The sequence below is a fragment of the Pleurodeles waltl genome, chromosome 8 (assembly GCF_031143425.1).
Source record: "Pleurodeles waltl isolate 20211129_DDA chromosome 8, aPleWal1.hap1.20221129, whole genome shotgun sequence".
NCBI classification, from domain to species: Eukaryota; Metazoa; Chordata; class Amphibia; order Caudata; family Salamandridae; genus Pleurodeles; species Pleurodeles waltl.
In genome coordinates, this window is record NC_090447.1 from 665,436,984 (window position 1) to 665,509,072 (window position 72,089).

Consider the following 72,089-nt stretch of genomic DNA (forward strand, 5'->3'; position numbering starts at 1 on the left):
TTCCTTTTAACACAAATGTTGTGCAATATTGCACATGTGAGGATGATCCTACAGACCATCTCAAAGAATATAGTAGGCTACCACCAGTGATGTCGAGGCAGCGGAACCTTGACTTGAGGATGCCGAAGGTCCGCTCGACAATTCTGCATGTCCTCTTATGGGCGTTGTTGTATGCCCGCTCTGCAGCAGTACTCGGGTTGTCAAATGGTGTCATTATCCATGGCTGGATGCCATACCCCTGCTCAGCTGAAAGAGAAAAAGAATGGGATCATGTTGATGTAGCTTGCACAATGAAAAGACCTTCAATGGCAGTAGTTGTCTTGTGTTGTCTGTGACTATTTAGTGTACTAGTGTGACATCCAAAACTTGTAGGTTATACCATCTGCATTGTGTTGTTTCCTTGGCTGAGCAAGTGTTTGTCTGCTAACAGTTTGTCATCAGTATGTTTTGGGATTTTCAGTGCAGTATGCCCTCTCTAGCATTGTGACTTGTGATACAGGTGTCCTTGTGTCTTCACTTGGGGTGAGTAGATAGTTCAATGTAGAGTTTCATTTATAAGTGTTGTTAGCACGTTCATATGAAAGTACCCTGGACATCCCATACCTTTAGACTTAGGCAGTGTATTAATGTAAAGGTCATTGGGACACTTACAATTTGCAAGGTGACATTTCGGCTACCACACTCATTAATGTCTTCACATTAGGCTGTACAGTAAATTCCAATGTGTGACAGGTTCAATGGTGACTTAAGAAACATGGCTAGTGATGTCAGGACCTCAGTGTGTTCCTGTCTAGATGTTGCTGTTGTGGTGTATGTGTTGTGTGTCCTAGAGGGTTGCTGTGCAGTGTGTATATTAGTAGGTTTTAGTACTTACCAACAAGTAGTCCATTGCCATACCGTCCATCCTGGAAGTGTTGGTTGATGGTGCAGTGACGGAAGATGAATGAGTCATGGACACTCCCAGGATATTTAGCCATGATGTTGGTGAACATTCCTTGGTGATCGACAATGGCCTGCACGTTGATTGAATGTGTGTGCTTCCTGTTGCGGTAGAGGTGTTCAGTTGCAGCAGGTGGAACAAGGCGTACATGTGTGCAGTTGATTGCACCAAGGACGTGTGGGAAGCCACTGATTGCGTAGAACCCCTGTTTAGTTTCCTGCTGCTTCTGCAGTGTGTTAGGGAAGCAGATGTGGCGGGGTGTCAGGCGAATGATGGCATTCAGTACTTTGGGCAGAAATGCGGAGAATGATGGTTGTGATATTCCGCCAACCAGGGCACCAGTTGTTTGAAAAGAGTCACTTGCCAGCATGTGAAGTACGGCAAGCAGCTTTGTTTCTGTTGGTATGGTGTGGGGTGTCACCAAAGTGGGGGCCAACTGCTGTTCAATGATTCTCAGCAGCTGCTGTATGGCCTGCCAGTTCAACCGGTACCTCTGTATGATGTTGTGTTCCCTGAGGCCCTGAAGGGTGGTTCTTGGGCGGAATATCCTCTCCTGCCTTCTGCGCTGCCTTTGGGGTCCCTGCTGGTGTTGTTGTAGCTGCTGTTGTTGCTGCTGGGCTCTGCGTCTGCGTGCACGCTGGATAAGAATCACCTCCATGTCTCCCTTTTGCTGCTCTGCTGCTCTGCTGTTTGTTCTGTGTGTTCTGATTAAATACAGGTGTGTTTGCCCCATTTTAACACCTGCCCTGACCCAGGCGTTAAATTTTGACGCAAATCGGGCTGTGCGTCATTTTCTCGCTCTGCCTCCCGGCTGTGCGTCATTTTTGCCGAAAGCATAAATACGACGCACGGCCGTTTAAGTCATTTTTTGGACGGGAACGCCTACCCTGCATATCATTAACGCAGGGCGGGTTGCCGCATCCAGAAAATGACGCACACGGTGGAATTTTGTCATCCGCGGGCTCGGGCATCAAAGTTTAAATACGGGGCAACGTTTGCGCTGATTGTGCGTCAAACTTTTTGACGCACAATCGGCGCAAACGGAGTATAAATATGCCCCTTAGTGCACTTTACTGGGGACTTACAAGTGAATTAAAAAAGCCAATTGGGTATGGAGCAATGTCACTATGTTTAAGAGAGAGAATATGCATGTTAGCACTGGTAAACTGTGAAAAGTCCTAAAACTAGCACAAAGAGTGTCAGCAAAAGTGGAGGGAGGCAGGCAAAAAGTTAGGGGTGACCACCCCACGGCTGTCAGGTCTAACAAATGCCATATGTACTATGTTTGCTTGAATTTGTCTTTAAGATGCTTTATAGAAGGTCAGGGCAGTCTCATAGTTTGAGAGCGAGTCTGCCTTCCCTACACATTATGCATTGATCTAGTGTTCCACGACCATTGCATGTGCTTTGAACAGTAAGGAAAATTCAGGTGAAAACTGCATGGGCAATACGTTTTTGTGGATTCACTATCTCTGAGAGGCAAGTATTTAATCATGTTCACAGACTCACCAATGGTATGTCAAGGTATATCATGATTAATGATTTCAGCTTGACACCCAGCCCTGTGAGAGGCACGAGCCCTGGTCGGCTAGTCTTCTTATTTGCAATGTTTTTGCAGCAGTTTCTAGAAGAAGGATTAAAATTTACAGCCTGTAAAAATCTAAGAATGAGCTTCTTCACAACTGGTGTTTGATAAGTTGTAGGGATGGACACATGATTTCAGGTGTGATACAAAAGAGTCAATCATTTTGTTTGATTTTTGCTTGGTGGAATGAATGGGTGACCTTTAATGAAAGTCCTAGGTATTTTAGAGGCTTTTTTGAGCAATACACAATTAAATGGACATGAGCAAAGGCTTATTTGGCAGTGTGGCAAAAGCAGCGACCATCATGACATTGGTGATATTGCCAATGTCCAATAGGAAGGGGATTTATGCTCCTTCTATTTTAATATGCAGGACCAATTCAGAGAACTCATAATTGGTGTGGGCGCTTCTTGGGTAGAGACGACCTTAGCTGCTTTTAACGATTCTCTGTCAGTTTACGAGGACTCAGATCATAAACAGGTGTGAGCAGCTACTTCCTTGATCCAATACTCTTAGAAATGGGGTCTTTGATTGGCAGTCAGGTTACCCTCTGCCCAAGCAAGGACCCTCACTCTAGTCAGGGAAAGTCACACACAATCCAAATTATCCTGTGCCCACCCTCTAGTAGCTTGGCACTGAGCAGTCAGGCTTAACTTAGAAGACAGTGTGTGAAGTATTTGTGCAATAAATCATGCAATAACACAGTATAAACACCACAAAATACACTACACAGGTTTAAGAAGATATAGAATATTTATCTGAGTAGAATAAGGTCAAAACGATCAAGATTTGATAAATACAAGTGGAAATATCACTTTTGTAATGATACATAGAGTCTTTAGTTCTTAGAAAACAATAAGTATCTCTTGCATGCACAAAGTACCTGGTTTGCGGCTAAATTATCCGCACAGGACCGCAGAGGAGGAGATGCGTGATAAAATGGGTTGGTGTGCGTCGGTTTCTCCAGCCGCACACAGATGGTGCGTCAATGATTTTCCACACAGCAAGGGCTTTGCGTCGATTTCCAATGCACAGGCTTGGATCCTCTTCGGATTGCGGGGTATTTGGATGCCCCCGGGACGATGCAGAGAAACCTTGGACGTGCAGGGCGAAGTCACAGGAGCTGCGTTGATCCTGTGGGCGATGCAGGGAAATTTCTGTTGCATGGTGGCGCTGCATCAATTAATTCTCGCAGGAAGTCAGTTGCGTCGTTCTGGGTCGGCTATGCATTAATCTAGGAGGCCGTGTGTCGAGGCTCCGGTCGCAATGCTAGTGCTGCAATGAACTCCACTCAGGGAGCCGGGGTGCGTTATTCCGGTTTGGCGTTGCAGTGATTTTCTCACCATAGGGCCGGCTGTGCATCAATTCTGGAAGGCTATGAATCGATGTTTGCCGCACAAGGAGTTCTTTGCAGAGATGAAGTCTTTTTGGCCCTGAGACTTCAGGAAAGAGAAGGCAAGCTCAATCCAAGCCCTTGGAGAGCACTTCTCAGCAGAGCCATAGGGCAGCAAGGCAGCAGGGCAACAGCAAGGCAGCAGTCCTATTACAGCAAAGCAGTCAGGTGAGCCTTTTGGGCAGCCAGGCAGCTTGTCTTAACAGGTTGCAGGTTCTGGTTCAGAGTTCCTTTCCCAGTAGGTATCTTGGCAAGAAGTGTCTGAGTTGGTAGGGTCAGAGACCCGGTTTAAATACCCAAATGTGCCTTTGAAGTGGGGGAGACTTCAAAGAGTGTCTTAGAATGGCACACAGTCCCCTTTCAGTTCCATCCTGTCTGCCAGGGTCCCAATAGGGGGTGTGGGGAGTCCATTGTGTAAAGGCAGGTCACTGTCCTTTCAAATGTAAGTGTTAGGCCCTCCACCCTCTCCCCAGGAAGACCCATTCAGTATGCAGATGTGTGCATGTGTGACTGAGCATCCTGTGTTTAGGGCCATCTGAGTAAAATGCACAAGGAGCTATCAACTAACCTAGCCAGAAGTGGATTGTAAGTCACAGAAGGATTTAAGTGCAGAGAAATGCTCACGTTCTAAAATAGTAATATTAAATCCAACTTCACCAGTCAGCAGGATTTTGTATTACCATTCTGGCCATACTAAATATGACCCTGTTACTCCTTTCAGATCAGACCCTACCACTCAAACACTATATGAGGGTAGCCCTAATGTTAGTCTATGAGAAGAGCACGCCTCACAGCAGTGAAAACGGTTTTACGAGTTTTACACTACCAGGACATATAAACTACACAGGTGTATGTCCTGCCTTTTACCTACATAGCACCCTGCCATCTGGGTTACCTAGGGCCTACCTTAGGGGTGACTTATACGTAGAAAAGGGAGTTTAAGGCCTGGCTAGTACTTAAATGCCAAGTCGAAGTGGCAGTGAAACTGCACACACAGGCCTTGCAGTGGCAGGCCTGAGGCATGGTTAAAGGGCTACTTATGCTGCAGGACCACTAGTAGCATTTAATCTACAGGCCCTGGACACATTTAATGCACTTTACTGGGGACTTACAAGTGAATTAAAAAAGCCAATTGGGTATGGAGCAATGTCACTGTGTTTAAGACAGAGCATATGCACGTTAGCACTGGTAAATTGTGCAAAGTCCTAAAACCAGCACAAACAGTGTCAGCAAAAGTGGAGGGAGGCAGGCAAAAAGTTATGGGTGACCACCCCACGGCTGTCAGGTCTAACAAATGCCATATGTACTATGTTTGCTTGAATTTGTCTTTAAGATGCTTTATAGAATTCAGTGAAGGTGAGGGCAGTCTCTTAGTTTGAGAGCGAGTCTGCCTTCCCCACACATTATGCATTGATCTAGTGTTCCACGACCATTGCATGTGCTTTGAACAGTAAGGAAAATTCAGGTGAAAACTGCATGGGCAATACGTTTTTGTGGATTCACTATCTCTGAGAGGCAAGTATTTAATCATGTTCACAGACTCACCAATGGTATGTCAAAGTATATCATGATTAATGATTTCAGCTTGACACCCAGCCCTGTGAGAGGCATGAGCCCTGGTCGGCTAGTCTTCTTATTTGCAATGTTTTTGCAGCAGTTTCTAGAAGAAGGATTAAAATTTACAGCCTGTAAAAATCTAACAATGAGCTTCTTCACAACTGGTGTTTGATAAGTTGTAGGGATGGACACATGATTTCAGGTGTGATACAAAAGAGTCAATCATTTTGTTTGATTTTTGCTTGGTGGAATGAAATATATACCTCTCACAGTCAACTTAAGTCTTTGGAAGACCAAATGCCTCCAATTTTTTTCTTTTGGTTGTAAGAATTTCTGTCATCTTCTTCAAATTGACAAATGGTATCCCCGTTGACGGGGATACCAAGTGCAAAAACCTTCACTGCAAATGCTTTTAGCACTGCTGTATATTTGAATTGTTTCGCCTACCTGCAGTACCAGGGGGTCAATATTGACATTAACAGCTAGAACGAAGAATGGTGGTGAACTCAAAGACACTGAGTCAACAGGAGCTGATGCGGGCACTGGAGGGGTGAAACCATTAGGGTCACTTTACTGGCCTGCTGCTGTTTTCACCTTGATCTTCTCTTTTTAAGGACAACATGTCTCCAAGTGAGAGAACAACAGGAGTTGGACAGCACAGTGAAGCACGATGAAGTCACAAACACCACATGTATGTGTTGACGCAAATGTTTTGAATTTGAAATTAATAATGAATGTTTATGTATTGTGAATAATTAAATTGGTAGAAAAAGATGTACGTAGAAAAATAATGTGCACGTTTGAAATTTTGACCTCAGAGAGCGACCACCAGAATTCACGAACTATATTAAAAGAGTAATTAACGTATATGAAATATTGAAAATGTATTAGATTAATGTAGTAATGTGTCATATTGACATAACTTATGTTTTGTATTAATTGTAGGCCTTAACTTAGCAAGAGTCCTGGCCTAGTTTTGCCAGTCCTCATGCAGAAGTTAACGTTATTGAAAAATGCTGGCAAGCTGAACTAACTGTGAACTGCTCATTGCTTAATAAAATTTGCTTAGCTGAAACCTCTGTGTGAACCGACAGACAGGAGATGATGGAAATAGAAATGTAACGATTAACGTGTAAAGCGCACGTGTACTTTCCCAGGACTCAAACAATGAAGACACTGACTGGAGAAAAAGATGCAAGATTTTCAATACTTGATGAGCCGGATGATGAGGACATCGTAAAGCAAACCAATCAACGACATGAGAACTGTGAAATATTAGAATTCATAGATTTGATTTACAAAATTTGTTGGATAGGGAAAAATCGTATGATTAAGTGACCAATTAGGAAATGGGGGATAGTCTGGGAGACTTTGATATAACAACGTGACAGAGGGAATAAATTCAGAAATTGGGTGCAGATGTTAAGGGAGTGATACTAGGAGATCATAGAGGTGATTTGAGATTCTGTCATTGGGCTCATACTCTTTGAGAGCCTGATGTGATGCTGATCTACTGATGACCTGAAGACAAAGACTGACTTTGTTGCTGATCCATACCAAGGAGAGGTAGATATGACAATGTGACTGAATTATATTTCTGTGCTTTTCCTTTCTAGGTACCAACTGTGCTGTCTAAATAGTATTCTTAGCTAGATGTTTTCTAAATTCTTGTTTCAAAAATTGTTTTGCATGAAGTCCCATATGCTGATGCTAATTTGGATAAGATAAGGGTTTTCCCTCCTATGATGATTAATAGGTGACAGAGACAAATGGTTGACAGACTGATTTGCTGAACTGAATGTCTTATGTTGACTTCTTGACTTATTGCCTTTGATGCATTTGTTGATCTATGCTAATACTTTAGAATGTACTCTAATACAAGTTCTGATTAGGTTATGTTTTTGGCGCCTTCCACAATTATTACAAAATTTTGTATTTGAATAAAGTTTGAACTAATCTCATGACTTAGTATTGTAACCTACAGGGAATGAAATTACTAAAACGGATACTGAGTTGTGGTTATTCATGACTGAAAGGTCATGGTGAGATGATTATTAATTGTTGATTGATGAATAGTCTAATGAATATTGTGTATTGATTATTAAGAAACATTGGTCACATCATACCTAGGATACTCCATGCGGATCAAAAGGTTAATCGACCTATGCACATCCCCTTGTAAGTTTACTTATTAAGGACCAGGCGCGCCAGCATGTGCAACCTGACCTGTGGAGTGACAGTGACCCCCAAATAGCAAGCAAGTCAGGAGGTAAATCCTTACATAAATTCCTACATTCACTGAGCTGCAACAAGGGCAATTGAGTGCATTGACAAGAAATTCATGAGAAGAGACAGATCACAAAGGCCTGCACCCCATCCTATCGGCACAGAGCATACTGGAATCCATGCTTCTTCTCCAGCGATTCACTCTTTTAGTTCCTTCCGCAAGATCAAGACATTACAACACAAATAGTTTAAATGTAGTATGTGTTTAATCACCTACACAAGTGCTGACATTGTCTGCTTTTTTAACATGAACGATGGTTACATCAATTAATAAATTTCCACTGCATTCCAACCTAACATCGACTCAAGATTATTGTTAGTAAATATTATTGTGGGAAAAATATTGTGATGTAAACAATATTGAGGAACACAATATCAAAGGTAGGAATATTTGTTTTTTCTTTTGCTTTTGTAGAAACATTGGTGGTATATAATTTCAATTTCTAGGATATTGTATACAATACCTATTTTTTTAGTGCGTTTTTACATTTATTTTTTACTTTTTGTGTTATTTTTTTTTTAGTTGTTTAGGAGTTCTTTTAATTGGTAAAATATTTATACTGTTCAACCCCTTGCCAGGCCCCTCAGTTGTCAAGCCTTTTTTTAGCTATTTGGGGTAGTTCACGCTTAGGCTCTCATAACTCTTTGTCCACTTAAGCTATCCACGCCAAATTTGCGTCCTTTTTTTCCAACATCCTAGGGATTCTAGAGGCACCCAGAGTTTGTGGGTTCCCCTGGAGGATGCCAGGAAATTAGCCAAAAAACAGCTACAATGTCATTTTTTCCAACAAATTGGGAAAATGGGACACAGAATAAAGCATGTGTTTTTTCCCCTGAAAATAACATCTACAAAGGGTTTGCGGTGCTAGAATCACCATCTTCAGACTTGAATCAAATAAACACAGTTTTAAACACAATTTTGGCATTTTACTGGGGCATACCCTATTTTTACTATTGTTTGTGCTTTCAGTCTCCTTCCAGTTAGTGACAGAAATGGGTGTGAAACCAATGCTGGATCCTGGACAGCTAAACATTTCTGAAAAGTAGACAAAATTCTGAATTCAGCAAGTGGTCATTTGTGTAGATCCTTCAAGGTTTTTCTACAGAAAGTAACAGCTAAAATAAAAAAAATATATTGAAATTGAGGTACAAAACTATTTCTGTACACGTTTTCTTCTATAACTTTTTTGAGCTATGGAAGAGTTTTGAAAACAATAAGCCGTTACGTCTGCTGGACTCTTCTGGTTACGGGAATATATAGGGCTTGTAGGCTCATCAAGAACCCTAGGTACCCAGAGCCAATAAATGAGCTGCACCTTGCAATGGGTTTTCATTGTATACCGGGTATACAGCAATTCATTTGGTGAAATATAGACTGCAAAATAGGCATCAAGGAAACCTTTGTATTTCCAAAATGGGCACAAGATAAGGTGTTGAGAAGCAGTGGTTATTTGCACATCTCTGAATTCCGGGGTCCCCATACTAGCATGTGAATTACAGGGCATTTCTCCAATAGACTTCTTTTTTACACACTGTCTTACATTTGGAAGGACAAAATGTAGAGAAAGACAAGGGGCAATAACACTTGTTCTTCTATTCTGTGTTCCCCCAAGTCTCCTGAGGAAAATGGTACCTCACTTGTTTGGGTAGGCCTAGTGCCCGTGACTGCAAACGCAACATGAACACATCACATTTTTACATTGAAATCTGACGTGTCTTTTGGAAAGTGCCCAGGTGTGAATTTGGGCATCTAGCTCATCCGGCACATAGGGAAAGCTGCCAAACCTGTGCATTTTCTAAAACTAGACACCTAGGGGAATCCAGGATTAGGTGACTTGTGGGGCTCTCACCAGGTTCTGTTACCCAGAATCCTTTGCAAACCTCAACATTTGGCCAAAAAACACTTTTTCCTCACATTTTGGTGCTGCAAAGTTCTGGAATCTGAGGGGAGCCACAAACTTCCTTCTACCCAGTATTCCCCCACATCTCCACATACAAATAATACCTCACTTGTGTGGGTAGGCCTAGTGCCCATGACAGGAAATGCCCCAAACCACTACGAGGACACATTAAAATCTTCAATTACAAAATTACCTGTTTTTGCAGGGGGTGTCGGGGGGGCACCTGCAATTTTGGTCCTGGGCTCTGTAGCCATCTATGGAAACCTACCAAACCCAGACATTTCTGAAGACTAGACACCCCAGGGAGTCCAGGGAGGTGTGACTTGCATGGATACCCCTGTGATTTCTTACCCCCAATCCTCAGCAAACCTCCAATTTAACTAATAAAATCAAATTTTCCCTAAATTTCTGTGTGGGATCACTGCACGGGCACAAATTTCCGACCACCCAACATTCCCCTCAGTCTCCCGATAAAAATGATACCTCACTAATGTAGGTGGTGCCTGTGACACGGAAAAGCCAAAAGCATGTCAAAATTGAGGGGGAACCAAAGCGGGTCTAAAAGGGCAGTTTAAAAAAACGTTTTTAGGCTGACAAGTGGGGCAGAATTTTTATCTGTATAAATGCAACAATGCTGGGTGGTAGGAATTTTGTGGATTCCTGCAGATTCTGGAAGGTTCCATCACAAAAATGTGGGGAAAATGTGTGATTTCAAGCAAATTTGGAGATTTGCAGGGCATTGTGGGTAAGAAAATTGTGTGGGGTTCATGTGAAGCACACCACACTGTACTCACTCAGATGTTTATTTTTCAGATATGTCTAGGTCTCATAGATTTTTCTAGATGGCAGCGTACCAAAGTCCAAAAAGTGCAGCCCTCACCATTTCAAGCGGAACGATTTTGAGAGTTAGCCAAGCTCTCATGGACCAAATGTAATATCAAAACCCAAAATAGTCAAGTGTCCTCTTGCTTGCTGTTGGGATAAGATATTTTAGTGTGCGGGATGAGAGCTGAAAATCTGTCACCCACTTCAGTTGGGGTGGGGGCATAACCATGCCCATACTTGTTGGTCGCCACCACCCCACTATTTTTTTTTTTTAATTTACTGGCATCTAGTAGGCTTTCTGTCCCCAGGAAGTGGATCAGGGGTGATTGGCCCATCTGCCCTCCTGTGGGCAGAACAACGTTTACCCCATTTATTTGGGGCAGGTATGGCCACAACCCTACCCTCTTTTTTTGAAAAAAAATCTTCCCTGGTGTCTAGTGGGTTTTATGCCCCCTTGGGGGCAGATGGGCCTTACAAAAATGGCCAACAGTAATGTGCCCCCATGTGGAGCGACCCTTGCCCTAGGGGCTACCCCCCAAACAAAACACACACACACACACCAATCCCTGGTGCCAAAGTGATTTTTGCCCCCCTTGGGGGCAGATGGGCCTAATAGAAATAGGCCGATCTGTCCCCAAGTGGGCAGAAATGGCCTAAAATAAATTTGCCCCCAGGGGAGCGACCCTTGCCTAAGGGGTCGCTGCCCATCTGTAAAAAATAATTTTAAAAAATCCCTGTTGCCTAGTGGTTTCTGCACCTGTTGGGGCCGATTGACCTAATTAAAAAAGGCCAATCTGCCCTCAAGGGGGGCAGAAATGGCCTAAAATAAAATTGCCCACAGGGGAGAGACTCTTGCCTAAGAGGTCGCTCACCTTGCATGAAATTGTCACAAAAAAAATCCCCGGTGGCTAGTGGTTTCTGCCCTCCTTGGGCTTAATAGAAATAGCCTGATCTGCCCTCAAGGGGGCAGAAATGGCTTAAACTAAATTTGTCCCCCAGGAAAGCGACCCTTGCCTAAAGGGTCAGTCCCCATCTGGAAAAGAAAAAAAGAAAAATCCATGGTGCCTAGTGGTTTCTGCCCCCTTTGGGGGCAGATTGGCCTAATAAAAATAGGACGATCTGTCCCCAAGTGGGACATAAATGGCCTAAAACCAACTTGCCCCCTATGGGAGCGACCCTTGCCTAAGGGGTCGCTCCCCTCCTGTAAAAAAACAAAACAAATATATGTATCCCTGGTGCCTAGCGGCTTCTGCTCCCCTTGGGGCAGATCGGGCTAATTAAAATAGGTCGATCTGCCCATAAGGAGGGCACAAAAGTCCTTTTAAGAAAATGCCCCCCATCCCCAGGTGATTGACCATTGCCTAAGGGGTCACTCCCCTTCATTGTTATAAAAACAAAAAGTCTAGTGGGCATTTCTGCAGCACGATCCCTATGCAATTGTGTTGCTCAGAGAGACATTGGAGAAAAGGAAAAGCCTTTCCTTTCCTCTGATGCCTCTCCGACCTGTCCCTTCCCCCGTGCAGAAGAGAAAAGCTTTTATTTCTCTTCCGAACGCATGGGGCAGCCTTTGATGAGTTGTGCTCTGATGTAATCAGATGTCACTGTGGAGGGGGGTCAGGCGGGGCCGAGTTTGTAGAAGGAGAAGTGATTCTCCTTCCATCCTTGCCCAGGGGACGGGGCGGGAGGCCCACGGGAGGAGCTTTAGTGCTCCCCGTGTGGGCCGGGTGCAGGACGAGCTGGTTACGTCCTCAGCACACAGCAATCATGGCCGAAAACGTCCCTGGCACCCAAAGGGTTAAAAGATGTTTTTTGTTTTGTCTGGTTGTTGGGTTTGTAGTAGAGAAGGGTAGGAAGTGTTTTAATATATGTTTGTTTTGTAATTTGTTAATGTTCTTTAATGTTACTTGGTTAATTAGTTTCAATTAATTAGTTTCAAAGTTTAACAGTTTTCTCATTGCTGCCTCGGTTGGAGTGTGAACAGTAACTCTGACCCCTCCAGAGTATAACACTTTTCCTAAACCTTGCATAGGGTGGTGTGGTCTTAATCAGTTAAATCCGAACCAAAAGGAAATATTTGTTATTACAGTTTAAATATTTACACTTTTGTATATTATAATTCTTTCCAATAAACGTCAATACTCAATATTAAAATGTATAGACAAAATATATATGGAGGCAAACACAAAAGTACAGTTAGACTTTTGGTCTAAATTTAGATCAAAAGTCTAACTTTATGACTTTTCGGTACTCAGAAAGGTAAGATACAAGTTGAATCTTTACGTCCACCCTTCGGGGCGGAATCTCCGAACTCGGGCGATATCTTTTGTTCATTGGCTGAATTAAATGGGGACTCTTATTAACAAGTCATACTGTTTAGTGACTTTTGTGGATGGTACGTAGGCCATAGCTACTAGCGCTTTTTTTATCTTGTACCCACATTTTTGGTCTTAGTGTAATCTATGTCAATCAATCATTCAAACAATTATAGAGTGTGTCAAATCACCTATGAGAGTCTTAGGCGCTGAGGCTGTGTGCTGCTTCATGGAGCTATGATCATTCGAACAACCGGGTCTTAAGTTCTCTTCTGAATTGTTGGAGTGACGGTGCGGTTCTGAGGTGCAGGGGGAAGTTGCCCCAAGCCTTGGCTAACAAGTGCGAGAGGGAGTGTCCTCTGCTGTTGGCTCAACGGATCTGTAAGGTGTCTGCGAGGGAGAGGGAAGTTGATCAAAGATATCTGGTCGGTTGGTGGAAGGTCAGGCATTTGTTGATGTATGATGCATTCTGGTCCTTTGTTGTGCAGGGCCTTGAAGACGTGGGTTAGCATCTTGAACTGGCATTTCTTCTGAATGAGGAGCCAGTGTAGTTTTTTGAGATGGGTGTAATGTGTGTCCTTTTGTGGAGGTTGATTATGAGTCTTTCTGCTGAGTTCTGTATTATCTGGAGTCTCTTCAGGAGGCGTGCTGTAAGTCCTACGTAGAGCATGTTTCCATAATCCAGTCTGCTGGTGATGAGGGCCTGCATGACGATCCTTCTGGTGTCTGTTGTGAGTCACCAGAAGATCTTGCAGAGCATGCAAAAGGCGTGGAAGCAGTCAGATGAGACTGCATTGACTTGTTTCTTCATGGATAGCTTGCTATCCAGGATGATGCCGAGGTTGTGGTCCGGCATTTATATTTCCTAAAAGATTGTTGGGTCTCTTGTGCCTTGCCTGCTGGTGGTTCTTCTTATTCTAGTTTTGATTTTTTTAGGTTACAAATTGCTAGTAACTACCCCAGTGCTTTATGAGGAACATTTGGCATTATGGGCCCTGTAAAATAAACCATTGGTCATACAATTGCAACCAATGTTGAATTTTCGAGGCCTCCTACTGATAGGCCAGATTACAAAATTCTAAACCATAGTGTGTCACAATCCATCCTACCTCATCAATAGTCATTAGGTAAGTTGCAAATTACAGTTGGATGCCATCACAGAGATGGTGATCTGCTGAGGACAGCAGCCCACCATCACTGTGAAAGCATTTTAATGAAGTATTTTTTAAACTGCAGACATTTTTCCTTGCAGGAAATAGGGCCACATTAAAAAAAAAGTTGTTTATAAAGTTAGTTTAAGATATGGTAGTGGTCCCCTGGAAAATTGCCCACTGCTAAACAAACTTTTTTTTCATTTGCTTGCGATTCCTTCATCTTTCTTAATGGGTTACCACCTCCTTTAAAGAGTCGGTAACCTATTAAGAATTTCTCACCAGAATTGTATTCTCAAACTATTGATACAGAACACTACGAATTGGAATTTGAAAAGGACACCTTAGGTACGCCCCTTCTAAATAGCGATACATACTGCATTTTGTGATTTGATAACCAGTTACTGAATTGCAAAATGAGTTTACTACATTTCTAAAACCTACTTAGCCCTCACAAACCAGTGATTTAGCGAACCACAGGCTTCCCAACAGCCAACTGGCTTCATATATTGAGTCCTATATATTTTAGTATTGTTTTGCTGGGGGCAGAGAAAATTAAGCTTACTTCCCTTGTACCTTGTACTACAATTCAGATTTGCAATTATTTTATCTTGGGAGCGTGAGTATGTTCACAAACTTTTTCTACTCTGTCGTTAACAGTGGCTGTTCTCCCATAACAGATTTTGGAATAATATTTAGTACATTTCGTTCTTTCATGAATGCTACTTTCTTTACTCTAGGTATAACTTATGTGACTTAGTAGGCGTTTCCCATTCTGTGATGTAATATACATTGTTGTATCTGACATATTGTTGTCTATGAGTGATAAAAATATAAACATATTTATTATATAATGTTAATATTAATTAGCTTGTATTATTAATTACAATTTTCACATTTTACGTGTTATTCTCACATCATTTCTTGCTTTCTTGATGTTGGTCTCGTTTATTGCAGAGTTTCTAAATTTTTCTTTGTTATTTCAGTTTGTCCCTTCCATTTCCTTTGTAATTTATGTTTATATGTATAAATGAAAATGTGTTGTTTCGTATATATGTTGTTCCTTTTATTGTTGAAATTAGGTGGCTGTTTCCAGTCCTGAACTTTTTACTACAAAACATTGGTTTCAGGAGCGTTAGTCTAGTTAAATAAAAGGAATTAAAATATGACTGCAACTCTCAGACTGCATTAGGATGTCACCAATAGCCTAGACTGATAACCTTTTGGCCAAACTGACCAATGAACTCCTGGAAATAAGTGCTATGGCTCTGGGCCAGTACCAGAAATGGCTGCAAGCAGGAAGCTTTAGTTCAACCACCCTTTAGGTAAAACCCATCTCAAGATGGCATCAAACTCCTCTCCAAATTGACTACCAAACTCAAACACTAGTAAATAATCGGAACCAAACACAATATTCAGTTTCAGATGGGCAGCAAACACAGACACAATTTCAGTGTGTCCTCTTCTGAGACTAGTCCCTTCCTGTTAGGTGTTTCATCTCCTCACATCAACCGCTTTCTGTTCTACCAATATATAAAGGTTTGCTGATGTACAAACTCCTCCAGACTGCTACTGGTGTTGTATTCATAATTTCTGCTCCAATCCTGCACACATCATTTCTGCTTTATTTGTGTCGGTACTGCTTTAATTCTACTCCATTTCTGTTCTTACACAGATCCAAAACTTAATCTTGCAAGATCTGTCTTGGAAGTAGGAGCCATCATCTTGGAGGTGATTTGAAACCATAGAGGTTGGACCATGCTTGAATTAATCTCAGGAAGATCTGCCAGTTTGGACTGATCTGTTCCCTTGGAGCAGGGTCAAGAATGATTTGTATTTGGCTAGGTCCAAACTGAGGTGATATGGTGTGTAAAACAATAAACTGGGATGTGTCCTGAGTAATTACTAGTGGCTGAGATTACTTTCAGCACTCCATCCACCACTTTTTGTATACTTCAGTGTGCTGCCCTCAGTAGGACAGGTATGCTCAGATGTGGATCCGGTGCACACTGTATCATTGGTACCAAGCTGTACCTAGCAGATAGCCCTTATCAGTGCAAAACCGGTACTAGGTTGCTTGTGTTCTGGTTCAAGGAAGGCATGGCCTAGCAGTTTAGGATGGACTGTTCCCATTGGAGCAGGATCAAGAATGATCTGCATATGACTGGGTCCAAAATGAGGTGGCATGGAGTGCAAGATAAGAATGGACTGGGATGCGGCACGAATAATTATCAGAGGCTGAAATTAAAGCATTCCATCTATCAGTTTTTTTGGTATACTTCAGTGTCTATTTAATTATGGCATGAGCGGAGTTGTTGCCCCGTTTAAAGCATCCTATCCCTTCCAGGATCCCAACAGTTTAATGGTTTGCTCATCAGAAGTGTTTCCTAAGCTTGTTGCACTTTAGTTCAAGCAGTGTACACTGGCACTGTTTTAGATTATCAGCCTTGACCGAGTCTTTATGGTGGTCATTCTCTTTTCCACACTGCAGCAAAATCCAGTTAGATCCTCAAATTTCTCATCCAGTGCATCAACATAGTCTTTCAGTTTTTCAAAGATATTTACCTATGAATATTGTTTGAACTTTATTTTCATAACTTGTTTTAAAATGGTTCTGAACAAACCCTTGGCAGAGGTTTCTATCCACTGTGATAAAGATGGCACATCTGTCAACAGATATGGATATGCCCTTGACAGCCCAAATGCCTGGGCCTGGGCCCATGACAGAGCGTCCTTTGCTTCTTGAAAGTCATTATTGCTTGACCTCCTGGTGCTCATCTTCAAGGATTATGCTTTCAAGTCCTCCTCTAATGATTGCACGTGTGAAATTTTCAACAATCTCATAGTAGTGACAGGCTCTGCCAGTTTTTCTAAGATAGATTTTTTAATATCTCTACAGTTCACAAACGTAATAGCGTCCGACTGTCTTTCAGTATTCTCTACTTCAACATTATCAAAATCCAGACATGCTAGAGAATCAGATCTCCAAACTTCAAAGGAATCAGACCCCAAATATAATATTGCCCCAGTGAGTAATATTATATTAAAAGGCTGCTTTTGTTGGGTGGCACTTATTGTGATGTTCCTTGCGGGTTGACTGGTGGTAAAGAGAGAAATGGTGTATTTACTTCACCTCCTGAAGATGTTTGCACTTCAACTGCATTTTCATAGGCCATCTCCCTATATTAACTGTTAAGCTGAAGATTCTTTCTAACTTTCTTTAGGGTCAGGTCCTTATTATTTGGTGCCCTTTGAGTCCGTATTTTTAGTGCCAGTCTTACGTCCAAGAGGATAGGAGCACCAGGATCCATGTAGAGGAGAATACTGTGTAAAATCCAGCTCCCCACAGAATGCCTCCTTTTAGAGGCCGGAACACCAGTGAAAATGCTACTGGGGCTAGGTCTGGGCGCAATGAGCAAAATGAACCAACAATGAAGAAAGTTGGCTCAACAAGGCCTGAGATATGCACTTCGAAATTTTGATTATCTTAAAAGAAAACAGAAAAAACAAGCTACGCCCAGGGTAGGCTTGGGCCCAGCATTCATGAGGCCCTCCCCTTAACCAATATCAGCTATGGGGTCCCTATCTCTTGGAGACCTACTACAAAAGAACACTGTCCCAGGGACCGCATCTCCAGGGACTCCCCAGAATTTACATTGGAAGAGATCCAATAACAGTGTGTCGTAACATCAGAGAAATGTTTATGCATCTTTATTTTATTGTATTTTTTTTCCATGACTATTGACATTGTTATGTGTTCTTGGCAAAGAGTTATGAATACAATCGAACACATTTGAAAATACAGAATAACATAAATATTTATTTAATGAAAGAGAGTAGAAGTAATTGTGTAGGGTGGTCACCATATTTATAGTTGTATGAAATTTAAATGTGATTTGAATTACGAAGTTAATCATGTGTTACATGGAAAGTGAATTTATAATGGCGATGGCAAGGGTAATAAAGGCATTTTAGCCACTTTATTGTATGACTATTGACATCGTTATGTGTTCTTGATAAAGATCTACGAGTGCAATAGAACACATTTGAAAATGTATAATAAGATCAATATTTATTTAGAGAGTAGAAGTAACTGTGTAGGTTGGTCAGCATATTTAAAATTGTATGAGATTTAAAAGTAATTTGAATTACGAAGTTGATCATGTGGTATAAAAAGCGAATCCAAAATGGCGACCGCAAGGCTGATAAAGGCAATAATGCCGAAACGTGTTCCTTCCCGTGTCAATAAATTATGTTTAAGTAATTGTGGAGTGCGTACCCTTTGTTGGAATTATGAAGGAGAGTGTGAATAATTGACACGTCCGCGCACGTCTGATCTGGCACCCCCAGCGATCTGGAGCAGGAGAGCACGCCGTACTCAGTGTTTTATATATATATATATATATATATATATATATATATATATCACTTTTGTCATTGCATGTGTGGTTTCTCTGGGAGCTGCGATCAGCCACCAGGTAGACCACACACACATATAAAAGTGATCTCTTTATATATACTTATGGCGAGAGACACACCCTCTCCCTATATATGTGTATGGTATATATATATATATACATATATATGTGTGTGTGTATATTTATATAATATATATATATATATATATATATATATATATATATATACATATATATATATACATCTTTTAGGTAGCAATAAAAATAACTCATGAGATTATGTTCCTCCTAGAGAAAGAGATTAGATTTTTGTCTAGTGGCAGTTTTGACACTATAAAGTAGCACTTTAAAACAAATGAGGGGGGCTATGGAGAGAAGAAGGGGAATTTTGCTGGGTGGCAGTGAGGAAATCCAAAGAGGAGGTCATGGGAGGGGGAGAAGCAAAAAAGCTTGTCACACTGGGCGCCATCAGCACTAAAGGCTGTTGATGGGTATGTGGCACAGTGAAGTAATAGTGTGTCTTTTTTGTTTTTTTCAGTGTCTTCAGAGAACCTGCTGATGGAGGGAAGAAGCGAAGGTAAGGTGACTGACATTTACTGTCGCACACATCACACACACACACACCCACTAGCAATTTTGTCACCATATCTGCCACCTATGTAGGCTAGTGTTTTAGAGGGACAGTTTAGCCAGTGGCAGAGATGGCATCTCGTTGGATGACTGCTGCTGAAGCTGTAACTTGGGTTATGGCAGACAGTTCTGAGGCAGGATCAGAGACTGAAACATCAGATACTGAGACAGCATCTGAGGGAGAGGACAATGGAGCAGAATCTGGGAGTGATTTTTCAGTCGGCGGAGTCCCATCCGACGACACCTCTACCAGTTATTCTGAGGGAGACGAGGATAGTCAGGCTGTCTCTTCGCAAGCACAGTCTACAGTGGGATGGCAGCGAGTTAGCCCAAACCAGAGAGCAGGTACGTGTGGCGGTAAGCATAGAGCGTGCTCTCATGGCTCTCATGGCATCGCCACTACAGGTATGCACTGGGATCCACAAAATTTCTACCACCCGGCATTTCCCCACTTGTCCTGAATGCGACCCCACTTGTGTGCCTGTGCCTAGTGCCTGTGTCAGGACTGGATCACCCCAGGGTTACCAGTAAACCTCATGAAGGACTACCTTTAACTGTTGTGTGATCAATTCCTGTCACGTGCAGTAAGCCCAGGCACACCAGTGGGATAGCGTTTTTATCGGGACAAGTTGGGGAACGCTGGGTGGTAGACATTTTATCCCTGCATAATCCTGTAGTTTGTGTGACAGAAATGCGAGGAAAAATAGAGTTTTTATTCAATGCTTCACATTTGCAGTGTATTCTGGGTAAGAAATGACTGGATTTGGTAGGTTTCCCTAGATGTCTGCCAAGCCCAGGACCAAAAACGGAGGTGCCCCCCTTGCAAAAACAGGTAGTTTTATAATAGATAATTTTGATGTGTCCATGTTGTGTTTTGGACTCTTCCCTGCCGCAGGCACTAGGCCTACCCACACAAATGAGGTACCATTTTTATCAGGAGATGTGGGGGAATGCTGGGTGGAAGGAAGTTTGTGGCTCTTCACTGATTCCAGAACTTTGCAGCACCGAAATGTGAGGAAAAAGTGATTTTATAGCCACATTTTGAGGTTTGCAAAGGACTCTGGGTAACAGAATCCAGTGAGAGCCCCACACTTCTCCCCAATCTGAATTCCCCTATGTGTCTATTTTTAAAAAATGTGTAGGTTTGCTAGGTTTTCATAGATGCCGGCTGAGATAGAGGCCAAAATCCACAGCTAGGCACTTTGCAAAAAACAGATCAGTTTTCATTTGAAGAATGTGATGTGTCCACTTTGTGTTTTGGGGCATTTCTTGTCGCGGGCACTAGGCCTACTCACACAAGTGAGGTACCATTTTTATCAGGAGAGTTGGGGGAATGCTGGGTGGAAGGAAGTTTATGGCTCCTCTCAGGTTTCAGAACTTTCCATCACCGAAATGTGAGGAAAAAGTGTTTTTTTTTGTGCCAAATTCTGAGGCTTGCAAAGGATTCTGGGTAACATAACCTGGTGAGAGCCCCACATTCACCCCATCCTGGATTCTCCTATGTGTCTAGTTTTCCCAAATGTAAAGGTTTGCTAGGTTCCATAGGCGCTCGCTGAGCTAGAGGTGAAAATCCACAGCTAGGCACTTTCCAAAAAGCACGTCAGATTTCAATGTGAATATGTGAGGTGTCCATGTTGCATTTTGGGGCATTTCCTGTCGCGGGCCTATCCACACAAGTGAGGTACCATTTTTATCGAGATTCTTGGGGGAACACAGAATAGAACAAGTGTAATTGCTATATGTCCTTCTCTATATCTTTTCCTTCCAAATTTAATACAGCGTGTAAGAAAGAAGTCTATTTGAGAAATGCCCTGTAATTCACATGCTAGCAACTCTTTTATTGGCTCTGGGTACCTAGGATTCTTGATGAACCGTTAAGCCCTAAATATACCTGGACACAGAAGAGTCCAGCAGATGTAACTCTATATTGCTTTAAAAAATCTGCCATAGTTGCAAAAGTTACAGAAGAAAACTGGGACAGAAATAGCAGTTTTTTCAACTCAATTTCAATATTTGTTTATTTCACCTGTTACTTTCTGTACTAAAACCTTGAAGGATCTACACAAATGACCTCTTGCTGAATTCAGAATGTTGTCTACTTTTCCGAAATGTTTAGCTGTCCTGGATCCACCATTGGTTTCACACCCATTTCTGTCACTAACTGAAAGGAGGCTGAAAGCACAAAAAATAGTAAAAATGGGGCATGTCCCAGTAAAACACCAAAACTGTGTAGCAAAATGTGGTTTTCTGATTCAAGTCTGCTTGTTCCTGAAAGCTGGGAAAATTGTGATTTTAGCACTGCAAACCCTTTGTTGATGCCAATTGCAAGGAAAAATCCAGATGCTTTCTTCTGCAGCACTTTTTTCCATCTTTGAAAAAAAAATTCTTAGCTGTATTTTGGATAATTTCTTGGTCTCCTCTAGAAGGACCCACAAACTCTGGGTACCTTTAGAATCCCCAGGATGTTGGAAAAAAAGGATGCACATTTGGTATGGATAGCTTAGGGGAAAAAATGTTATGGGGCCTAAGTGCGAACTACCCCAAATAGCCAAAAAAGGGCTCAGCACTGGGGGGGGGAGGGTGAAAAGGCCCAGCAGCTAAGGGGTTAAAATGGGTCCCCTGCATATGGTGATGATGCAGCTGGTATAGGTGGGGTATTTAGTATTGTGTTGAGATAGGTTGAAATGCTACTCTGAGCAAATGCCAGTGGTTAGATGTATTGCAAGCATTCCTCCCATCACCTTTTGTGTGCTTGTGGTTGTACTTAGCCCAGTTTGCAGAGCCATAGTAGGATGATCCCAGGACTTCAGAGTCATATAGCTCCACTGCCCACAGCTGAGACCCATCATGCCCTGTGGTCCCCCTGAACGGGGTCTGACACCTAGTCATATAATGGCTCTGTCTTGCATTATAAAGGTGCAGTTTGGCATTCTTGATGGCTATATTTGGCAGTAGCCTAGTTAATAAATGGGTAATGCATGCATTTATTTCTCTTTTGAAAGTTGGACATGTTATGTTTTTACAGCTTTGGTGTTGGCCTTTTCTGTGATGTTGGGGAATATACTTAGGAGCACCATCAGGCCTATGCCCCATCACACACTAACGAAAGGTCCGAACTATGTTAGTTCAGCCAGCTCTCACCCAGATCTTGAACAATGACTTGATCAACACAACCACCTTTCCAGATGCCTGGAAACAGGCCACAGTTCTTCCTCTCTTAAAGAAACCCTCAGCAAACCCTAAAACACTAGCCAACTACCGGTCCCTCGAAATACTAACCTTCCTGATGAAAGTCATGTAAAAGATCATGAAAAAACATATAGCCACCCACATCAGCAACAATATCCTTGCCTAAACCAACCTATCTGGCTTCAGATCCAACCGAAGCACTGAAACCGCACTCATCATCAACATGGATGACATCCAGTTGATCATGGGCAAAGGAGACAACACTGCCCTCACCCTTCTGGATCAATTTGCCGCTTTTGATATTGTCTCCTAGCCCGTCCTCCTGCAATTCATACTCGATTCCAGCATTAGCAACTAGCTCTCTGCTGGGTCTACTCATTCCTCACAGACCACACCCAGTCAGTCACCCCGACTCCTTTCACTCCAGCCACCCCCAAACTCACCTGCAGTATGCCAGAAATATCCTTTCTGAGTCCCAAGTTGTTCAGTTCCTACGTGGCCCCACTCGCCATCACATTCACACCCACTGAATCAAAGTTATATCCTGCCCAGACAGAATCCAGCTCAACCACTCTGACGACACATCGAGCACCCAAACCAACTTCTCCTCCTGCATATCGAAAGTCACCCAATAGATGAAAAGCTACTTCTTCAAGTTCTACACAGACAATACAGAAGTAATCATCTTCGGTAAAGAAACCTCATTTTGGGACTGGTGGCCTGCTGATCTTTCACCCACGCCTAACCACCTATGAAAATAAACTCAGAATAACAGGCCAAATGAACACGGAGGGACCAGGACTTTCTAACATGGAAAAATGTTACCTGGCAGCTCAGTTACAACTGGTGTCAGGCTGCAGATGGGCCTATAGGGACAAACCTTACGAATGGTGCATTGTAGCAACAGCTACTCCCTGGGAAAAGATACAAGGGGAACATAGCTGTTCTCCTGCCCACTGCAATGCCATGTTTAACACACACTTTAGTAAGCACGGATGAGCAATCTCCCTTATGTCCCAGCACTCCCAGTACTGGGGCTTTCTTTACACAAGTCCTGACTCAGCCTCTCCCAACTCTGACCCTGGCAAGAGTCACAGTCGGACATAGGCCCTCATTACAACCCTGGCGGTCAATGATAAAGCAGCGGTAATACCGCTAACAGGCCAGCGGCCCAAAAAATTGAATTACAACCATGGCGGAAACCGCCAATATAGACAGCCACTTTAACACTCCGACCGCAACGGGGGTAGCAACAAACACCGCGGCGGCAACCACCAATAGACAGGTGGAAGACAATGTACCGCCACCACCATTACAAGGCACCAATCCGCCAGCTTTTCCGGGGCGGTACCAATGCCATCAAAAGCATGGCGGAAACAGTCTTTGGAAGGGAAACCACTCACCTCTCGACATTCAACAAAGAACCAGGACGCCATGGAGTCCGAACTACAGGTGTTACCAATGTTGGTGTATCTTCTAATCCACCAGGAGTACGAACTGCGGCGGGACGACGATGGTGAGTACTGCACCTAGCACACAGGGGAGGGGAGGAGGGAAAAGAGAATGACACACACATGCAAAACACAACACCCCCACCCACAACACACACACACATTTCCAATCACAGATCCACCCCGTCTCCCCCTGGAAGAACGCAAGGACTAAACGAAATGAGTTGAACTAGTGTAATATTCGAACAATCAGATAGCCAAGGAGAACACTAAATAATCAGTATACACAAATATTTACAGCAAATACACAAGTCCGTACACTGTCCGTGGACCAGTGGTCCCAAAAAGCATGGGAGAAGCCCACACATGACACTTGCCTCAAAACGGAGAGAACACTGCAGGGGCATCAGGAAAAAAAAAAAAACAGCCACTCTCAAGTGGGTGGTTTGCCCACTGCTTGGTCCTGGGGAGTGCAAAGCCACAGTCCCCCAAGTCTCTCAAGTGGGTGGTTTGCCCACTGCTTGGTCCTGGGGAGTGTAAAGCCACAGTCTCTCAAGTCTCTCAAGTGGGTGGTTTGCCAACTGCTTGGTCCTGGGAAGTACAAAGCCACAGTCTCTCAAGTCGGTGACATGTTTCACTGGTTCTGGAGGGTGGCATCGGCTGTGCACGTGGCAGTGCTGATGGTGGTGCAGGCAGCGATGGCTGCGGCGGAGATGCTACCAGTGCTGGCCGTGGTGCAAGTGACTGTTGCGGTGGATGGAGACACCATACCGTCTCCGGCAGCCTCGGATGGCTGATCCTTGGGGAGGATGCTGCCGAATGACGTTGTGGCAGCGTCACTGCAGGTGGCAGTGCAGGTAGCGGTCGGAGCGGTGGTGGTGACTGGGGTGCATGTGGCTACCATCCCTGATGAGTTGGTGTTCACCAGCCCCTCACCAGGTGACATCGTGCCCAGAGGTGATGTGCCCTTTGGCTTGTGGCACTTTCCCCATCTTGACAGTCGCTGCAGGCACATTGGCACTGTCCACTCTGTGTTTGTGCGAGACCTTGCTGGGTGGGTGGTGTGACTGTCCCCTGCTTAAAGCCAGTCCCTTTTTTAGCTTTTCAGGTAGTGGAATAGGGTGGTCCGTCTTTTCCATTGGTGGCACACTTGCAGCTCTGACGGGTGCCTCCTTTGACCGTACTGGAGTAGCAGGGACCACAGCGGATGCAGATTTGGTGGATGAGGTGCTGGCCTGGGATCTAGACAACCTGGCCCTAGGAGAAGGACGGGGGGGTGTAGGGAGTAGCTCCAGGTTAGCTAAGTACATTTTTTTGGACACACTGGGATGGGAAGATGGAGGCGGTTTGGGAGTGGAGGAAGAGGTAGTGGTCGTAGGAGGTGTACGTCTGCTGAGTTTGGGTGAAGGTGCATGGGTTGGAGGCTGTTGTGAGGTGGATGGCTGTTGAGTGGGTGTGTGCCGGCGTTTGTGTACTTTGGGAGGAGGGCTCACAGACGCACTGCTAGAGGACACAGGGGACGTGTGAATGGTAGTGGGGGGGTGATTGCACGTGAGCGGTGTGTAGTGATGGGTGTGCTGGTGATGGAGGTAGTGGCTGAGGATGTAGTGCATGCAGGTGTGAGTAGAGACGAGACAGGGAGGGAGGTGGAGGACGTGGAGCAAGGGGACCCAGTGGAGAAAGTGGATGTTGGTGCGCCTGCATGGGTATGGTGCTTGTATGAATGCCTGTGGGATGTGTGGTGCTTATGTTTGCCTGAGCCACTTTTGTGTGTTGGTGTGTGTGCATGCTGGTCTGGTGGTGTGCTTGGGATAGGCTGAGGTAGAGGGGATTGGGTCTGGGTAGAGGATGTTGGAAGAGGGAGGCTGGACACAGGGACAGTGGCTGCCATCAGTGCTGAGGCCAGAGCCTGAAATGCTCTCTGTTGGGCCACCACGCCAGAATGAATGTCCTCCAGGCATGCATTTGTTTGCTGCAAATGCCTCTCGACACCCTGGATGTCATTCAGAATGGTTGACTGCCCAACAGTGAGGGATCTCAGGAAGTCAATAGCCTCTTCACTGAGGGCAGCAGGGCTGACTGGGGTAGGGCCTGAGGTTCCTGGGGCGAAGGAGATGCCCACCCTCCTGGGTGAGCGGGCATGGGAAACACACTGAGGGGCAGCTGGGAGGGCGGTGCTGGTAGCGGGAGTGGCTACTGTACCTGTTGTTGCGGTGGGCACAGAGGTGCCTGCCACCGCAAGGGAGCTCCCATCAGAGGAGGAGTCACTGTTGCTGGTGTCCCCGGTGTGGAGCTCCCCTCGCCCTGCATCCGACTGGTGCCTTCAGACTCCGTAGATTGACCCTCATGGGCTATGTGGGATGCAGCTCCCTCCATCTCCGGTGCCTCTGCTCATCCACCAGATGATCCTAATGCACACAAAGATAGGGTGACAAAACACGAAGGGGGGGAAGACAGAGGAGACACATGGTCAATGCCAGCAACACTGCTACCGTTGGTGGACACAGCATACAGAGAGCAGCCCAATGCACTAGGCCATGCACTAACAGTTAGTAGGAAAATCACATGCCCATGGGGGACAATGCCTAACCCCATTTGCTGCACACCTGGAACCCACAGGAGGCTGACTAGTTGTAGATGTCCACTAACACTATTGGGGTTGGAGTGCCACAGAGCCTGCCTAACAAGGGGCCTACCCTACCTACTTTGCCCTGGCCTAGGGGAACCCACAGGCCTCATCCCCCACCCAGACACCTCGTAAAGAGCGTAGAGTCAGCTTAATGAGACTGTACGCGATACCCTGAAGCGCACATCCAACTCCGGATATGCCACCACCAGGATCCGGAACATCAGGGGGGTCATGGTGCGATGGGCACCCCTTCCACGTTGGGAGGCCAGCACCAGCTGGGCCTCCACCGTCTTCTTGCTCCAGCAGTGCAGGTCCTCCCATCTTTTGCTGCAGTGGGCGCTCCGTCTATGATAGACTCCCAGAGTCCGCACTTCCTTGGAGACGGGACGCCAAATACCCTTCTTCTGGTGGGCGCTGACCCAGAGGAAAAGTATAGGACGGAAGTAAATTACTGCCCGTCCGGTTCGTCATACTCATTGCCCACCAGTTCCCACCCATGCCCTGACACACATACACTCACCATCCTCACATGCAGGTCTCAGCCCTCAATCCCACATGTATCTTCCATCCACACCACTCCATACATTCATGGCCCACGCATCATGCTCACAGTGTACTCACCTGTTTGTCTGGAGGACCGTAGAGTAGCGTGTGCTGGGGGAGGACCCCATCCACTAGTCTCTCCATCTCCTCTGAAGTGAAGGCAGGGGCCCTTTCCCCAGAAACTCGAGCCATTGTCGCTTCCAGACACAGGTCACAGCAGCACTTGCAGAGTAGGTCCTCTCCTTTTGAAGGTCAGGTATAAAGTGAGTGTACATATAGAAAATGGCGGTCACGTCCGCGGCGGTGCAAACTGTCACCGCAGGTGTACATCATCATTGGCTCCTGGAACCCATTGGGCCCAATGATAACCAATGCTGAATTGTGCGGCGGTTTTCGACCGCCTACTGCAACGCTGGACAACACCAGTGCAGTTACCTCATTTCCCCTTATCCCTCCTTACAGGTCAGGCAGCCGCCATTTCAGGGTGGCACATGGCATGGTACCTAACTGCATCACAGCACATTTGAGCAGAAATACGGACAGACAACGGCGCACACGGATTTACTCACATTACTACAAAAACACTTGTGCAACCTATATGATACATGACCCTCTAATCACCATTCTCCTCCAGAGGGCACATCCGCTAGGGCAGATGATGAGATGACGTCATCCTCCAGTGTACAGACCCCTGGTGGACCTGTCAACAATGGAAGCCAGACACATCACCTACAGACTTGATCGTGCCACAATCCAAGAACTGTGTGCCCAATTGGAGCCTGACCTGATGTCAGCTATCCGCCATCCCACAGGTATCCCCCTGTAGTGCAGGTCCTGTCAGTGCTCCATTTCCTGGCAAGTGGTTCCTTCCAAACAACAGTGGCCATGGCATCAGGGATGTCTCAGCTAATGTTTGCTGAAACACATGCGCAGCTACATCGTTTTCCCCCAGGTGGAGGATTTGCCCATAGTGAAAGCTGACTACTATGCCCTGAGAAATATCCCCAACATAATTGGTGCCATTGATGGTACACATGTGGCATTTGTCGTCCCCCCGCAGAAATGAACAGGTGTACGGAAATCGAAAAAGCTACCATTCTGTGAATGTGCAGATGTTGTGTTTGGCAGACCAGTACATCTCTCATGTGAATGCCAAATATCCTGGCTCTGTGCATGACAATTCCATTTTGAGGAATAGCAGCATCCCTTCTGCGAAGGGCCAACACCAGACGCACCGTGTGTGGCTAATAGGTGAGCCCAAGGTCCCCACACAGTATGAATAGGTGTCTGGGTATGGGGTAGTCCCTAAGGGTTAGTGTGTGTCTAACAGATTTCCCTCGACATTTGCAGGTGACTCTGGTTACCCCAGCCTTTCGTGGCTACTGACTCCAGTGAGGAATGCCAGGACAAGGGCAGAGGACCACTACAATGAGGCACATGGGCGAACTAGGCGTATTATTGAGCGGACTTTCGGCCTCCTGAAGGCCAGATTCCGGTGCCTCCATCTAACAGGTGTCTCCCTATACTACTCACTGAAGAAGGTGTGCCAGATAATCGTGGCATGCTGCTTGTTGCACAACCTGGCTTTGCGACGCCAGGTGCCTTTTCTGCAGGAGGATGGTCCTGATGATGGTATTGTGGCAGCTGTGGAGCCTGTGGACAGTTAGGAAGAGGAGGCAGAGGAAGAAGATATTGACAACCAAAACAACATCATCATGGAGTACTTCCAGTGCGACACAGGTAAGAGACTGGCACTGCTCATCTCATATCTGACTACTGTAGGACAAAAGGTCAGTGATAAACTGGCGAAAACAAAACCTCCACCATCACGCCAACAAAAATACGCCCAAACTTTCACGACCCACAAATCCATGCGGCGGTCTTTCAACTGCGGTAATCCATTGGCGGTACACTCCGCCACACTCAATATACACATACTCTTACAAAACACAGCCACATTGGACAAATCAAAATACACACACCTGATACACATACACACACCACTCCCACACACCCATTACAATATAAAACACACACCCACATCACCCACACACCCCTACATCCAAAATACCTAAAGAAGGCCAGAGAGAGACACTACATACTGCTACCAAGCATCCACAGGCACACAATACCATCACCCACATTACTTCCTCACACCTCACACAACACACCACACAAAACCCACACCACCCCATGGCACGGCAAAGACACCCCAGGTTCTCTGAGGAGGAGCTCAGAGTCATGGTGGATGAAATCATCCGGGTAGAGCCACAGCTATTCGGATCACAGGTGCAGCACACCTCCATAGCTAGGAAGATGGAGCTATGGCGAAAAATAGAAGACAGGGTCAACGCAGTGGGACAGCACCCAAGTAATAGGGATGACATCAGGAAGAGGTGGAACGACCTACGGGGGAAGGTGCGTTCCGTGGTCTCAAGACACCACCTTGCGGTTCAGCGGACTGGCGCGGACCCCCACCTCCTCCCCCACAACTAACAACATGGGAGGAGCAAGTCTTGGTGATTCTGCATTCTGAGGGCACCGCAGAAGTAGATGGAAGAATAGACTCTGGTAAGTCAAATCTTAACTATGACATCCCCCACCCTACCTGCATGCTATCACATACCCCCACCCTCACCCCCAGCACTCCAACTCCTCACAAATATCCCAATATCACAAATCACACATCCCAACACCAAGCCCTGCATGCAACAACAAAGCATGGACACCCATCATCAAAGCATGGCCACTGCACATACCCATGCACCCCCCTAAACCACCATCACACAAGGTCCCACACAGGAATGCAAGCACTGGGGTACACGGTCACCTACCCATTGCACACCATGGCACACACAGATGCAATACACATCCTTTTATACCCCTGCAGGACCCCTACCCAATGTCACCGGACAGGAGGGTCCACACATGTCCACACCACCAGCAGAAGAGGCCCACAGTGATGACAGCAGCTCTATCTAACTGGATCTAGATGACCAGCCCGGCCCATCTGGGACCTCGGGACAGTCGGTTCCCCTGACACAGTCATAGGCCACCACAGAGCTTCCCCCCTCTGGAAACACCAGCACAGCACCCACCCAGCCGGCCCATACCTCTGTCCCCAGGACACGTCAATCAGCCTATGTCCACCACTACAGGGAACCAAGGCTAACCCACCACCCCAACAACAACAGGGACCTGGGGGCAGTGGGCACACAGTCCAGGGGATAGAGGCCCAGGAACGCAGGGGAACTGTGAGGGCTGCTGTGCGACAGGGGGAGGACAGGCCCAGGGAACCCACTCTCCACAAGGCCCTCTCCAACATCATGGGAGCCTACCACTATTCCCAGGAGACGATGGCAACGGTCCTGGGCAAGTTTCAGGAGACCCAGCGGCTGCAGGAGTAACAGTATTTGGGCTTCAGGGAGGAACTCAGATCCATCAATTCCACCCTGGGCACCATCGTAGGAGTGCTGAAGGAAGTCCTCAACACCAGGATGGACACTGTGGCACAACAAGGGGCCCCTGACACTAGCCTGGACGATGAACTGCCCACCACCTCTGCTGGCACTAGTGGACAGGAGGCACCGCCACAGGACCACCACACCAGCACCCCACCCCCTGCAGAGGGAGAACCACCCCGCAAATGGTCCCTGAGATCCAGGACAAAGACAGAGAATGATGCCAAGACCCCACCAAGAAATGAGACCACCCTGAATGTCATCCTTTTGTCCCACCTTGTCACCCTGCCCATCATCCAACTGCTCCAGCTCCACTTCCTATGCCCATTTGGGCAATGCACCTGTGAGACTAATAGACTGGACTCTGCCATGGACATTCCTCCACCATCACCCCTCACCATTTTACAGCACCCTCCAATATTGAGCACTTAAATAAACACTCTTAAAGCCCAAAACAATCTGGAGTCTGTCTGTGATTTTGAAAAAGTGTATTAGCAATTACAGTGTCAAAATGCTCTTTCAATTGTAATGTCAACATGCGTATGTCACACAGCTCTAGTCCATGAGGAAACAAAGCAGATGTCACACAGTGGGACCCACATCTGTGAAATTGTAAGGGAAAGTGAAAACTCAGTGACCATACACTTGGTGAAAAGGACAGACAGTAGAGAGGTAGTAGTGTTAAAGTACATGTATTAGGCAGGTTTGTATTCTTACCTGTGTCTCACTGGAAGTATTGCAGGATCACCGATTCCCTGTTGTCGATGTCCTCTTCTTCTGCTTCCTCGTCTTCACTGTCCACAGGCTCCACAGCTGCCACAACACCTCCATCTGGACCATCCTCCTGCAGAAAAGGCACCTGTCATCACAAAGCTAAGTTGTGAAGCATACAGCAGGCCACAATGATCTGGCACACCTTCTTTGGTGAGTAGAATAGGGATCCACCTGTCATATGGAGGCACCTGAACCTGGCCTTCAGGAGGCCGAAGGTCCGCTCTATAATCCTCCGAGTTCGCCCATGGGCCTCATTATAGCGTTCCTCTGCCCTTGTCCTGGGATTCCTCACTGGGGTCAGTAGCCATGACAGGTTGGGGTAACCAGAGTCACCTGCAAATGGCAAGGGACAACTGTTAGACACACACTAACTTGTAGGGATATCCCCAGACCCAGACAACCATTCCCACTGACATGCTTCCATGTGCTCACCTAATAGCCACACACAGTGCCACTGGAGTAGGCCCATCACATAAGTGATGCTGCTATTCCGCAGGATGTAAGCGTCATGCACTGAGTTGACCCATCACATAAGGGATGCTGCTATTCCGCAGGATGTAAGCATCATGCACTGAGCCAGGGAATTTGGCATTCACATGGGAGATGTACTGGTCGGCCAAACACACCATCTGCACATTCATCGAATGATAACTCTTCCGGTTTCTGTACACCTGTTCACTCCTGCGGGGGGGGTACCAAAGCCACATGTGTCCCATCAATGGCACCTATGATGTTGGGGATATGTCCCAGGGCATAGAAATCACCTTTCACTGTAGGCAGATCCTCCACCTGAGGGAAAACTATGTAGCTCTGCATGTGTTTCAGCAGGGCAGACAACACTCTGGACAACACGTTGGAAAACATAGGCTGGGACATCCCTGATGCTATGGCCATTGTTGTTTGAAATGACAAACTTGCAAGGAAATGGAGTACTGACAGGACCTGCAATAGAGGGGGGATTCCTGTGGGATGGCGGGTAACTGACATCAGGTCTGGCTCCAACTGGACACACAGTTCAAGGATTGTGGCACGATCAAGCCTGTAGGTGATGATCACATGTCTTTCCTCCATTGTTGACAGGTCTAGCAGCAGTCTGTACACCAGATGATGCCGCCATCTCCTCACATGTCCCAGCAGATGGTGCCTATGAAGGACAACAGCGAGCACAGAGTCAACCAACTCAGAGGTACGTATCCACAGCTCACACAGAACACGATTCATAATCCGAAATTTGCATGTATGAGTGTTGAGGCAAGGCCTAGGTATGTGTGACGCAATTATAAATTAAGCCATGTGGGCCCCTGAAATGGTGGCTGTCTGAGCTGTAAAGTGGGACAATGGGATGTGAGGTAACTGCGCTGGCGTTGTACACCGTCGCGGTAGGCGGTCGAAGACCGCAGCACAATTCTGCATTGGTTAACATTGGACCCTATGGGTCCCAGGAGCCAATGATGATGTACGCTGGCAGTGACCGCCATTTTCTATCTGTTCAATCACTCGATATCTGATCTTCGACAGGAGAGGACCTACACTGCAAGTGCTGCTGTGACCTCAGTCTGGAAGAGACAATGGCTTGTGCGTCTGGGGAAAGGGCCCCTGCCTTCAGCACAGAGGAGTTGGACAAACCTGTGGATGGGGTCCTCCCCAGTACACGCTACTCTAGGGTCCTCCAAACAAACAGGTAAGTACACTGGGAGCATGCTGTATGGGCTATGCCTGTGTGGAGTGGGGTGGATGAAAGATGGGGGGGGGAATTGAGGCGTGCATGAAACGACGGTGAGTGCATGTGCCACATGGAAAGGGCAGGGATGGGGGCCAATGATTGTGATGGTGCAGTTGGTAATAACTGTTCTTTTTCCCCTATACAATTCATGTAGGTCAGCGCCCACCAGAAGAAGGACATCTGGCGTGCCATCACCAAGGACGTCCGGACCCTGTGGTCTATCACAGACAGAGCACCCACTGCCGTAAGAGATGGGAGGACATTCGCCGCTGGAGCAAGAAGACGGTGGAGGCCCAGCTGGGGATGGCCTCCCAATGTGGAAGGTGTGCCCGTCGCACCATATGGGCGCTTGAGGGCATCACAGCAGCCACAAGGGGGTGAGTACACTCTCATTCAGCTGATTCAGCGCACAGTGGAGATGTCTGGGTGGGGGAGGTGGGCTATGGGTTTCCCTAGGCCAGGGCGAGTGTGCTAGGTAGGTCCCCTTCTTCTGGCAGACCCTGTGTTACTCCACCCCACCTGTGCACAGTGCCACCTACACCTAGGCAGGCTCCTGTGGCATCCATGTGTGCAGATGTCGGCCATAGCCTTGTAGGCCATGTCCCAGGGATTGAACAGTGGACCCCAAGTGCGCAGCGTAGTGCAGGGGGCTTCTGTGTCTGTCGTGTCCACCAACGGTAGCGGTAATGCATGCACTCAACATGTCTTTCTTTTGTCGTCCCCCCCTTTTTGTTGTCTCCCTGTTCTTGTGTGCATTAGCATCATCAGGCGGAGGAGCAGTGGCACCGGAGCAGAAGGGAACTGCATCCCACATGGCCCTGGAGGGCGAGACTATGGACTCGGAATTCACCAGTGGGACGGAGGGCGAAGGGAGCTCCACGGCGGGGACAGGAGCTGACACCAGTGACACGGTCTCGTCCTCTGATGGGAGCTCCTTTGTGGTGGCGGCCACGTCTGTGTCCCCCATATCTACAGGTACAGCCGCCACCCCCCCCCTACCAGCACCGCCCTCCCAGCAGCCCCTCAGCCTTTGCCCTGTGCCCGCTCACCCAGGAAGGTGGGCATCACCTTCGCCCCAGGCACCTCACGCCCTGCCCCAGTCACCCCTTCTGCCCTCAGTGAGGAGGCCATTGACCTCCTCAGGTCTCTCACTGTTGGGCAGTCTACCATTTTGAATGCCATCCAGGGTGTAGAGAGGCAGTTGCAACAAACAGATGCATTCCTGGAGGGCATTCATTCTGGTCAGGCAGCCCTTCAGCGAGCTTTTCAGACTCTGGCCTCAGCACTGATGGCAGCTATTGTCCCTGTCTCTATCCTCCCCACTCCAACTTCCTCCACCCAGACCCAATCCCCTGTACCTCAGCCTATCCCAAGCACACCATCAGACCAGCATGCACACACTTCAACACACAAGGGAAGCTCTGGCAAACATAAGCACCACACATCCCACAGGCACTCACACAAGCATCACACACATGCAGACACACCAACATCCACTGCCTCCATTGTGTCCCCCTTCTCCTTGTCTCCCTCCTCCCTCCCAGTCTCGGCCGCACTCACACCTGCATGCACTACATCTACAGCCACTACTTCCTTCACCAGCACACACACCACCACACCCCGCTCACGTGCAGTCACCACCCCCACTACCACTCACACGTCCCCTGTGTCCTCTCCCAGTGTGTCTGTGACGCAACCTCCCAAGATACACAAACGAAGGCACACACCAACCCGCCAGCCATCCACCTCACAACAGCCTCCAGCGCATGCACCTTCACCCAAAGTCACCAAACGTACACCTTCTACAACCATAACCTCTTCCTCCACTCCCAAACCCCCTCCAGCTACCCGCCCCAGTGTTCCCAAGAAACTTTTCCTGTCCACCCTTGACCTCTTTCCCTCACCTCCCTCACCTCCCCCACCCCGTCAGTCTCCTAGGGCCCGACTATCCAGGTCCCAATCTAGTACCTCAGCCACAACATCTCCGGGACCAGTGGTGCCAGTAGTCACCGGATTCTGGAGTGCACCAGGCAACAGGGTAGCCAGTTGGCAAGGAGCCACAGCACGGACAGTCCCCCACCTGTCAAGCATCAAAAGTTGGCCAGTGCCTGGCGGGGGAGGACTCCAGCCACCAAAGCCGCTCCCAGGGGTACAGGTGGGAGTGTGGAGTCAGCTGCAACACCTTCCAAGGTGGGGAAGGGGCACAAGAAACCCGGCAAGTCTGGGAAGAGCAGCATGGCGGAGAAGACCGCCATCATCCCCGCTGCCCAGGAGGCGACCGCCATCATCCCCGCTGGCCAAGAGGCCACCGCCATCATCCCCGCTGGGCCAGACAGGACCTCCAGAACCAGTGGAGAAAGGCATCCACTACCTCAGTCATTGGCAGGATGAAGCTCTCTGGGCACAAAGCCCCCTCCAGAACCAGTGGAGAAAGGCATCCACTATCTCTGTCCTTGGCAGGATGAAGCACTCTGGGCACAAAGCCCCCTCAAGAACCAGTGGAGAGATCCATCCATTCACACAGTCCTTGGCAGGATGAAGCACTCTGGGCACAAAGCCCCCTTTAGAAGCAGTGGAGAGATCCATCCACTCACACAGTCCTTGGCAGGATGAAGCACTCTGGGCACAAAGCCCCCTCCAGAACCAGTGGAGACTGTTATCCACTTGTGAGACTGTGGCTTTGCAATCCCCAGGATTGAACAGTGGGCAAACCACCCACTGTAGAGACTTAAGAGACTGTGGCTTTGCACTCGCCAGGATTGACCAGTGGGCAAACCACCCACTGTAGAGACTTGAGAGACTGTGGCTTTGCACTCCCCAGGATTGAACAGTGGGCATGGGGCCCCCTCGTGGATTTGGCGTCATGCACTCAACCAGCTGAGGTGCCCCCCCTTTCCCTTCTCCCTGAGGTGCCTATTTTATTGCTATCTGATGCCCCTGCAGTGTTCTCTCCGTCATGTTCGGATATTGAGTGCGGGCCTCATCCATGCAGTGTGGGCCCAGTGTTCCACGGACTTCAATGGAGCAAAACCTGGACTACTATTCTTGGTGTATATATTTGTTTATAGTGTATATATATGTTTGCGTACTGGATTTTAATATATTACTATGGTTACACTCATTTTCTTTTGGCTTTGCATTCTTCCAGGGGGTTTGGGGGGTGTAACTGTAATGTATCAACATGTATTAGTGTGTGTGTTGTAGTGGGTTAGGGTGGGGGTGGGGGTGTTGCCTGTTGCGTGTGTGTGTTCCTGTTTTTTCCCTCCCACTTCCCTGTGTCATAGGTGCAGTACTCACCGTGGTCTTCGCCGCCGCCGTTTGTGCTCCTGGTAGAGGAGCAAGAAGATAAGGGCAGGGAAAATGTGAAGCTCTGGTTCCATGGCGTCCTGGTTCTTCGTGGGGTGTGTAGAGGTGAGCGTTTTCCCTTCAAAGTCCTGTTTCCGCCGTGTTTTTGTTCATGGTGAATCCGCCCCGTAAAAGGTGGCGGATTGGTGGGTTGTGACACTGTGGGTGGTACATTGTCTCCCGCCTGTCTGTTGGCGGTGACCGCCGTGCTGTTTGTTTGTACTGCCTTGGCGGTCGGAGTGTTAAAGTGGCTGTCTTTGTTGGCGGTTTCTGCCATGGTCGTAATTCCATTTTTTTTTCCACCGGCCTGTTGGCGGTTTTACCGCCGCTTTAACACCGACCGCCAGGGTTGTAATGACCCCCTAAATCTTTATTTGTGCCTTGCTTGCCTGATGACGGAAAAAGGGTGAATCAAGTCTTGTTATCATTCACATACCAATGTGGGCTGTCATACAATATAATGAGAATAATGATGCTGGTGATAAGGAACTGGAATGTAAAAATACATACTGAAACAAGCTGTTGTCTTTACAGCTAATAAAAAGTGCTTCTTCAAAAAGGAGATTTTCAAGTTGCTTCTGTTTAACACCCACAGAACCACCATTCAGGCCCTCATCATCAGCAAGTTGGACTACGACAACACATTCTACATAGGAATCAAGACGCACTTGACCAGAAGTCTCTAGACTGTACAAAATCCTGTTGCCAGACTCCCATTCAGACTCCCCCCCACCAACACCCACATCACCAAACATCTCAAAGTCCTCTACTGGCTCCTAATCTACAAACATACACACAATCTCCTTCTCTCTCTAGATCAGACCAGCCTACCTTAACATTTGCATTAACTTCTACAGGCCTACCCGAAACCTCTGAGGGACCGGGACCAATCTGCCAAGTTGATCTGATGAAAGTGAATTCCCACTGGGTCAAAGACTCAGGTTACATCTGTCTTATGTCTCCAAGCTGCCCTCCTAGTTAACGGTCAAGCACAACCAAATGACTGTGGTTGGTATTTAACGCTTTTTGGTGTTGTTTTACTATTTAAAATCCTTAATTGCTTTTTTTTGTCACTTTGATGCCACATCATTTATTACAATTTACTCAACTGTTTTGAGATTTTTCTTGTGTTTTGGCTTTGTTACTATTTTTGTGCCACATGAATACGTTACACCTCTTAGTCACGCCTGTTTGCTCTGTGCCCCTCCCCAGAGTCCTCCCCCACCCTCCCCCTGCCACTCCAGACCCACGACATACACACACGTAGATGCACAGACATACACACATGCATACCCACATTCACCCACACATGCATACATTCATGCACACACATCAACACACACTAACATACATACAATCACACATGTATTCACACAACACAACATACACATACACTCACACCCATTCCTGCACACATGCATTCCACACGCCTCACACCTGCATGCACGCATACAAAAACAGTCACACACACACATCCACACACACACACACCACCACCCTCACCTGTCGGAGAGCCCGACTTACCTGCTTGCAGGGGGTCCTCCTGCAGGAGACAGGACGTGGCGCTGCTGCCAGCAGCAGCGTCCACCAGCGTAACACTGCCAGGCCGAATCATGTGTCATGATACGTTGATGGCGTTCTACTGTCGTGGCGCCACCTTACTGCCATCCGCTGCCATAACCATAGCCGGAATTCCGCCAGCCTTCTGGCAGGATTCCGGCTACGGTCATAATATGGCAGACAGTAGGTAGCCATGGCGACGTTCTTTTGGAGGCCGTCGCTGTGGCGGTAGGCGGGATTTACTGCCTAGGTCATAATGATGACCGAAGTCTTTTTGACCCTGAGGCTTCAGGAAACAGGAGGCAAGCTTAATCCAAGCCCTTGGAAAACGCTTCTCAGCAAAGTCAGAGGTCAGGAAGCCAGTAGGGCAGCAGTCCTTCTCAGCAAAGCAGTACATATGAGTCCTTTGGGAAGCCAGGCAGTTCCTCTTGACAGGATGTAGGTGTAGGTCCAGAAGTGTCTGATTCGGTGGGGTCAGAGACCCAGTTTATATACCCAAAAATGCCTTTGAAGTGAGGGAGACTTCAAAGAGCGGTTTTGAAGTGCAGAAGTTCCCCTTTCAGCCAAGTGCTGTCTGCCAGGGTCTCAGTAGGGGTTTGGCAGTCCATTGTGTGACGGCAAGCCACTGACCTTTGAAATGTAAGTGTCAGGCCCTCCACCCTTCCAGCCCAGGAAGACCCATTCAATATGCAGATGAATGCAAGTGTGACTAAGAGGGTCATTCTGACCCTGGCGGCCGGTGGCCGCCAGGGCCACCGACCACGGGAGCACCGCCATCAATGAGCATTCTGACCGCCGCGGTCAGAAGCGGAAAGTCAGCGGTCTCCCGCTGACTTTCCGCTGCTCTTTGGAATCCTCCATGGCTGCGGAGCGCGCTCCGCAGCCATGAGGATTCTGACCCCCCCTACCGCCATCCAGTTCATGGCGGGAAAGCCGCCATGAACAAGATGGCGGAAGGGGGGGTCGCGGGGCCCCTGGGGGCCCCTGCCGTGCCCATGCCAATGGCATGGGCACGGCAGGGGCCCCCGTAAGAGGGCCCCGAAAAGTATTTCAGTGTCTGCCTTGCAGACACTGAAATACGCGACGGGTGCCACTGCACCCGTCGCACCTTCCCACTCCGCCGGCTCGATTACGAGCCGGCATCCTCGTGGGAAGGTCGTTTTCCCCTGGGCTGGCGGGCGGTTTTACTGGAACCGCCCGCCAGCCCAGGGGAAAAATCGTAATACCCGCTGCGGTCTTTTGACCGCGGCGCAGTAATTTGGAGGGCGGGATCCTGGCGGGCGGCCTCCGCCGCCCGCCAGGGTCATAATGAGGCCCTAAGTGTTCTGTGTTTGTGGATGTCTGGGTGAAATGCACAAGGGGGCTGTCAACCAGCACAGACCAGGCGTTGATTGGAGACAGGCTGTAAGTTACAGATGCTTGTAAGTGTAGAGAAATTCTCACTTTCTAAAAGTGGCATTTCTAAAATAGTAATATAAAATCCAGCCTCACCAATAAGCAGGATTTTCTATTGCCATTCTGGCATACTAAACATGACCTGGGTACCCCTTTCAGGTCAGAATCGACCACTCAAAAAGTGTATGAGGGCAGTCTTAATGCTAGTCTATGAAAGGAGCAGGCCTCGCTGTAGTGGAAAACAAATTTAGGAGTTTTTCACTACCCGGACATATATAACACATAGGTACATGTCCTGACTTTTGCTTACATAGCACTCTGCCCTATGGGTTACCTAGGGCCTATCTTGGAGGTGACTTATATGCAGAGAAAGGCAGAGTTTATGGCTTGGCAAGTACTTTTAAATGCCAAGTCAAAGTGGCTGTGAACCTGGTTAAGGGGCTACCTATGTGGGTGGCACAATCAGTGCTCCCGGTCCACTAGTAGCATTTAATTTACAGGCCCTGGGCACATGTAGTGCACTCTACTATGTACTTATAAGTAAATCAAATATGCCAGTTGGGTATGAACCAATGTTACCATGTTTAAGGGAGCAAGCATTTGCACTTTAGGACTGGTTAGCAGTGGTAAAGTGCGTAGAGTCCTAAAACCAGCAAAAACAGTGTCAGAATAGTGGAGGGAGGCAGGCAAAAAGTTTGAGATGACCACCCTAAAGCTGTCTGATCTAACATGTGTCCCCTACAATTGAAAGTGGGGAGAGCTGCCCAACTGCTTGGGAGCTCTCATCACTAAGAACAAAGAATCTGGAGAAACCATCAGCATTGGTGTGGTCAGTCCCTAGGAGATGCTTCACCTTAAAGTCCATCCTCTGTAGGGAAATGAACCACCTCAAGAGTTTAGGATTTTCAACCCTCATCTGCATGAGCCATTTGAGGGGCCTGTGGTCTGTCTGAACCCGGAAGTGAGTCCCACACAGGTATGGTCTCAGCTTCTTCAGTGCCCAGATCGCAGCAAATGCTTCTCTTTCAATGGCACTCCCATCTCTATTCCCATGATAATAGCCTTCTGCTAATAAGGGCTACTGGTTGGTCTAGGCCCTCCTCATTCATCTGTGCTAGAACCGCCCCTATGCATGCACTGAAGCATCTGTCTGCACAATGAACTCTTTGGAGTAGTTGGGGGCCCTGAGCACAGGTGCCATGCACATGACTTCCTTCAGGGAGTCAAAGGCTTTCTGACAAGCCTCTGTCCAATTTACCAACCTAGGTTGCTTTTTGGAAGTGAGTTCTGTTAAGGGGGTCACTGTGGTGCCATAACCTTTAACAAACCTACGGTACTATCCAGTGAGGCCTAGAAAGACTCTCACTTCTGTTTGGGTTCTGGGTGGTTGCCAGGCCATGATTATCTCAATCTTGGCCTGGAGGGGCTGCACCTTGCCACCACTCACAAGGTTCCCCAAGTACACCACGGAACCCTGCTCAATCTGGCACTTACTGGCCTTGATTGTCAGGCCTGCCTGTTGCAGGGCCTGGAGCGCCTCTTGGAGGTGGAGCAGGTGTTCCTCCCAGCTGGCACTGTAGACGGCAATGTTGTCTAGATGGGCGGTGCAGAATGCCTCCTTACCAGCCAGGACCCCGTTAAAAAACCACTGAAAGGTAGCGGGGCATTTTTCAAACCAAAGGGCATTACTCTGAACTGGTAAAGTTCCTCAGGAGTTTAAAATGTAGATCTTTCTTTAGCCCCCTCAGTCAAGGCGATTTGCCAGTACTCTGATGTGAGATCAAAAGTACTGAGGAATTTGGCAGCACCTAGCCTGTCTACGAGTTCATCAGCTCAGGGGATGGGGTGAGCATCAGTCTTCATTACAGAACTGAGACTCCGTAATCCACGCCGAACCTACGTTCTGGCTTGCCACCTGGTGCGGAAGCCTTTGGTACCAGCACCACAGGGCTGGACCAGTGACTGCTGGACTTCTCAATTACTCCCAGAGCCAGCATCTTGCCAATTTCATCCTTGATGCAGGCCTTCACCCTGTCTGACAACCTGTACATTTTATTCTTACAGGGGGACTGTCTCCTGTGTCAATGTCATGGACACCCAAATGTGTGAATCCAGGGGAGAGGGAAAACAGAAAGGAGTAGTGCTCCAGTAGCTGGTAGCAGTCCCCTCGCTGGACCAGGTTCAGGGAGTCTGAGAGATTGACACCCTCCACCGACCCATCACCTTCTTTGGCAGAGAGGAGGTTGGGGAGAGGTTAACTCTCCTCCTCCACGCCCTCATCTGTTACCAGAAGCATGTTTAGATTAGTCCTCTCAAAATGAGGCTTCACTCTGTTTAGGTGGACCACCTTTACTGGGCTCCTAGGGGACTGGAGGGCCACTAAGTGGCCTCCCCTTTATGCTCCTTGATCTCAAATGGGCCAGTCCAGCGGTCCTGGAGAGCTCTAGGGTCTACTGTAGCTGACCACATCCTGGGGGTGTTTCTTGGGAGCTTTCTCACACCCCTCCTTAACAATGCTTAAGGGTCCCCTGACAGGGTACCCTTAGAGAAGTTCAAAGGGACTGAATCGTACCCCCTTCTGGGGGACTTCTCTGTAAGCAAAGAGAAGGCATGGCAAGATGATGTCCCACTTATGCCTCATGGTCTCAGGCAGGCAAGTGATCATGCCCTTCAAGGTCTTGTTAAATCTTTCAACGAGACTTTTGGATTGAGGATGATAGGTTGTGGTGAACCTGTAGGTCATCCTATACACATCCCACATGGACTTCATGTATGCAGACGTGAAGTTAGTGCCTCTGTCAGACACCATCTCTTTGGGGAACCCCCACATGGGTAACGATCCTCATCAGTGCTCTAGTCACCACTGATGCAGTCACCGTCCTCAGAGGGATTGCCTCTGGGTAGCACGAGGCATGGTCCACCAAAACGAGGATAAACCTGTTGCCTAGGGCAATTTTGGGGTCCAACGTACCAACAGTGTTGATGCCCAGCCTTTCAAAGGGGGTGCCAATGACGAGAAGTGGGGTCAGAGGAGCCTTGTCCCTGTTTTCCCACTGGCCTGGCAGATGGGGCAGGACCTACAGAATGCATCTGAGGCCGCCTACATTCAGAGCCAATAGAAGTAGGTGACAAGCTGTGCAAAGGTCTTGCCTTGCCCTAAATGTCCTGCCAGGGGAATGTCGAGAGCCAGTCCCAGTAACACTGGGGGACCACCAGCACACGTGCTGCCCCAGCCTCCAGTATCTTAGGTTCACTGTAAAGGAGATCATTCTCCCAATAGATAAGGTGATCACCAGAGGCTCCACCTGCTGCTTGGGCTGAGGCCTGCTGGTTCAAGCCCACAAGAGTGTGACACTCTTGATGCGCCTTGCAGAATTCTTCCCTGGTTGGCCCACCCTCAACTTGCCAGCCAGCAAGCTCAAGTAGGTCGCCAGCTTGGTTGGCTCAGGGGCCTCCTCCTCAGGGACCCCATCAACCACTGCGGGAACTTCTGGGACCGGTTTCCCACATCCCTTCCCCCTCTCCTTGGAAGCTGTCTTGGCCATTCTTCCAGGCTCCCGATGCCCTTGACTTTCCTCCCTGGCAGCCATGGACCTTGTGGACATGCAGACCCACTCAGGCAATCCCAGCATCTCAAGTGAGACCTTAGCTCTACCTCCCTCCAGGTAGTGTGCTCAAGGTCATTGCCTAACAGACCAATCTACAGGCCTGGTAGGACTCACAGCTACTTTCAGATTACCAAGGATCCCACCCCCTAGGCAAAGGGAACCAGAGCTACCGGTAAGTGGCTCTCACGATTGTCAGCGGCTCTCACTTGATGGAATGTGTTTGGTAGGACCTGCTCTGTTGACACCAGATAACCCCTGACAGTAGTTATGCTGGCTCCTGTGTCATGCAGAACCGCCACCCATTGCCCATTAATGGTGACCCACTGCCTATACTCTGAAGTATTAGCAGGCATGTGGGCATTTGGCACCATTTCTTTATCCCCCAGGGACACTAGAGTTACCTCTGTCTGTTCCCCAAAACTAACTGGAACTACCTCCTCCCCGAGTGCTACACTAGCCAACCTAAGTGTCTGTCCACCAATGGGGGGCTGTGCCCTCTTTGGACATTTGGAGTCACACTGAGAGTGACCGTACTTGGAGCACTCTGCACATTGGGTTACAAACCTCCCTATCGTATGGTCAAAGAACTCTTTCTTTTTAGAATCAGACTTGGACTGGTTACCTCTATTCCGTTGGGAATTATTTTGGGGGCCTTTTGAGAACTTCTTATTTATAAGTTTTTCTCCCCTCTCTTTCTTCTGTTGGGAACCCTGACCACCTTAGTGGGTGTCATCCAACTTCCCCCCACCAACACCTTTTTGGATACTCTGCTGCCAGCCCAGAGGTCCGCTTCCTGAGCATGCTTCCTGGGATCAGTCAGCTAACTATTAACTTGATGCTGGCGCAACTCTCTAAAGCAAACACTGAGCATATTCTCTCTCAGGATTAAATTGTACAAACCCATGTAATCATTTACTTTACTGCCCTGCGCCGAGCCATTCAGTGCCTTACTAGAAAAATCAATAAAGTCGATCCAGGTTTGGTTGGGGAGCTTGTTGCAGTCCCTGAATCGTTGGTGATACTTTTCAGGGGTCAGTCCAAATTTGGCAAATAACATGGCCTTCATAGGGGTATACTTGGTCTGGTCTCCAACCTCTAATGTGAGAAGTGTGTCCCTCCTAAGTGTGTCACGTGTTTCCCCAAGCCAGCCCCCCATTGCTCTTCAGGAACCCCATGAGCCCATAGTGCAACTTCCTATGCAGCAAACCACTTATTAGTGTCTTCTCCCACCACATAACTTGGCACCACATCCTTGGGTATACAAGCCTTTTTGTCTCCAGCTGGTCCTGTATGTATGCTGCCACCATTACTGCTGGACTCAGACTTCCTAGACTTGAGGTCCAGCTCTTTAAAACTCAGTTCATGAGCCAGAATTAGTTTCTTTTCTAGCAAGGCTCTCACAGCTTCTCTCTCAGCTATTCTCTCATTTGCCTCCATTTTTAATGTTGTCAACTGCAACTGGAATTCTCTCCCCTTTCTCCTTTCCTCTGCAGTGAGGCCATGATTGGAGACACTGCTCCCTGCTTTTTCAGGGGGCACAAATCCAAGGGTGTCATCCCCCAATGTTGTTGGCAAATTCTCTGGAGAGCCAATCTAGTTGCTCTCCCAACTCAGCATGCTCTTGTGAACGGGCTTCTGCCCAGGCCCTCAGCGCCTTTTGGTACTCCTTCTTGGTATTCCCATCCCCTTGCAGAACCCCTTCAGCTGGCTGACAGTGTATGCTTCCAGCTTCGCTAGATCAAACTCTCCACCTCCTCCTAGAGATCCCTCGGACACATGTTGTCTAGGATACTGATTAAAGAATGTCAAGCAGAGTAATTGCAGCAATAAGAGAACAAACCAAATTGACTTTAAACTGTGGGTAGGTCGTGAACACGTAGCTATTGTATGTCACTGCACAAACACAAGCCCTATCCACATCGCTAATCACCAATGTTAGAAATGGGGTCTCTAGTTGGCAGAGGTATACACCCTTGTCCAAGTAGGGACAACAATCCCGGTCGGAAAGTCACACATAATCCAAATTATCCTTGCCCACCCTCTAGTAGCTTGGCACTGAATAGTCAGGCTTAACTTAGAAGGCAATGTATAAAGTATTTGTGCAATACATCTTCCAGTGACACAGTGACAACACCACAAAAATACACCACACAGGATTAGAAAAATAGATGATATTTATCTGAATAAAATAAGGTCAAACAATACAGATTTAATAAGCACAAGTTGAAATATCACTTTTGCAAGTTAAAAAGAGTCTTGAATCTTAGAATGTTGTCTCTTGATTACACAAAGTACCTGGTTTGCGTCAAAAAATAACACGCACTGAGACTGCAGAGCAGGAGAAGCGTGGATTTTCCGATGTGGCACAGACGTTGGTAATTTCTTTCCACGCTGCAAGAGGCTTGCGTCGTTTTTCGGTGCACAGTCTTGGTTCCTCTCTGTGATGCAGGGATCGTTTTGACACCCAGGGACGATGCAGGGAAATCCTTGATGCGCTGGAAGCAGGCATGGGTGTCGCGTCAATCCAGTAGGCAATGTGTTGAATTTTCTGTCACAAGGCAGGCGTGGCGTCGGATTGCCTCTCAGGAGATCGGGCTGCGCCGTTCTAGTTCCGCTGTGCGTCGCTTTCCGGCAGGCCATGCATCGATCCGGTAGGTCCCCAACTTTCAGTAATGACTCAGTGGGGGATCCCCGGTTTCTAATAATGATTCAGTGGGGGTCCCGAGTTCCAGTAATGATAAAGTGGGGGTTCACAGAAGTCAAAAGGTTGGGAACCACTGGAGTAGGCAATGCATTGAATTTTCCATTGCAAGGCAGGGGCTGCGTCGAGTTTCCACTCGGGAAGTCGGGCTGTGTCGTTCCGGTTCAGCTGTGCAAAGATTTCTTGGTTGCAAGGCAGGATGTGCATCATTTCTGGCAGGCCATGCGTCCTTTTTTGGTGTACAAGGAGTTTCCTGAAGAGATAAAGGCCTTCATTACAACCCTGGCGGTCAGTGATAAAGCAGCGGTAATACCGCCATAAGGCCGCCAGTAACCAAAATGGAATTATGACCACGGCTGAAACCACTCACACAGGCAGCCCCTTTAACACACCGACCGCCCTGGCGGTATCAACAAGCACCACGGCGGTAACCGCCTACAGCCAGGTGGAACACAATGTTCCGAACACTCTATTACGACAGGCCTATCCGCCACCATTTTCCGGGTAGGTACCAACGAGATCAAAAGCATGGCGGAAACAATGCACAGAAGGAAAACGACCTGCACATATTTCTGATGCTCATCTACCTTTTTCTGCATTATTAACATCAACGCCGGATTAGATGACCACGGTGAGTATTGCCACCTAGCACAAAAGGGAGGGGGGAGGAAAAAGAGAGTGAAACACACACGCAACACCCCAGCCCCGAACACCATACACACAACCAAATGCAGTAACATTACATATTCAGTCCGTACCCCTTAGGAGTAATGACAAAATTGATTGATTAAAGTGAGTGTAATAAGATAAAATAGTAAAAATATGTGCATCAAAATCAAAAAGTATATATACATAATTACAAATGTTGGGACACTGCCTAGTCCTCAATGTCCATGGGCCACAGGACCACTACACATAGGCCAAGGCCCCACCTCACTCCTGCAACAATGCAGAGAGAGCACTGCAGGGGGCATCAGGTCGAAGATACACAGGCACCTCAGGGGGACAGGGAACGGGGGGCACCTCACCCGGAAGTGGTACAACACCACTGGTCCTGGAGGGGGCTACATGCCCTGTGCGCTGTCCTGGGGAGTGCAAGGCCACAGTCTCTCTAGTGGGTGGTTTGCCCACTGCTTGGTCCTGGGTAGTGCAAGGCCACAGTCTCTCAAGTCAGTGGTTTCCCTACTGCTTGGTCATGGGGAGTGCAAGGCCACCGTCTCTCTGGTGGATGGGTTGCCCACTGCATGGTCCTGGGAAGTGCAAGGCCACAGTCTCTCTAGTGGGTGGGTTGCACACTGGTTCTGGAGGGGGCATTGTGCCCAGTGTGTTTCATCCTGGGAAGGATGGGGTGAGTGGATGGCTTCTTCCACTGGTTCTGGAGGGGGCCTTGTGCCCAGTGTGCTTCATCCTGGGAAGGATGGAGTGAGTGGATGGCTTCTTCACTGGTTCTGGAGGGGGCCTTGTGCCCTATGATGCAGATCTTGGGGAGCACAAGGTCACAGTCTCTCACCTGGGTGTCAGACCCACAGGATTTGCAGGGGACAGGACGCACAACAGCCCATGGACGCAGGACTACACACTGTCCGCCGGCCGTGACGGCTGCTCTGTGGTGGCAGTGGCGGTTCTGGTGTCGGTGTCGGTGCTGGCGGTGGTGGGGGGAGGCTCCAGCCCATCCCCTGCAGCCTCAGACGGCTGCCCACTGGGGCTGCTGCGGCTGGTGGCGGTGCTGGTAGCGGTGCTGGTGGCGGTGCTGGTGGCGGTGCTGGCAGTGGTAGCCATCCCCTGCAGCCTCGGACAGCTGCCCACTGGGGTTGTTGCTGCTGGTGGCAGTGCTGGTGGCAGTGCTGGCAGTGGTGGGGGAGGCTCCAACCCATCTCCTGCAGCCCTGGATTGCTGCCCACTGGGGCTGCTGCTGCTAGCAGTGGTGCTGGTTGCGTTGATGGTGGCAGTGCTGGCAGTGGTGGGGGAGGCTCCAGCCCATACCCTGCATCCTCAGACTGCTGAATCACCATGGTTGGTGGTGGGGGCCCTGAATGAGTCCCAGCACCAGGCCTCCTGTCCTTCCTGCCTGCAGCTGGGAATTGCCGCTTGCCCTTCCCTCCTGCAGCTGGTGGTGCCTCCTTGCCCTTCCCTCCTGTAGCTGGTGGTGCCTCCTTGCCCTTCCCTCCTGCAGCTGGTGGTGCCTCCTTGCCCTTCCTAGATGCTGGTGGTGGTGCCTTCTTGCCCTTCCTTGATGCACCTGGTGCAGGCACCCTTTCAGTGTTGCTGCCTGGTGCTCAGGATCCTCTCCCATCTGCAGTAGCTGTCGACACTACTGTGGCCATGGATGGGTGGCTGAGGTGCTCGCCTGGGTTCTGACCACCCTGGCCCGATGTAAAGGACGGGGGGAGTGGTAGGGAAGATGTCAACAGTGGAGAGGAAAAGCTTAGGGACATTGGGGTGGGAAGAGGGTGAAGGTTTGGGAGTGGAGGAAGAGGAAGTGGTTGTGGGAGGTGTCTGTCTGCTGTGTTTGGGTGCAGGTGCATAGACTGGTTGCAGTTGTGAGGTGGATGGCTGTTGGGTGTCTGAGTGCTTGCGTTTGTGTACTTTGGGAGGAGAGGGCACAGACACAGTGGGAGAGGACACAGGGGACGTGTGCATGGATGTGGGGGTGGTGACTGCCAGTGAGGGGTGTGTAGTGATAGGCGTGATGGTGGTAGTGGATGAGGATGTAGTGCATGCAGGTGTGAGTGGAGACGCTACTGGGAGGGAGGTGGACGAGGAGTAGGAGGGGGACACAGTGGAGGCAGTGGATGTTGGTATGTCTGCATCTGGATGGTGTTTGTGTAAGTGCCTGTGGGATGATGTGTGTTGCTTGTGTTTGCCTGTACCACTCCTGTGTGTTGTCTTGGGTGCATGCTGGTCTGCCTGTGTGCTTGGGATAGGTTGGGGTTGAGGGGAATGGGATTGGGTAGAGGAAGTTGGAGGGGGAGGCTAGAAATGTGGACAATGGCTGCCATTAGGAAGGAGGCCAGAGCCTGGATTGATATCTGTTGGGCCGCCATGCCAGAGTAAATGCCTTCCAGGAATGCATTTGTTTGTTGCAAATGGGCTGCCAGCCCCTCAATAGTATTCACAATGGTTGACTGCCCAACAGAGATGGATCGCAGGAGGTCAATAGCCTCCTATCTCAGAGCAGCAGGGCTAACTGGGGAAGGGCCTGAGGTACCTGGGGCGAAGGAGATGCCTATACTCTTGGGTGAGCAGGCACCGGAAACACGCTGAGGGGCTGCTGGGACAGTGATGCTGGTATGGGGGTGGTGGCTGTACCTGTAGTTGGGGTGGGCATAGAGGTGTCCACCACCCCCAGGGAGCTTCCATCAGAGGAGGTATCACTGTCAAAACTGTCCCCTCCAGTCTCCGCCGTGGTGCTCCCAGTGCTTAATTTGCGTTTATTGTTTCCGGTGCTGAGCACTAGCACTTATTTTTGAGGGCCGGGGCTTATTCTTCTGCCTCAAGCATTTGCTGAGAGCAAAAGACACATATGGGAAAGACGGAGGAAGGAAAAAATGAAAAAACGTCACAAAGGGAGAAAGTAGAAAGCTGCAAGAGTGAGCTGAAGGGACAGGGAGTGGTTTTATGTGGATTGAAGAGGCCCGAGATGGCTTCAGGATTACGTCTCCTCAGTATTCTGTGTTCACCCATTTAATTGCAGCAGCCGCGTGTTTGTGGAGGGCTTTGGCCACTGGCACATTTTTATTTACAAATTAACACTGGGTGCTCCCCTCACCCTCCGTCCCACTGGTGCCCTCACCATTGGTGGATTCGGCCTCCTGGGCCATGTGGGATGCAGCTCCCTCCGTCTCTGGTGCCTCTGCTCCTCTGCCAGATGATGCTAATGCACAGAAGGACAGAGTGACAAAACAAAAAGGGGGGGAGAGACAAAGGCGCCAACAACACCACCGTTGGTCTACACAACACACACACACACCACACAGGCAACAGCCCTACTCACTAGGCAATGCACCAGTCACAATGCTAGTCACCAGCCCATGGACAGGGATACCTAACGCTAATTGCAGCATACCTGAGACCCACATACCCCTGCCCAGTAGTGGATGCCTACTAGCTTGGTTGGAGGAGGTTTACATCAGACCCTGCCCAACACAGGCCCTACACTGCAATTTCCTACCTGGCCTAGGGGGCACTCACAGGCCCACATCCCCCACTCAAATACCACCCCACCAGGCGCAAGTAGTATATTGGGGCACAGTACTCACCCCCTTGTGGCTGCTGTGATGCCCCCAAGTGCCCATCCAGCTCTGGATAGGCCACCACCAGTATGCGGGCCATCAGGGGGGTCAGGGTTTGATGGGCACCCCTTCCTCATTTGGAGGCCATCCCCAGCTGGCCCTCCACCGTCTTCCGTGCCCAGCGTCTCAGGTCTTCCCACCGTTGGCGATAGTAGGTGCTCCGACTGCCGTAGACCCCCATGGTCTGCCCATCCTTGGCGATGGCAGTCCATATAACCTTTTTTGATGGGCGCTGACCTGCAGAGAAATACACATAGGAAAAGGTATCAGTCAGATGGTCCTGCCTATTACACTCATGCCCCAACATAGCCCTCACATCCCCTTATGCACAGACATTGCCCACTATACATGCAGGACGCTGCCCAAGGCCCTTCCACCAACCCCCCCCCTACACGGGGCCCTCAAACACAGCACTCCATGCATTCATTCCCCATGCATCATGCTCACAGTGTACTCACCTATTGGTCTGGAGGCCCATACCTCATTCGGTACTGTGGTAGGACCCCATCCCCCAGTCTCTCCAACTCCGCAGCAGTGAAGGCAGGGGCCCTTTCCCCAGTGACACAAGCCAACATCGGTTCCAGACACAGGTCACAGCAGCACTTGCAGTGTAGGTCCTCTCCTGTTGAAGGCCAGGTAGCAAGTGAGTGAACAGATAGAAAATGGCAGTCACGTCCACGGTGGTGCGTACCGTCACCACCGGCGTACATCACCATTGGCCACTGTAACTCATAGGGCCCAATGGTATCCACTGAGGAGTTGCACGACGGTTCTCGACCACCTCCCGCAACAGCGCACAACGTCAGCAGAATGACCTCATTTCCACTTGTCCCTCCATATAGGACAGGCTGATGCCATTTCAGAGGGGGGCTGGCCATGGCACCTAACTGTGTCACAGTACACATAGGCACCAATTGGGCCTCTCCAACAATCTACTGTTACAGTCACAACATGCAATGCAGTGTTGTGTTCAGAAATATGGAATACTGACCAGTTGCTCACCGTTTGCCCCCTAGATTGCAACCACTGCGGATGAATAGGAGATGGAGACATCCCCCTATGTACAGGCCCCTGGTGGACTTGGCAACAATGGAGGACAGGCACATTATCCTCACCTATAGGCTGGACAGGGCCACAATCACAGAGCTGTGTGCCTAATTGGAACCTGGCCTGATACCTGCTATCCGTCAGCCCACCGGTATCCCCCCTCTTGTGCAAGTCCTATCTGTGCTCCATTTCCTGGCAACTGGCTCTTTCCAAGTGACAGTGGGCTTGGCAGCAGGAATATCATAGCCAATGTTCTCAATAGTGCTGACCAGAGTGTTGCCTGCCCTGGTTAAACACATGCGTAGCTACATCGTTACAGTGGAAGCTGATTTCTATGCAATGGGACATATCCCCAACATTATTGGGGCAATTGATGGTACACATATTGCATTTGTCCCCCCCCCGAGAAATGAACAGGTGTTCAGAAATCGAAAGAGCTTTTACTTAATGAATGTGCAGATAGTGTGCCTGGCGGACCAATACATCTCCCATGTCAATGCAAAGTATCCTGGGTCTGTGCATGATGCCTTTATCCTGAGGAATAGCAGCATCCCATTTGTGATGGCTCAACTCCAGAGGCACAGGGTGTGGCTAATAGGTGAGCCCTGGTTCCCACCCAGTGGATGTTGGTGTATGGATATTTTGTGGGCTCTAAGGGTTAGTGTATGTCTAACAGTTGTCCCTCAATATTTGCAGATGACTCTGGTTACCCCAACCTCTTATGGCTACTGACCCCTGTGAGGAATCCCAGGAGAAGGGCAGAGGAACGTTACAATGAGGCACATGGGAGACCAAGAAGAATCATAGAAAGAACATTCGGCCTCCTGAAGGCCAGGTTTTGTTGCTGCCATCTAACAGTTGGATCCCTATACTACTCACCCAAGAAGGTGTGCCAGATAATCGTGACATGCTGTATGTTGCACAACCTTGCCTTACATCGCCAGGTGCCTTTTCTGGAGGAGGATGAGGCTGGAGATGGGCGTGTGGCATCAGTGGACCTTGTGGACAGTGAAGATGAGGTGGCAGCGGATGAGGATGAGGACAACAGAAGTGTAATAATACTACAATACTTCCAATGACACACAGGTAAGACACTGTAAATTCACTTTACGTTGACAGTTTTGTGTTTGACATTGTCACTGGCAGGCTGATTTTCCCACTTCTATGGCCACTTACTGTACCCTTTGGCACCTCTATTTTCAGATATTTGTGCCCCACTATCGCTCCTGGTGTGTTGACTGCAGCCAACTACAGGTTATGTATACATTACTGAACAGTTGTATTGCAGGCGTTCAAAGCTTGTTAAACGAATACATAGTTCAATCATTTGACAGACTCCATACTTGTATTTATTCAAATGGTTTTTATTTAAGTGCTAATAAGTAGAGGGGGATGTGCAATGGGCTGGGGTGACGGTGGAAGAATGTCCAGGATAGGATACAGTCTATGTGGATCACAGGTGCATTGTCCAAGGGGGCATTGTTACAGTTTGTTTGTAGCACAGGTCAAGTGTCCAAGGGGCCATAGGAAGGAGAGCAATGGCAGTTCAAGGTGGACAGGGTGACAGAGTGGGACACAAGGGTGACAATCAGGAGAGTCTTATTTCCTGGTGGGCGTCTTGGCAATAGTCTCTGGCTTCCGCCTGGTGCACAGGGAACGTTTGCGGGGTGGTTCTCCTTCTGCAGGGGGTGGGGTGCTGGTGGCCTGTTGGTCCTGTGGCGGGGCCTCCTATCCACTAGCGGCAGCAGAAGTGGAAGGCTGTTCATCTGCTAGTGTCAGGGGCCCGGTGGTGTGCCACTGCCTCCCTCATGGTGTTGGCCATGTCTGCCAGCACCCCTGCAATGGTGACCAGGCTGGTGTTGATGTCCTTCAAGTCCTCCCTGATCCCCAGGTACTGTCCCTCCTGCAGCCGCTGGGTTTCCTGCACCTTGTCCAGTATCTGGCCCATCATCTCCTGGGAATGGTGGTATGCTCCCAGGATCTTGGTGAGTGCCTCCTGGAGAGTCGGTTCCCTGGGCCTGTCTTCCCCCTGTCGCACAGCAGTCCTCCCAGCTTCCCTGTTGTCCTGTGTCTTTGTCCCCTGAACAGTGTGCCCACTGCCACAGACCCCAGGTCTCTGATCGTCCTGTGTTTGTGTGGTGGCCTGGGGTCCCTGTAGTGGTGGACACACAGCTCATTGACGTGTCCTGGGGACAGAGGTATGGGCCCGCTGGTTGGGTACTGTGCTGGTGTTTCCTGAGGGGAGAGGCTCTGTGGGGATATGGGACTGTGCCTGGGTAGCCAACTGTCCGGAGATCCCTGATGGGCCAGGTTGGTCATCCAGATCCAGGCGTCCAGAACTGCTGTAATCACTGTGGGCCTCTTCAGTGGGGGGACTGGATGTTGCTGGTACCTCCTCTCCAGTGATGTTGGGTGGGGGACCTGTGGGGATGTAAATGCAGTGTTATTGTTTCTGTGTGTTACAACTTGTGCATAGGGGTGTTGCCCTCTATGGTTGTTATTGCCCTGGAAGCTTTGCCTTGTGTGGGCTGTTATTTGGTGGGCTAGGTGATTCTCTCTTGTGTGCATGCTTTAGTGATGGGTGTCCATGCTGGTCTGTGATGGGGTTCCGTGGATTGGTGTTACATGCAAGGCTTGGTATTGGAAGGGGGGTTGTGATGGTGGGGTGTGTGTGAGGTGGTGTAGTTATGGCAGTGAGGATAAGGGTTGGGGTATGTGATGGCATACTGGTAGGGAGGTGAAAGTTGTAAAGAGTTGACTTACCAGAGTCCAGTCCTCCTCCTACTCCTGCCAGGCCCTCCGGATGCATTATTGCCAAGACTTGCTCCTCCCATGTTGTTAGTTGTGGGGGAGTAGATGGAGGTCCACCGCCAGTCCTCTGTACAGCTATCTGGTGTCTTGCTGCTGTGGAACGCACCTTCCCCCCATAGGTCGTTCCACCTCTTCCTGATGTCGGACCTTGTTCTGGGGTGCTGTCCATGGCGTTGACCCTGTCCACGATACTCCACCATAGCTCCATCTTCCTAGCAATGGATGTCTGCTGCACCTGTGATCTGAATAGCTGTGGCTCTACCCGGATAATTTCCTCCACCATGACCCTTAACTCCTCCTCAGAGTACCTGGGGTGTTGTTGTGGTGCCATGGGTGTAGTGTGAGTGGTCTGTGTGAGGGTGTGTAGGGTGGTGTGTTCGGGTGTGTGATGTAAGGTGTGTGGATGGTGTATAGGTGATGGTGGTGTGTGTCTGTGGTGTTGCTATCTCTCTGGTGGCACTTGTTTGATATGGTTAAGGGCTGTGGGTAATGTGGGTGTGTGTTTTATAGTGGCGTGGACGTGTGGGTGTGGTGTGTGTATGTGTGTCACGTGGGTGTAGTTTGAATTGTCCAATGTGGTGTAGTTTTGTATGTGTGTATGTATTTTGAGCACGGTGGTATGTACTGCCAATGGTTTAGCGCCATTGAATGTCCACTGTGGTGATTCGTGGGTCATAATGCTGCGCGCTTAGTTCTGTTGGCGTAACGGTGTGGGTTTTGCTACCACAAGTTTATCACCGACCTTTTGGCTGGTGGACTTGTGTGTGTGGATGTATAGAGATGGATTGCTATGTGTGTCATAATGTAGGTAGCGGTAGCCAAAGTTATAATGAGGACCAAAGTCTTTTTTACCTTGAGACTTCAGAAAACAGGAGGCAAGCTCAATCCAAGCCCTTGGAGAGCACTTCTCAGAAAAGTCAGAGGCCAGCAGGGCAATAGCAGGGCAGCAGTCCTTCTCAGCAAAGTATTCCAGATGAGTCCTTTGGGCAGTCAGGCAGTTCCTCTTGACAGGATGCAGGTGTAGGTCCAGAAGTGTCTGATTTGGTGGGGTCAGAGACCCAGTTTATATACCCAAAAATGCCTTTGAAGTGGAGGAGACTTCAAAGAGATTTTTTGAAGTGCACAAGTTCCCCTTTCATCCATGTCCTGTCTGCCAGGGTCCCAGTAGAGGGTTTGGCAGTCCATTGTGTGAGAGCAGGCCACTGGCTTTTGAAATGTAAGTGTCAGGCCCTCCACCCTTCCAGCCCAGGAAGACCCATTCAATATGCAGATGAATGCTGGTGTGACTGAGTGTCCTGTATTTGTGGTTCTCTGGGTGAAATACACAAGGTGGCTGTCAACCAGCACAGACCAGACATTGATTGGAGACAGGCTGTAAGGCACAGATGGTTTTAAGTGCAGAGAAATGCTCACTTTCTAAAAATGGCATTTCTAAAATAGTAATATAAAATCCAACCTCACGAATAAACAGGATTTTAGGATTTTCTATTACCATTCTGGCCATACTAAACATGACCTGGGTACCCGTTTCAGGTCAGAATCTACCACTCAAAAGTATATGAGGGCAGTCCCAATACTAGTCTATGAAAGGAGCAGGTCTCACAGTAGTGTAAAACAAAATTAGGAGTTTTTCACTACCAGGACATATAAAACACACAGGTACATGTCCTTCCTTTTGCCGACATAGCACCCTGCCCTATGGGTTTCCTAGGGCCTTCCTAAGGGTAACTTATATTTAGAAAAAGGGGAGTTTAAGGCCTGGCAAATACTTTTAAATGCCAAGTCGAAGTCACAGCTAAACTACACACACAGGCCTTGCAATGTCAGGCCTGAGACATGATTAAGGGGCTACTTATGTGGGTGGCGCAATCAGTGCTGCAGGCCCCCTAGTAGCATTTAATTTACAGGCCCTGGGCACATGTAGTGCACTTTACTAGGGACTTATAGGTAAATCAGGTATGCCAGTTAGGGATGAACCAATGCTACCATGTTTAAGGGAGAGAGCATATGCATTTTAGCACTGGTTAGCAGTGGTAAAGTGTGCAGAGTCCTAAAGCCAGCAAAAACAGTGTCAGAAAAGTGGAGGGAGTCAGGCAAAAAGTTGGGGAATGGCCACCCTAAAGCTTTCAGGTGTAACACATAGCTGCTACAGGATTGAGCTCAGATTAATTTGATGGCTTTAAGGATTCACCCTGACAAGGGCTGTGGCTATTACCTTAGGAGGGTCATCACCCGCATTGATTAATACCCCCATTTTTTACAGGAAGCATTTCAACAATGCTCCTAGTGCATGTTGTACAACAAAGCATTGTGAAATACCAGGACCCTTCAACAATGGCACAAAAAAAAAATCTTTCTTTCTGACAGGAGAAAACATTTCTGCCTGTGAGAAGATTCCCTCCACTAGAAACCAGGAAAGTTTCAGGGTTTTCTTTTCACACGCGGTTAGGGATTTAGTCTTGTTTTTGAGAGATTTAAATCTGTGACCCTTTCCACTGTGGTAGGAGGTCTGAGAAGAAATATGAATATTCAAAAACTCATGTGTTTGTGGGCATTCACAAAGTTTGAAGGAAAACCACACCTTCGACGCAGGCCATTTTACAACATGGCCAAAGTGGATCTGGACCCCTGTTAGTTTTTATGGGGACCCCTGGATGGGGATCCTCACCTGTCACCCTAACCCACCTGTGTCCAGCGTCTATTCTAAATCATGTAACTGAACTGTGGCATGCTTATATGTTTTCAAACATATTTCCTATCGGAGGCTTATTCCAGAAGCTTTCCAAAGAAGAGTTGTTGTTCTGTATTTTTTAACAGAGACCACCAAATGTTGTGACTGAATACAAACAATAATTGCTCACTTGGATGTATATATTATCAACTTTATAAATAGTGCTTTATACCGCTATTCTGCCTTTCCAACTGCCTTACTAATAACTTATTTAATGGTACATAAATGACTGACCTTGAAATAATGTGAGATTTTAAATGTCATTCCATGATTGAAACTTGCGACTTTCACATCATTGCAGATAGCAGCAGCAATCATTAATTCACACAGAGAGCTTGAGGGCTGCATGTTTTATCCATGGCAATAACACTAATAATACATGTCTATGTTTTGGCAATTTCCAATCTTTTAATCTGTGCTTAATAACAGTTTGCTGTGCAGTAAAAAGACGTGTGTCCTAGTGTCATGAAGCCTATGGGTAAGCAAGTGTTTACAAATCAAATAAATAAATAAAAGTAGAAAAACATGTGGATTCACTGTTTCTGCTTGTTGTTCTTCAACTAATGCTAAATGTACAGTAACATCACGAGTACTGGTAGTGATAATGCCATAACTGAGTTGTATTACTGCAAATGAGCTAAATGAAAGCCAAGTGTAGCAAATATGGGTTTCTACAACTTTTAAAATGGCACTTGTGAGGGTATACTGGAGCGTATTGTAAATCGGACATCTGTACAAATCAGACATCTGTACACTACTTTTCGATTGCTCCTAGTCGATCGACATCTGCCCCAAAAAATCCTGACTAGTATCTGAAACAATCTTCATTTACAGCATCAACCTACATATTACTAGACTTTCTTCATCTAACAGCTGCCTGTGAAGATCACAGAGATTAAAAAAATAATTAGATTACTCTTCCTGATCACTGAATGTGAGCCTACCTTGTAGACATGCTTCTGGAGAAAACAGTTATAGAATAATTTGCTTTCCTGTGAAGAAAGCTAAATACATACATGAAAATAGCTGTTGTCTCTCCCACTGCAGGGTCCTGAAACCCACTAGCCCCCAAACACATTAATTTCCATGAGTGTATGTTAAATAGTTGACTGTATGTTGTACACAAAAAATAAACATGAAGAAAATGGTTCTGACAAATGTAGTTTGTTACACCATTATTGTTGGTTTCCTTTCAGTATGGTTTTAATCAGGTTGATGAAACATTTGTTTCTTCTTGTTTTCTTTTCTCTTAATCTCTTTTGAGTGACCCCCTAACTCCTGTTTTTTGAAGAGGGGAAAGTTCTCAAGACCCTCTGTTCTCCTCACCTTTTCCCACAGCATTTATTTTGCTCTGCTTTCCCGTCTACGTCTAATGGTGACCCTTTCCTGCCTCCCACACATTTTTTCACATAGACATGGACGTTTTCAACAAAATCATATTTTTTGTGAAAAATGTATTTAAACATTTTGAAATTTCTCCATAACGGAATTTCTTCATCTCGATCTCATCAAGCTGACATCCTTTATGATGGAAATCTGTCAAAATTCTGGATTTCTGTATTTTGAAAGTGTTCCAAGTCTTGTGCAGTCTGTGACAGTTTTCACTGTGTTTTAAAATAATACTCTCATTGTTCTGTTTTACATTAGCTATTTTAAAATTTATTTTATTATTAACCTTTGTATGTAGTCACTTTTGGCTTATAGACAATACATTTTTAATTTGATTTTTTTTTAGCATTTCCTTATATTTAACTCACCGTAACAATGATTTTGAAGACAGTGTACGCTCATGCAGGGAGATGCAACTACTGAATAAAGGAATTGGGAAAAGTACAAAAAATATTGCCCAAACACCAACTCGTGTGAAGGCTTTCACTGCCCATATAAAACCAAGTCTATACATTTTAAGTCAGGGGAGTGATGCATAGCCCTACAGTCCCTGTCATGTAAGGGTGCCCCAAGGCTTCAGGGGGTTCCCTATTGATTCCAGGAACAATGAATATATGTGAGATATGGGATGCTCCGTGGCCCTTCATCACAATTTGCAGAGGAGCACTATCATATTGTGTCACACCACTGTTTTAGACACGAGATCATTCTGTAAAATAGTTTCTTGCATCTGTTAAAATCTACAGCCATATGTTTAAATTTAACATTAAAAACATTTCTATGCCTACCAAATGTAATTGTTTTATAATTAAGAATGTATTAAGCAACAGAGAGGATGGACATGGAAAGGGGATGCTGGACTTATGTAGGGATCTCTCTCCCATATTTTACCCGCCCTTTAAAATAAAATATGTTATGCTATAAATAACTAACAATCGATACTTCCCCTCATATTTGTTTCACCAGGTTGTTTAATGTGTGCATTAATACATCAAGGCTCATTTACTTCAACCTGCTCCATAGGAAAAGCTTTAAATTCCAAGGCGCCTGTTCAGCCATGTTGGAATCCATTTTGTCATGAACAGAAAATGGTGGCACTCTGGAAGTTCATTACGTTAGTGGCGACTATACAGTAGGACACAGGGGAATTAATATGCTGATTGAAAGTATACTTTTCACACAGCATGAAAGTGAGTAGGCACTAACATGACTGAGGGAAATATTTGTGAATTTATAGAAAATGTACCCTCAGTTTTACTTATGGGAAATTTGCTATAGTTTCCATAAGAAAATCGTGAGAGAAAAATATTTTCTTTCAAACATGGTTCATCAGATCACAGCACACGATCAGCAATTTTAACTTGATGAAATAAACCTTTTTTATTTGTACCTTTTTATGACCCTCCAACTCTGGCTTTCACTATAAAGCATTTCAATGGGACAAACTGGTGAAACGCGCCATCGAAGGGACAATTTTGTGAATGTTAACAAAAATCTTAGGGTCTGATTTGCAATAGCAATATTATCCAAGGTGACATAATTTCCTTCAACCCTTTCCTGCCCACTCCTGCGGGTTTGTATGTCCCACTGAGAAAATAACCTTTCTCTTTACTGCACTGTTGGCTCCTACTTATCTACTTTGTTTAGCACCTCATTCTCTACTATAACTTAACATTTCAAGGTATGACTTTTGGCAGCCCTATATCCAAATTGTTTATGTTTCTTATGTTGCTGGTTGTTGACTTGTCTATAAAGATGATGAGAAGACATCAAAGACCAATGACTTTGTAAATAAGCCATTTGTGAAAAGCTAGAATGCCTCTGGTAATTTTTTTCCTGCCTGATGTGCATTGGCAGGAGATATGAAATGTAATTCTTCCTGAACTTTTTTTTAACGGATATCCCGGGTCTGATAATTGCCTTCTTTCTGCCGAGCATAGTGAAATTAAAGATCCTTTCATGCCTAGGGTTGGTGCCCACATATCGCACCCCTCCCGTCCTGTCTTGCAGTTGTGAAAAGGAGAAGTTAATTTCATCTTGTGCAACTAGTTTTTAGTGTAATGGCACTTTCACTTATTCTTTACAGATGTTGACTCAGGGTCCTTGAAACGTCAGAGAGGTCTGAGTAATTCGTGTTTGCATTTCACAGTTTTGATATTCTTTCTTATTGTGGATTGACAGCTTACCAAGTTAGTTGGGGATCGCCCCATAATAGATTTGTCTTTTTTCGTACGTCCCTTGTTGGACAAAATGAAAGACTCATGTCCAGCTGTTCAGGAAGAGGGCATCACTTGCCAGGTGTCATTTTCTTTGTTTTCTGCCCTGCTTAACAACACCACCTAGAGATCATAACATTTGGGTCCCATAGCTGCCTAACAGTGTCTTTTGGCAGCGAGACAGCTTCTTCAGACTCCTTGCACTTCCCCTTTCTTGTATAAACATGTTGAATGCCACGTTTCTTTGTTTGGTTGATGGTGCTGGTGTGCGAGAGTCCTCCACATGATCACTGTATTTTGAAGACCCGCAAACAGATCATAACGGCAATCCTCTTATGAGGGCATTCACTTCATTGGTGTTGCGATGAGTGTTCAGTGGTGGAGTGTCCACACGACAACCCGTTCCTTATTTTGTCATTTGGGCAGGCTTGCTGTGTTTTCTTGTACAGAAGACCCATGAGCAAGGTCCCCTGACAAGTGCTCTACATAACACGTGTCTCTGTTGCTCAACAGCAGAGACAGAGAGAGACTCATTTGGGTGGTTACTTCTTTTATTTTTTATAGTTTACTCTTTATTGAGGTACATATGCATAGTACAGGCAGAGAGCACGTGGCCCCACAAGAAATTAAACATAACATTTCTTAAGGAACAATAAATAAGCAGGACAAAGTACTATGGGCCAAAGAGGTCCAGGGGTATGGGCACTATACAGTCATATAAGCAATCACAACATTTAATGCAGCCTGTGTGTGTCCAATAATAGAATCCTTAACCCTTTAAATGCGGGCGTCGGCCACTGGCCGACGCCCGCACTACCTTCCTGGTGCGGGTCACGACCAGTTGCCCCCGATGATTATTATTTATTTTTTTTGTTCCCTGGGAGACACAGAAGCTCTTCCGTGTCTCCCCCCACCCGCACCTTTGTGACGTCAGAACATATCCCCTGGCCAAACATTTTTGGGATATACACAAAGGGGATTCCAGCACACTATCATTCTATGGTATTAAATCTATTAAAAAGAATCATAGGGCGGGTGACAGAACATCTGAGCTCAGAAAAATGGAATCGAAGATGATTTTATTACTGGGTTCTGAATCTCCGTTGGGACATAACCTTGATGCTGAACTACATGTCCATCTCCGATAAAATAAAGAATGTCTATTGCACTTACGAAATAACAGTAGAGGAAACAAATAGGTTGTGGAACTTTGCCTACTTAATACTGTGGATATATTACAATCTCTATAACTGCCACCAATAGGGGGTGATTCTAATGATATAAATGAAATATATGTGATTTTACAGAAATTTTAGGAATAGGTATTAATCTTCAATTGATACCCATGGAATTCTTTGGGATTTTTCTATCTTTTACACTTTTTTAGAATTTTTCTTCCTTCAGAAACCAATATATACAGAAGAGTGGACATATAGACATAAGCTTTTATCACCTTTTTTCACTAGTTGTATACACTTTATTTAATAGAGAAATCATTTTGTTTAATTAGCACTTTTGCACTTTAGTCTGTGGCCTCTTTTTATCCATCTATATACATGCACTTAATAGGATCCTATAACATAGATTAGAATAGAGAAGATTTACTTTACAAAATAATTTTATCACTTTCAAGAAGTCGATGTTATACATCAAGATAAAATAAGGTAACTTTAAAGTTCGTTGAACTTATCGATTACATATAAGGGTTATAGCATATGTTGACATTGAAGATGCAGACTACACAGAAGATCAAAGTCCAATGGGGTTCAGCTTGACATTGTGATTAGTTGTTTATACGAGATGGATTTGACATTTTATTATCGGTTTTAAATTTTGAATTTAATAATGAATGAGATCTTATTTATTGCAAATTATAACCATTTAGGATGTCATTTTTGCATCGAATTATAAAATAGTAGCTATTTATGCTGATTGGTTTATATGTATTAACTTTGTATAATATTTTATAGTTTTTTGTAATATTGATAATAATTGGAATACTTGAAATATTTATATTCATATGTACATACAGCAACTCACATTGGAGATTATATCCCAGAAATAATTGATTAATTAGAGTGATGATTGTTGAGTAGTAAAATTGATGATATTGGTCTGAATAATGTATTAATACAGAATTCATCTATTTATTTATTATTTTTTCAAAATAAGGATATGTAGACTTTATTTATGAAATATGCAAGATAGATACAATGTTTCCATGTCTAAACCATTGAAAGCATTTCATGTCATGCTTGCTGAGTTAAAACTGGGCATAGATATGTTGATTGTTTTTAGGTTCTTGCATGTTCTAAGATGGCCGCTGCAGTAGATCACATTAGAATGCTATGAAAACAAAAGATGGATTTTAACTTGTATATATATGGTGCCGGCTTGTTGGCCGGATTGGTCCAGTAGAAGGCGTTCTGCCGAAACGCGTTGACAACTCATTGCAGGACTCTGTGTCACCATTACAAGTAATAAATTTGATACAATCTAATCTAATTCGGCATTCCTGAATATGATTTGTTCAAATGGTCGAGATTCAACTAAAGGGATTGGTGCAGCCGTCAGATGGTTATCGTTCCATCTGTTGAGGATTAATATATATATATATATATATATAGATAGAGAGAGAGAGAGAGAGAGAGAGAGAGAGAGATATATATATATAGATTTGCCACCAGTTGTCTTGCAGTTGCAGTTTGCGTCTTCAAAGTAATGCACATACTTCAACTGACGCTTTTCAACTGTAGCTTTTAGGCATCAATAAAAAAGTCAAGTAAGTATTGTGATTATGTTTCTGCTACAAAAGGGTCAGACTTGTCTAGTGGCAGTTTTAGTGCCATAAAGAAGCGCAGAAGGTTTATATGCCTACTGCAAAGAGCAAATCTGTATTTTATGTAAATAGCTGAGTACATTAGTAAAGTCAGCCATTACCTGCGCTATAATGCAAATGAAATGTATGTGCGGGGTGGAGGGCGACTATGGAGAGATGAAGGGCACTTTTGCTGCGTGGTAATGAGGGAATCCAAGCAGGAGGGAGTGGGAGCACCAATAATGATTGTTGGACTGGGCGCAGGAGGTGCTAAAGACTGTGAACGAATGGTATGTGACAAGGTGTTTTTTGAGTGTCTTAAAAGAATGTGCTGATGGAGGGAAGAAGCGCAGGTAAGGTGGCCTCTACTGTTGCACGTATCTCACACACACCATCGATTTTGTGACTGTCTACGTAGGCTAGTGTTTTAGAGCAACAGTTTAGCCAATAGCAGAGATGGCATCTTGATGGATGACTGCTGTCGTCACTCGGGTTATAGAGGACAGCTCTGACATAGGATCAGAGACTGAGACTTCAGATACTGAGACAGCATCTGAGGGAAAGGACAATGGCGCAGACTCTGGGAGTGATTTTTCAGTCGGAGTCCCATTCGATAACTCCTCTTCTAGTAAATTATGAGGGAGGTGATGAGGACAGTCCTGCTGTCCCTTTGCAAGCAGTCTGTGCAGCTGGGTAATAGTGGGTTAGCCCAACCCAGAGGGCAGGTGAATGCGGCTGCAAGCAGAGAGAGAGAGTGCTCTCTTGGGAGCTCCCCAATTTAGTTCAGCCCCAAATTCCACCGCCCAAATCGTATTGTGGAGACATTAAAATTATCTATCGCAAAACAAACTGGTTTTGTAAGGCAGACACCTGTGTTTTTGGTCCTGGGTTCGGCGGCCATATAAAGAAACACACTAAACCCAAACATTTCTGGAAACTAGACATTCGGGGGAGTCCACAGAGGTGTGACTTGTGTGGATTCCCCAAAGTTTTCTTACCCAGAATACCCTGCAAAGCTGAAATGTTGAATAAAAACTCTATTTTTCTCGCATTTCTGTCATACAAACTACAGGAATATGCTGGGATCCTCAAAATTCCTACCACCCTGTGATTCCTCACCTGTCCTCATAAAAAAAACGACCCCACTTGAGTGCCTACACCTAGTTCCTGCATTAGGAATGGATCACCCCAGGGTCAACAGCTGCCTCATGTAAGGAGCAACATTGACCGTTGTGTGATCTATTCCTGTTGCGGGCACCAGGTCTACCCACACAAGTGAGGTACCATTTTTATCAGGAGACTTGGGGGAACGCTGTGTGGAAGGAAATTTGTGGCTCCTCTCAGATTCCAGAACTTTCTGTCACTGAAATGTGAGGAAAATTTGTTTTTTTAGCCCGATTTTGAGGTTTGCAAAGGATTCTGGGTAACGGAACCTGGTCGGAGCTTCACAAGTCACCCCATCTTGGATTCCCCTAGGTCTCTAGTTGTCAAAAATGCACAGGTTTGGTAGGTTTCCCTAGGTGCCGGCTGAGCTAGAGGCCAAAATCTACAGGTAGGCACTTTGCAAAAAACACCTCTGTTTTCTGTGAAAAAATGTGATGTGTCCACGTTGTGTTTTGGGCCATTTACATTCGTGGGAGCTAGGCCTACCCACACAAGTGAGGCACCATCTTTATCGGGGGACTTGGAGAAACCCTGGGTGGAAGGAAATTTGTGGCTCCTCTCTGATTCCAGAACTTTCTGTCACCGAAATGTGAGGAAATGTGTTTTTTTAGCCAAATTTTGAGGTTTGCAAATGATTCTGGGTAACAGAACCTGGTCAGAGCACCACAAGTCACCTCATCTTGGATTCCCCTAGGTGTCTAGTTTTAAAAAATGCCAAGGTTTGCTAGGTTTCCCTAGGTGTCAGCTGAGCTAGAGGCCAAAATCTACAGCTAGGCACTTTGCAAAAATCACGTCAGATTTCAATGTAAAAATGTGATATGTCTATGTTGCGTTTCCTGTTGCGAGCATTAGGCCTACCCACGCAAGTGAGGTACCATTTTTATCAGTAGACTTGGGGGAACACAGAATAGCAAAACAAGTGTTATTGCCCCTTGTCTTTCTCAAAAAAATTTCCTTCCAAATGTAAGACAGTGTGTAAAAAAGACATCTATTTGAGAAATGCCTGTAATTCACATGCTAGTATGGGCACCACGGAATTCAGAGATGTGCAAATAACCACTGCTTCTCAACACCTTATCTTATGCCCATTTTGGAAATACAAAGGTTTGCTTGATACCTATTTTTCACTCTTTATATTTCAGTAAATGAATTGCTGTATACCCGGTATAGAATGAAAACCCATTGCAAGGTGCAGCTCATTTATTGGCTCTGGGTACCTAGGGATCTAGATGAACCTACAAGCCCTATATATCTTCGCAACCAGAGTCCAGCACACGTAACGGTATATTGCTATAAAAAATCTGACATTGCAGGAAAAAGTTACAGAGTAAAACGTGGAGAAAAATGGCTGTTTTTTTCAGCTCACTTTCAATATTTTTTTATTTGAGCTGTTATTTTCTGTAGGAAAACCTTGTAGGATCTTCACAAATGACCCCTTTCTGAATTCAGAATTTTGTCTACTTTTCAGAAATGTTTAGCTTTCCGGGATCCAGCATTGGTTTCATACCCATTCCTGTCACGAACTGGAAAGAGGCTGAAAGCACCAAAAATAGTAAAAATGGGGTATGTCCTAGTAAAATGCCAAAATTGTGTTGAAAAATGTCTTTTTCTGATTCAAGTCTGCCCGTTCCTGAAAGGTGGGAAGATGGTGATTTTAGCACCAGAAACCCTTTGTTGATGCCATTTTCAGGGAAAAAAACACAAGCCTTCTTCGGCAGCCCTTTTGTCCCATTCTTTTGAGAAAAACGAAATTTTCACTCTATTGTGGCTGATTTCCTGGTCTCCTCCAGGGGAAACCACAAACTCTGGGTAGCATTAGAATCCCTAGGATGTTGGAAAACAAGGACGCAAATTTGGCATGGATAGCTTATGTGGACAAAAAGTTATTGAGGCCTAAGCGCGAACTTCCCCAAATATCCAAAAAAAAGGGCCAGCAGCTAAGAGATTAACAGGCCTAGGGAAGTAGGAGCTTCCGGCTACCGGTATTCTGCTAATCGTGCCCCAGTTCCTTCTCTCACTGCTGGCCTGTTTCTGCTCCCCACGTTTGTGGCAACTCACCACCATAACACCCTCACCCCTTAGAGGGGTGTGGAGGTTCAAAGATTTAGCCAACTGTGGTTTGTCTTCTCGGTCAGCTGTGTATTCTGCAGGTGGTGTGAGGGTAATGCAGTAGTGATGCTGCAAGGCACAGACACAGCAGCAAGCACTAGCCAACCGGCCTGCATGTGGCTATGCTGACAATGGACTGAAGATCACAGGAGAGAAGGTGAGAAACTGAGCTGCAGCACGTTAGGTGCTGTGCTGTTGGGGTGAGCCACAACATGCGGAGGTGGCTGGCTCAGGTGCCAGTGCAGCTTGCTAGCTGTGTTGCTCCCCCGCCTTTCCCTTCTCAGGAAGCCCAACTTGCCATGTTCCACCTTTCTCCTCACTAGGGGTCTGACCCGCCTTGTCTGCTTCTGTGCTTCTGTAGCACTTACTCCTGACACTGCTCTCTAGGTTGCTGACTTCCCTCTTTTGGTTCCACCCACAACATTTTGATGACACCACTACATCCCCTTAGCAAAGGTGAGGCACTGGGCATCAACCACTAGGCCAAGGTGGGGCACTGGCATAAAGGATGGGTAACCAACTGAAAATGTGTGCATGCCCGGGAACTCTTTGCATGACACGTAGCAGATGACTGCTGACTGAGGATACACAGAGAGACATGAGCACACTGCAAGCCCCACAAGCCCTGGGCATTTTCCTATGTCAGGAGGCAGTTCCTGTAAGCCTCGTTGGGGCTATTAACAAACCGGATTACCCGATGCGAGTTGGAGACCGAAGGAGGCTGGGCCACCCCTCTTGGTTTTTTGCTTTTCAATGTACTATTTTGGATAATCCTTCTAGCTGTCCTTGTGTCTGGGCCTGATTTTTAAGTTGTTCTGGCTGTGCTCTGCTTGGCTGCGGTTCCCTTTGTGGATAACATTGGGAGGAAGAAAATACTTGGCGGCCAACCTGCTTCCACCTTTCCTATGAAGAGTATCTCAACTGAAAGAACGTTGAAGAAGACTATGGGTGTAATTAGCACCAAGAGTGCTTTGAAAGAGAGACCGCTCTTTGAACTTGGGTTCAGCTCTAGTATCCTCTGCCCTTGAGGCTATAGCGGACTTACCCTTGGACGTGGCACCTGGCCTGTCTTTAATTATCAATACTAAAACAGTTTATGCAATTGGTGCTTCATACCTCACTGGGACTTGTTACGTCAATGGTAGTTCCAATCTTAAATCTCTGGTTAATAAGAAGGGGAAACAGGGAATTTGCAATAGATATAGTGTGGCACCCGTCTCTATTAACCAGGCCTACCAAACCATGGCATGGCCCTCAAATTCACTTCCTTCTCCCCCTCCGTTGCAGGATGTCCAGGGGAGTTCGTCCTTAGCCAGTCTTGAGTTGAGCGCCTTGAGCAACACTGCTGTATTAAATTCAAGGAGTAAAAAAAACTGTCAATTTTATTTATGCATAGTCAATTAAAGCTGTTGCACAATAAATATACAAGATAAAAGTAAGTAAAAGAAAACAATACAAAAATGTCACCACACCACACCCTATTGTCACTGAAGCATATAGTTAAGGAGTTTAACTGAATGGGTTGATGGGAGAGTGAAATATACTTTAATAACAAGAAATTCGGAACTGAAATTTAAAAAGAAAAAAACAATGGATTAGTGACCCACGCTTAAAGAAGTGAGGGAGCTCATCACTTAAAGTGCCAAGGGAAACAGAAGACGATCATGATTGTTCAGGACCAGATCAGAAGGCCCTCCTATGCCTCAACCAATTGGGAGAGCAACTTTGTAACGTACAAGAGGAACTTAGTAGCTCTGTCCTCAAGCTGAATGTTTTGCCCATCTAAGAGTGCCATCATCACTGAACGACAAGTTCTAATTCGAAGGGCTTTCAGTGGGGAACATAGCAGTTTCTTTCTCATTAATAGGATCTCTGGACAAACGCACAAAAAGAGTAAAATACTTTTGGTCGACAAGCTGCAGAGGCGGCAAGAAAGGTCTGGCCAAGATTGTTTCCGCGGTGGGGTCAAGTCCTTGGACGGAAAAGTACCCATACAGATTTGGAGAAGAGAGTGTTGGATGAAGCCGGTTAGATGGGTCATGAGGTAAAGCTGGGGGTGCCAGGCTGAATAAGTATGCAGGACGGTCTAGCCATGATGTTGGATCGCTACATCAGCTTTGTCAGTTGTCCAAGAAAAGAAAGTTTGCAAGCTTTGTTGATGTTTTTTTGGCAAAGCAAGGGTGGGTTTGGAGTCTCAGGCGGCCTGTAGGTTTAAGTTAATCAGGGCTTGCCTGAGTATGGACAACCAAATTGAGCTATCATCAGGTTGGAGCCCCATTTTCTTCCAGCATAGGGTGGCCAGTGAGTCGGCGGGGGCAGCTCTTAGTTTCCAACGCATTTTTATTATTGCCCCCCCCAATGGATGGAACAGTCCAAATTCCAACCTCACCTGAGCATTGGATGAATGCTTTAGTAAATGAAAAAGGCATTTAAACAAGACTGACTGTAGGCAGTTGAGAAGAGGGTCGTCATGCCCTTTGAAGAGCTCAAGTCCGTAGGTTAGCGATGGAAGGAATTTTGCTCTGATTACCTGCAAAAGATAGCTCTGCAATGTGCTGCCCAGCTTTTTTTTGGAGCTGTGTGAAAGCAAAATGTAGTTTCTGAGCCACCCCTTGTATTTGCGATAAGTGGTCTTTGTAAGATAGAGATGTGTCCAATGTTATGCCAAGGTATTTGTAGTGTTTGACCAGCGCTATGTGTTTGCCAGCTGCCACCCATTTGAACTTAATACGAATGGTGTTATGGGAGACCGAGAAGCAGATCACTTTGGTCTTGTGATTTAGATCGAGACCCCATGTAGTCAGTGTAGGAGGCTGGACTGGCTTGTAGTGAGTACCAAGGGGTACTTGCACCTTGCACCAGGCCCAGTTATCCCTTATTAGTGTATAGGGTGTCTAGCAGCTTAGGCTGATAGATAATGGTAGCTTAGCAGAGCAGCTTAGGCTGAACTAGGAGACGTGTGAAGCTACTACAGTACCACTTAGTGTCATATGCACAATATCATAAGAAAACACAATACACAGTTATACTAAAAATAAAGGTACTTTATTTTTATGACAATATGCCAAAGTATCTTAGAGTGTACCCTCAGTGAGAGGATAGGAAATATACACAAGATATATATACACAATAGCAAAAATATGCAGTATAGTCTTAGAAAACAGTGCAAACAATGTATAGTTACAATAGGATGCAATGGGGAAACATAGGGATAGGGGCAACACAAACCATATACTCCAGAAGTGGAATGCGAACCACGAATGGACCCCAAACCTATGTGACCTTGTAGAGGGTCGCTGGGACTATTAGAAAATAGTGAGAGTTAGCAAAATAACCCTCCCCAAGACCCTGAAAAGTGAGTGCAAAGTGCACTAAAGTTCCCCTAAGGACAAAAGAGTCATGTTAGAGGAATAATGCAGGAAAGACACAAACCAGCAATGCAACAACTGTGGATTTCCAATCTAGGGTACCTGTGGAACAAGGGGACCAAGTCCAAAAGTCACAAGCAAGTCGGAGATGGGCAGATGCCCAGGAAATGCCAGCTGCGGGTGCAAAGAAGCTTCGACTAGACAGAAGAAGCTGAGGTTTCTGCAGGATCGAAAAGGGCTAGAGACTTCCCCTTTGATGGACGGATCCCTATCGCCTTGGAGAGTCGTGCAGAAGTGTTTTCCCGCCGAAAGGACGCCAACAAGCCTTGCTACACGCAAATCGTGCGTTTGGCATTTTTGGACGCTGCTGGGGCCCAGGAGGGACCAGGAGGTCGCAAATTGGACCTGCAGAGAGAGGGGACGTCGAGCAAGACAAAGAGCTCTCACTGAAGCAGGTAGCACCCGGAGAAGTGCCAGAAACAGGCACTACGAGGATGCGTGAAACGGTGCTTGCCGAAGTTGCACAAAGGAGTTCCACGTCGCCGGAGACCAACTTAGAAAGTCGTGCAATGCAGGTTAGAGTGCCGTGGACCCAGGCTTGGCTGTGCACAAAGAATTTCCGCCGGAAGTGCACAGGGGCCGGAGTAGCTGCAAAGTCGCGGTTCCCAGCAATGCAGCCCAGCGAGGTGAGGCAAGGACTTACCTCCACCAAACTTGGGCTGAAGAGTCACTGGACTGTGGGGGTCACTTGGACAGAGTCGCTGGATTCGAGGGACCTCGCTCGTCGTGCTGAGAGGAGACCCAAGGGACGGGTAATGCAGCTTTTTGGTGCCTGCGGTTGCAGGGGGAAGATTCCATCGACCCACGGGAGATTTCTTCGGAGCTTCTGGTGCAGAGGGGAGGCAGACTACCCCCACAGCATGCACAAGCAGGAAAACAGTCGAGAAGGCGGCAGGATCAGCGTTACAGAGTTGCAGTAGTCGTCTTTGCTACTATGTTGCAGGTTTGCAGGCTTCCAGCGCGGTCAGCGGTCGATTCCTTATCAGAAGGTGAAGAGAGAGATGCAGAGGAACTCGGCTGAGCTCATGCATTCGTTATCTAAAGTTTCCCCAGAGACAGAGACCCTAAATAGCCAGAAAAGAGGGTTTGGCTACCTAGGAGAGAGGAAAGGCTACTAACACCTGAAGGAGCCTATCAGCAGGAGTCTCTGACGTCACCTGGTGGCACTGGCCACTCAGAGCAGTCCAGTGTGCCAGCAGCACCTCTGTTTCCAAAATGGCAGAGGTCTGGAGCACACTGGAGGAGCTCTGGACACCTCCCAAGGGAGGTGCAGGTCAGGGGAGCGGTCACTCCCCTTTCCTTTGTCCAGTTTCGCGCCAGAGAAGGGGCTAAGGGGTCCCTGAACCGGTGTAGACTGGCTTATGCAGAATTGGGCACATCTGTGCCCAACAAAGCATTTCCAGAGGCTGGGGGAGGCTACTCCTCCCCTGCCTTCACACCATTTTCCAAAGGGAGAGGGTGTCACACCCTCTCTCAGAGGAAGTTCTTTGTTCTGCCATCCTGGGCCAGGCCTGGCTGGACCCCAGGAGGGCAGCTGCCTGTCTGAGGGGTTGGCAGCAGCAGCAGCTGCAGTGAAACCCCAGGAAGGGCAGTCTGGCAGTACCAGGGTCTGTGCTACAGACCACTGGGATCATGGAATTGTACCAACAATGCCAGGATGGCATAGAGGGGGCAATTCCATGATCATAGACATGTTACATGGCCATATTCGGAGTTACCATGGTGAAGCTACATATAGGTAGTGACCTATATGTAGTGCACGCGTGTAATGGTGTCCCCGCGCTCACAAAGTTCAGTGAATTGGCTCTGAACAATGTGGGGGCACCTTGGCTAGTGCCAGGGTGCCCTCACACTAAGTAACTTTGCACCTAACCTTTACCAGGTAAAGGTTAGACATATAGGTGACTTATAAGTTACTTAAGTGCAGTGTAAAAATTGCTGTGAAATAACGTGGACGTTATTTCACTCAGGCTGCAGTGGCAGGCCTGTGTAAGAATTGTCAGAGCTCCCTATGGGTGGCAAAAGAAATGCTGCAGCCCATAGGGATCTCCTGGAACCCCAATACCCTGGGTACCTCAGTACCATATACTAGGGAATTATAAGGGTGTTCCAGTAAGCCAATGTAAATTGGTAAAAATGGTCACTAGCCTGTCAGTGACAATTTGGAAAGAAATGAGAGAGCATAACCACTGAGGTTCTGATTAGCAGAGCCTCAGTGAGACAGTTAGTCACTACACAGGTAACACATTCAGGCACACTTATGAGCACTGGGGCCCTGGGTTACCAGGGTCCCAGTGACACATACAACTAAAACAACATATATACAGTGAAAAATGGGGGTAACATGCCAGGCAAGATGGTACTTTCCTACACAACCCCCCCCCCCCAAATGAAGGACAATAAGACTAGCCATGACCTGATGAGTCTTCATTGTCTAAGTGGAAATATCTGGAGAGTCCATCTGCATTGGAGTGGCTACTCCCAGGTCTATGTTCCACTGTATAGTCCATTCCCTGTAGGGATATGGACCACCTCAACAATTTAGGATTTTCACCTTTCATTTGTTTTAGCCAAAGTAGAGGTTTGTGGTCTGTCTGAACAATGAAGTGAGTGCCAAACAGGTATGGCCTCAACTTCTTCAGAGCCCAGACCACAGCAAAGGCCTCCCTCTCAATGGCAGACCAACGCTTTTCTCTAGGGGTCAACC